The sequence below is a fragment of the Triticum urartu genome, chromosome 1A (assembly GCF_056163025.1).
Source record: "Triticum urartu cultivar PI428250 chromosome 1A, HENAU_Tu73, whole genome shotgun sequence".
Lineage (NCBI taxonomy): Eukaryota > Viridiplantae > Streptophyta > Magnoliopsida > Poales > Poaceae > Triticum > Triticum urartu.
Window position 1 is genome coordinate 14992130 of NC_141873.1, and position 55053 is coordinate 15047182.

The 55053-nt window shown below is 42.7% G+C and overlaps 5 protein-coding genes and 1 pseudogene across 5 annotated transcripts; all 6 read right to left on the reverse strand.

Moving 5' to 3' along the window:
- Nucleotides 1-11331: 11331 nt before the first annotated feature.
- Nucleotides 11332-13625, reverse strand: LOC125536021 (disease resistance protein RPM1-like). Its single transcript, XM_087534768.1, has 2 exons — nt 12812-13625; nt 11332-12473 (listed from the first exon to the last, which is right to left on the reverse strand). Exons 1-2 carry the CDS (start codon nt 13623-13625, stop codon nt 11332-11334), a joined length of 1956 nt encoding a protein of 651 aa, XP_087390894.1.
- Nucleotides 13626-15759: 2134 nt separating this feature from the next.
- On the reverse strand, nt 15760-20264 carry LOC147988405 (disease resistance protein RPM1-like; annotated as a pseudogene).
- Nucleotides 20265-27104: 6840 nt separating this feature from the next.
- On the reverse strand, nt 27105-28167 carry LOC147988406 (putative glutathione S-transferase GSTU6). The gene is made up of 2 exons (XM_087539439.1): nt 27769-28167; nt 27105-27681 (listed from the first exon to the last, which is right to left on the reverse strand). Exons 1-2 carry the CDS (start codon nt 28090-28092, stop codon nt 27295-27297), a joined length of 711 nt encoding a protein of 236 aa, XP_087395565.1. The 5' UTR covers nt 28093-28167; the 3' UTR covers nt 27105-27294.
- A 904-nt stretch (nt 28168-29071) lies between these two features.
- On the reverse strand, nt 29072-36085 carry LOC125536223 (phosphatidate cytidylyltransferase 1-like). The gene is made up of 8 exons (XM_048699436.2): nt 35985-36085; nt 32253-32409; nt 32040-32114; nt 31854-31940; nt 30040-30168; nt 29889-29945; nt 29506-29589; nt 29072-29399 (listed from the first exon to the last, which is right to left on the reverse strand). Exons 1-8 carry the CDS (start codon nt 36083-36085, stop codon nt 29295-29297), a joined length of 795 nt encoding a protein of 264 aa, XP_048555393.2. The 3' UTR covers nt 29072-29294.
- Nucleotides 36086-38808: 2723 nt separating this feature from the next.
- On the reverse strand, nt 38809-42585 carry LOC147988407 (disease resistance protein RPM1-like). The gene is made up of 2 exons (XM_087544159.1): nt 39685-42585; nt 38809-39176 (listed from the first exon to the last, which is right to left on the reverse strand). Exon 1 carries the CDS (start codon nt 42477-42479, stop codon nt 39702-39704), a length of 2778 nt encoding a protein of 925 aa, XP_087400285.1. The 5' UTR covers nt 42480-42585; the 3' UTR covers nt 38809-39176; nt 39685-39701.
- An 8304-nt stretch (nt 42586-50889) lies between these two features.
- Nucleotides 50890-53183, reverse strand: LOC147988408 (disease resistance protein RPM1-like). The gene is made up of 2 exons (XM_087534778.1): nt 52370-53183; nt 50890-52031 (listed from the first exon to the last, which is right to left on the reverse strand). The coding sequence occupies exons 1-2, from the start codon at nt 53181-53183 to the stop codon at nt 50890-50892; spliced, it is 1956 nt and encodes a 651-aa protein (XP_087390904.1).
- Nucleotides 53184-55053: the final 1870 nt, after the last annotated feature.

The window sequence follows — 55053 nt, forward strand, 5'->3', positions numbered from 1 at the left end:
AGTCCACCATATCTATCTATGGATTGAGTAAGATCCTTCAAGTAAGTTCTCATCGGAGCAAAGCAATAAAAATTTCTCTAAATATGTATGATTGATTGGTGTGGGAGAAATAAGCTTTATACGATCTTGTGATGTGGAAGTAATAAAAGCGACAGACTGCATAATAAAGGTTCATATCACAAGTGGCAATATAAAGTGACGTTCTTTCGCATTGAGATTTTATACATCAAACCATAAAAGTGCGGGGCAACCTCTGCTTCCCTCTGCGAAGGGCCTAGCCTTTATTATTATCTTCTACCTTATGCAAGAGTCATGGTGATCTTCACCTTTTCTTTTTCATTTTATCCTTTGGCAAGCTCAGCATGTTGGAAATAACATGATATATATATATATATAATTGGATGTAGGGGAGCATGAACCATTATTGTTGACAATATCCTTGAGGTAAAAGGTTGTGGGGCAAAGCTATAAGCCCCTATCTTTCTCTGTGTCCGATTAAAACTCTGTAACCACAAGTATCGCGTGAGTGTTAGCAATTACGGAGGACTAAATGATAGTTGAGTATGTGGACTTGCTTTTCAGCCCTTACATACACTCTTTCCGATGTTATGATAAATTGCAATTGCTTCAATGATTGAGATTATAGTTTGTCGGAGTCCAATAAGGTTTATGATTTATACTTTTGCATTGTGAATAGATCATCACTTGACCATAAGTAATCATATGACAAAATCTATATATGTTGCTTTTATAAGAATAATCAGGATGCCTTCATGTCCGTATTTTATTTTTATCGATGCATCTACCTCTAACCATGAGGATATATTTATTGTTATCGGCTTTTCGCTTGAGGACAAGCGAGGTCTAAGCTTGGGGGAGTTGATACGTCCATTTTGCATCATGCTTTTATATCGATATTTATCGCATTATGGACTGTTATTTCACTTTATATCACAATACTTATGGCTATTCTCTCTTATTTTACAAGGTTTAAATAAAGAGGGAGAATGCCGGCAGCTGGAATCTGTTCTGTAAAAGGAGCAAATATTAGAGACCTATTCTGCGCAACTCCAAAAGTCCTGAAACTCCACGAAACGTCTTAAAAGGAATAAAGAAAAATCCACGCCAAAGATGAAGGCCAGGGGGCCCACACCCTTCTCATGAGGGTGGGCCCCCCCTAGGGCGCGCCCCCCTACCTCGTGGGCCCCCTGGTGGCTCTCCGATGCCCATCTTCTCCTATATGAGGTCATACGATGAGAAAAAAAAGAAGTAGGAACTTTTCGGGACGAGACTCCTCCGCCACGAGGCGGAACCTTGGCGGATCCAATCTAGTGCTCCGGCAGAGCTGTTCTGCCGGGGAAACTTCCCTCCCGGAGGGGGAAATCATCACCATCGTCATCACCAACGCTCCACTCATCGGGAGAGGGCAATCTCCATCAACATCTTCACCAGCACCATCTCATCTCCAAACCCTAGTTCATCTCTTGTATCCAATTCTTGTCTCAAAGTCCGGGATTGGTGCTAGTAGGTTGCTAGTAGTGTTGATTACTCCTTGTAGTTGATGCTAGTTGGTTTAATTGGTGGAAGATCACATGTTCAGATCCTATATGCATATTATTACCCCTCTGATCATGAACATGAATATGTTTTGTGAGTAATTACGTTCGTTCCTGAGGACAAGGGAGAAGTCTTGCTATGAGTAGTCATGTGAATTTGGTATTCGTTTGATATTTTGATAAGATGTATGTTGTCTAGCCTCTAGTGGTGTTATGTGAACGTCGACTACATAACACTTCACCATTATTTGGGCCTAGAGGAAGGCATTGGGAAGTAATAAGTAGATGATGGGTTGCTAGAGTGACAGAAGCTTAAACTCTAGTTTATGCGTTGCTTCGTAAGGGGCTGATTTGGATCCATATGTTTCATGCTATGGTTAGGTTTACCTTAATACTTTTGTTGTAGTTGCGGATGCTTGTAATAGAGGTTAATCATAAGTGGGATGCTTGTTCAAGTAAGAACAGCACCCAAGCACCGGTCCACCCGCATATCAAATTATCAAAGTATCGAACGTGAATCATATGAATGTGATGAAAACTAGCTTGACGATATTCCCATGTGTCCTCGGGAGCGCTTTTCCTATTATAAGAGTTTGTTCCGGCTTGTCCTTTGCTACAAAAGGATTGGGCCACCTTGCTGCACTTTGTTTAATTTTGTTACTTGTTGCTCGTTACAATTTATCCTATCACACAACTATCTGTTACCACTTATTTCAGTACTTGCAGAGAATACCTTGCTGAAAACCACTTATCATTTCCTTCTGCTCCTCGTTGGGTTCGACACTCTTACTTATCGAAAGGACTACAATAGATCCCCTATACTTGTGGGTCATCAAGACTCTTTTCTGGCGCCGTTGCCGGAGAGTGTAGCGCCTTTGGTAAGTGGAACTTGGTAAGGAAAAATTTATATAGTGTGCTGAAATTTACTATCACTTGTTACTATGGAAACTAATTCTCTGAGGGGCTTGTTCGGGGTATCTTCACCCCGTCCAGTAGAGCAAAGAGTTGCTCCTCAACCTACTGAACCTATTGAAAATGAAAATCCTTTTGAATTTCCTGTGGCTATGATGGAAAAACTGCTAGCTAATCCTTTTACAGGAGATGGAACAAAGCATCCTGATGAGAATTTAATATATGTGGATGAAGTTTGTGGATTATTTAAGCTTGCAGGTATACCCAATGATGTTGGTAAGAAGAAAGTCTTCCCTTTATCTTTGAAGGGAGACGCATTGATATCATATAGGCAATGTGATGATATGAAATCATGGGACTATAAAAGATTGAAGCTGGAATTTCATCAAAAATATTACCCTATGCATCTTGTTCATCATGATCGCAATTATATATATAATTTCTGGCCTCGCGAAGGAGAAAGCATCGCTCAAGCTTGGGGGAGGCTTAAATCAATGTTATATTCATGCCCCAATCATGAGCTCCAGAGAGAAATAATTATGCAAAGTTTTTATGCTCGGCTTTCTGAAAACAATCGCAACATGCTTGATACTTCTTGTGCTGGCTCTTTTATGATGAAGACTATTGAATTTAGATGGAATTTATTGGATAGAATTAAAGCAACTCTGAAGATTGGGACCACGACGAAGGTAAGGAGTCAGGTATGACACCTAAGTTTGATTGTGTTAAAACTTTTATGGATGCCGATATTTTCCGTAAGTTTAGCACTAAATATGGACTTGACTCTGAGATAGTAGCTTCTTTCTATGAATCTTTTGCTACTTATGTTGATCTCCCTAAGGAGAAGTGGTTTAAATATCATCCTCCCATAGAAGTAAAAGTAGCTGCACCTATTAAAGTTGAAGAAAAGACTGTCACTTATAATGATCCTATTGTTCCTACTTCTTACATTGAGAAACCACCTTTCCCTGTTAGAATAAAGGATCATGCTAAAGCTCCAACTGTTGTTCGTAAAAGCAATATTATAACTTATACACCTCCTGAGCAAGTTAAAGTAGAACCTCATATTGCTATTGTTAAAGATCTCTTGTCTGATAATATTGATGGGCATGTTATTCACTTCGAAGGTGAAACTGATGGAATTGCTAAACCTTGTGCTAAAGATAAACATAGACCTGTGGTAGGCGTGCCTGTTATTTATGTTAAATTAGGAGATCATTGTTATCATGGCTGATGTGATATGGGTGCTAGTACTAGTGTTATACCTCATGACTTATACAAAGAAAACATGCATGATATTGCACCTGTTGAGTTAGAAGATATTGATGTCACAATTAAACTTGCTAATAGAGATACTATTGCACCAATTGGAATTGTTAGAGATGTTGAAGTCTTGTGTGGGAAAACTAAATATCCTGCTGATTTTCTTGTTCTTACTTCCCCACAAGATAGCTTTTGTCCCATCATATTTGGTAGGCCCTTCTTGAACACTGTTAATGATAAGATAGATTGTGAAAAGAATGTTGTTACTATTGGCTTGGATGATATGGTTCGTGAGTTTAATTTCTCTAAATTTAGTAAACAACATCGTGAGGAAGAATTACCTAGTAAGGATGAAATTATTGGTTTTGCTTCTATTGCAGTACCTCCTAGTGATCCTTTAGAACACTATTTGCTGGACCATGAAAATGATATGTTCATGAATGAAAGAAGGGAAATAGATGAAGTATTCTTTAAACAGGAACCTGTTATGAAACACAACTTGCCTGTTGAAATCCTAGGGGACCCTCCTCCTCCTAAGGGTGATCCCATGTTTGAGCTTAAACCTTTGCCTGATAATCTTAAATATGCTTATCTTGATGAAAAGAAGATATATCCTGTTATTATTAGGGCTAACCTTTCAGAGCATGAAGAAGAAAGATTATTGAAAACTCTGAAGAAGCATCGTGTTGCTATTGGATATACTCTTGATGATCTTAAAGGCATTAGTCCCACTCTATGTCAACATAAAATAAATTTGGAACCAGATGCCAAACCAGTTCATGATCCTCAACGACGTCTGAATCCTAAAATGAAAGAAGTGGTAAGAAAAGAAATACTCAAGCTTCTGGAGGCAGGTATAATTTATCCCGTTGCTGATAGTGAGTGGGTAAGTCATGTCCATTGTGTCCCTAAGAAGGGAGGTATTACTGTTGTTCCTAATGATAAAGATGAATTGATTCCACAAAGAATTATCACAGGTTATAGGATGGTCATTGATTTCCGCAAATTAAATAAAGCTACTAAGAAAGATCATTACCCCTTACCTTTTATTGATCAAATGCTAGAAAGATTATGCAAACACACACAGTATTGCTTTCTAGATGGTTATTCTGGTTTCTCTCAAATACCTATGTCGGCTAAAGATTAATCGAAGACTACTTTTACATGCCCTTTTGGTACTTTTGCTTATAGACGTATGCCTTTTGGTTTATGTAATGCACCTGCTACCTTTCAAAGATGCATGATGGCTATATTCTCTGACTTTTGTGAAAAGATTTGTGAGGTTTTCATGGACGAATTTTCCGTTTATGGTTCCTCTTTTGATGATTGCTTGAGCAATCTTAATCGAGTTCTGCAGAGATGTGAAGAAACTAATCTTGTCTTGAATTGGGAAAAGTGCCACTTTATGGTTAATGAAGGTATTGTCTTGGGGCATAAAGTTTCTGAAAGAGGTATTGAAGTTGATAAAGCCAAGGTTGATGCTATTGAAAAAGATGCCCTGTCCCAAGGACATCAAAGGTATAAGAAGTTTCCTTGGTCATGTCGGGTTTTACAGGAGGTTCGTTAAGGACTTCTCAAAAATTTCTCGGCCTCTGACTAATTTGTCTTTGATGATGATTGTGTAGAAGCATTTGAAATATTTAAGAAAGCATTAGTCTCCACCTATTGTTCAGCCACCTGATTGGAATTTACCCTTTGAAATTATGTGTGATGCTAGTGATTATGCTGTAGGTGATGTTCTAGGGTAAAGAGTCGATAAGAAATTAAATGTTATTCATTATGCTAGTAAGACTCTAGACAATGCTCAAAGAAATTATGCTAATACTGAAAAAGAACTTTTTGCAGTTGTATTTGCTTGTGATAAGCTCAGATCTTATATTGTTGATTCTAAAGTAACTATTCAAACTGATCATGCTGCTATTAAATATCTTGTGGAAAAGAAATATGCTAAACCTAGACTTATTAGATGCGTTCTCTTGCTACAAGAATTTGATTTGCATATTATTGATAGAAAGGGAGCTGAGAACCCCGTTGCAGACAACTTGTCTAGGTTAGAAAATATTCTTGATGACCCACTACCTATTAATGATGAATTTCCTGATGAGCAATTAAATGTTATAAGTACTTCTCGTAGTACTCCATGGTATGCTGATTATGCTAATTATATTGTTGCTAAGTTTATACCACCTAGTTTCACATACCAGCAAAAGATAAATTTCTTCTATGACTTGAGACATTACTTTTGGGATGATCCACATCTTTATAAAGAAGGAGTAGATGGTGTTATTAGACATTGTATACCTGAGCATGAACAGGAACAGATCCTACGCAAGTGTCATTCCGAGTCTTATGGAGGACACCACGCTGGAGATAGAACTGCACATCAGGTATTGCAATCTGGTTTTTATTGGCCTACTCTCTTCAAGGATGCCCGTAAGTTTGTCTTGTCTTGTGATGAATGTCAAAGAATTGGTAATATTAGTAGACGTCAAGAAATGCCTATGAATTATTCACTTGTTATTGAACCGTTTGATGTTTGGGGTTTTGATTATATGGGACCTTTTCCTGCCTCCAATGGATATACACATATTCTAGTTGCTGTTGATTACGTTACTAAGTGGGTAGAAGCTATTCCAACTAGTAGCGCTGATCATAACACTTCTATTAAAATGCTTAAGGAAGTTATTTTTCCGAGGTTTGGAGTCCCTAGATATTTAATGACTGATGGTGGTTCACACTTTATTCATGGTGCCTTCCGTAAAATGCTTGCTAAATATGATGTCAATCATAGAATTGCATCCCCTTATCACCCACAGTCTAGTGGTCAAGAAGAGTTGAGCAATAGAGAGCTCAAATTAATTTTGCAAAAGACTGTTAATAGGTCTAGAAAGAAGTGGTCTAAGAAACTTGATGATGCATTATGGGCTTATAGAACTGCATACAAAAATCCTATGGGTATGTCCCCGTATAAAATGGTCTATGGAAAAGCATGTCACTTACCTCTCGAACTAGAACATAAGGCATATTGGGCTATTAAAGAACTTAACTATTATTTTAAACTTGCTGGTGAGAAGAGGTTATTTGATATTAGCTCACTTGATGAATGGAGAACCCAAGCTTATGAAAATGCCAAGTTGTTTAAAGAAAAAGTTAAAAGATGGCATGACAAAAGGATACAAAAGCGTGAGTTTAATGTAGGTGATTATGTATTGCTATACAACTCTCGTTTAAGATTTTTTGCAGGAAAACTTCTCTCTAAATGGGAAGGCCCCTATGTCATCGAGGAGGTCTATCGTTCCGGTGCCATAAAAATCAACAACTTCGAGGGCACAAATCCGAAGGTGGTAAATGGTCAAAGAATTAAACATTATATCTCAGGTAATCCCATAAATGTTGAAACCAATATTATTGAAACCATAACCCCGGAGGAATACATAAGGGACATCGAGGAGGTCTATCGTTCCGGTGCCATAAAAATCAAAAACTTCGAGGGCACAAATCCGAAGGTGGTAAATGGTCAAAGAATTAAACATTATATCTCAGGTAATCCCATAAATTTTGAAACCAATATTATTGAAACCATAACCCCGGAGGAATACATAAGGGATACTTTTCGGAACGTTTCAGTCTCCGAAAAGGAATAGGTATGTGGTACGGTAAGTAAACCGACTCCAAAACAATTTTTAAGGCAATATTTCTCCGTTTTGGAATATTTAGAAAAATAAAAAAATGAGTAGCAGTCCGGGAAGGACACGAGGGCCCCACGAGGGTGGGGGCGCGCCCTACCCACCTGGGCGCGCCCCCTACCTCGTGAGCGCCTCGTGTGCCCTCCGGACTCCATTTTCTTGCATGATACGTATTTTGGTCGGTAAAAATTCATTATATATTCTCCCGAAGGTTTTGACTCCGGTATCACGCAAAAATCTCCTGTTCTTGTTTCGAGCTATTTTCTGTCAGGGTTTTCCAGGCTAGGCGTCATGTCGTCTCCCTCCTCCAACAATGGTGAGAATGATGCTTGGCTAATGAAGATAGATCTAAAAAGGGAAGAACCCACGAGGGTCAACCATGATGAAAGGATCAAAAAGGCCACGGAGGATCAAGCCCCAGTAGCAAAAGACACCCTTCAGATCGATCATAACCTTCTTACCCCAACTGAGATCGAAACTTTCAAGATGATTGAGCTAGCTCGTGTTCAAAACAAGTATCTCACACAAGAAAATATTTTGTTGAAGGAGCATATTGTTGCACTCAAGGGCATTATTCGCAAGCTGGGGGACCTCTTACGCTCGATGTGCGATTATCCGCCTCCACCATCTCCTCCAACAAAGAAGAATTGAGTATCTGGTTATGGGCACTCCCCTTGGCAACTGCCAAGCTTGGAGGAGGTGCCCCGGTATCGTATCACCATCACAACTCCTATCTTTACCGTTTTCTTAGTTCGATCCTATTAGTAGTATCTTGATCTAGTAGAATAAAGTTTATGGCATGATCTAGTTTTGAGTTTTGCTTTATGATCCCTCTATGTAATCGAGTCCATGAGTTATATATAATAAAGATTAGTGTTGAGTCAAGGGCTTGATTATTTTTCCATGATCTTGGGTGAATAAAAGAAAGAAGAAAAGAATAAAAGTAACAAAAAAGTTCATATTGATCTTATTGAGAGTAATGACTTCGCATAGAAAGTGTATGATGATTAAAAGTTGTTGGGAGTTGGCAGACATAGCTTTGGTCATTGTTGCAATTAATAGGAAGTAATAAGGAAAGAGAGGTTTCACATATAGATATATTATCATTGACATCTTTTATGATTGGGAGCACTCATTAAAATATGGCATGCTAAAGAGTTGATATTGGACAAGGAAGACGACGTAATGAGTTATGTCTTTCTTATATCTGAGATAAAGTATGTTGTCATGGTTCCTCTAACTTGTTGAGCTTGCCTTTCCCCCTCATGCTAGCCAAATTCTCAGCACCAAGTAGAAATACTACTTGTGCTTCCAAATATCCCTAAACCAGTTTTGCCATGAGAGTCCACCATATCTACCTATGGATTGTGTAAGATCCTTCAAGTAAGTTGTCATCGGTGCAAAGCAATAAAAATTGCTCTAAATATGTATGATTGATTGGTGTGGGAGAAATAAGCTTTATACGATCTTGTGATGTGGAAGTAATAAAAGCGACGGACTGCATAATAAAGGTTCATATCACAAGTGGCAATATAAAGTGACGTTCTTTCGCATTGAGATTTTATACATCAAACCATAAAAGCGCATGGCAACCTCTGCTTCCCTCTGCGAAGGGCCTATCCTTTATTATTATCTTCTACCTTATGCAAGAGTCATGGTGATCTTCACCTTTTCTTTTTCATTTTATCCTTTGGCAAGCTCGGCATGTTGGAAAGAACATGATATATATATATATATATATATATATATAAGTGGATGTAGGGGAGCATGAACCATTATTGTTGACAATATCCTTGAGGTAAAAGATTGTGGGGCAAAGCTATAAGCCTCTATCTTTCTCTGTGTCCGATTAAAACTCTGTAACCACAAGTATCGCGTGAGTGTTAGGAATTATGGAGGACTAAATGATAGTTGAGTATGTGGACTTGCTTTTCAGCCCTGATATAGACTATTTCTTATGTTATGATAAATTGCAATTGCTTCAATGAGTGAGATTATAGTTTGTCGGAGTCCAATAAGGTTTATGATTTATACTTTTGCATTCTGAATAGATCATCACTTGAACATAAGTAATCATATGACAAAATCTATATATGTTGCTGTTATAAGAATAATCATGATGCCTCCATGTACGTATTTTATTTTTATCGACGCTTCTACCTCTAAACATGAGGATATATTTATTGTTATCAGCTTTTTGCTTGAGGACAAGCGAGGTCTAAGCTTGGGGGAGTTGATACGTCCATTTTGCATCATGCTTTTATATCGATATTTATCGCATTATGGACTGTTATTTCACTTTATATCACAATACGTATGGCTATTCTCTCTTATTTTATAAGGTTTACATAAAGAGGGAGAATGTCGGCAGCTCGAATTCTGGTCTGGAAAAGGAGCAAATATTATAGACCTATTTTGCGCAACTCCAAAAGTCCTGAAACTCCACAAAACGTCTTAAAAGGAATAAAGAAAAATCCACGCCAAAGATGAAGGCCAGGGGGCCCACACCCTTCTCACGAGGGTGGGGGCGCCCCCCCTAGGGCGCACCCCCTACCTCGTGGGCCCCCTGGTGGCTCTCCGATGCCCATCTTCTCCTATATGAGGTCTTTCGATGAGAAAAAAATAAGTAGGAACTTTTCGGGACGAGACTCCGCCGCCACGAGGCGGAACCTTGGCGGATCCAATTTAGATCTCCGGCAGAGCTGTTCTGCCGGGGAAACTTCCCTCCCGGAGGGGGAAATCATCACCATCGTCATCACCAACGCTCCTCTCATCGGGAGAGGGCAATCTCCATCAACATCTTCACCAGCACCATCTCATCTCCAAACCCTAGTTCATCTCTTGTATCCAATTCTTGTCTCAAAGTCCGGGATTGGTGCTAGTAGGTTGCTAGTAGTGTTGATTACTCCTTGTAGTTGATGCTAGTTGGTTTAATTGGTGGAAGATCACATGTTCAGATCCTATATGCATATTATTACCCCTCTGATTATGAACATGAATATGAGTTTGTCAGTAATTACGTTCGTTCCTGAGGACAAGGGAGAAGTCTTGCTATGAGTAGTCATGTGAATTTGGTATTCGTTTGATATTTTGATAAGATGTATGTTGTCTAGCCTCTAGTGGTGTTATGTGAACGTCGACTACATAACACTTCACCATTATTTGGGCCTAGAGGAAGGCATTGGGAAGTAATAAGTAGATGATGGGTTGCTAGAGTGACAAAAGCTTAAACCCTAGTTTATGCGTTGCTTCGTAAGGGGCTGATTTGGATCCATATGTTTCATGCTATGGTTAGGTTTACCTTAATACTTTTTTTGTAGTTGCGGATGCTTGCAATAGAGGTTAATCATAAGTGGGATGCTTATTCAAGTAAGAATAGCACCCAAGCACCGGTCCATCCACATATCAAATTATCAAAGTATCGAACGCGAATCATATGAACGTGGTGAAAACTAGCTTGGCGATATTCCCATGTGTCCTCGGGAGCGCTTTTCCTATTATAAGAGTTTGTTCCGGCTTGTCCTTTGCTACAAAAGGATTGGGACACCTTGCTGCACTTTGTTTACTTTTGTTACTTATTACTCGTTACAATTTATCTATCACACAACTATCTGTTACCACTTATTTCAGTACTTGCAGAGAATACCTTGCTGAAAACCGCTTATCATTTCCTTCTGTTCCTCGTTGGGTTCGACACTCTTATTTATCGAAAGGACTACGATAGATCCCCTATACTTGTGGGTCATCAGTGATACCGGCGCACACCACTATTCCTTCTTCGAGGGTGTCGGTGGTAGCCATCCCCTACTTCCCTCCGCGTACTTGGGTAAACCCTAGTACTCGTTCGGGCAGCAGCGTCATCGGCGTCGCATCCCTTCTTGGAGGTGTTGCTTAGTACGCGGTAGATCGGAGCTTCAGGCTGTGATGGTTTGTTTTCGGAGGGCGCAGCGGTGGCGGGTCTTCCGCGCTTTGTCGAACTGCCATTGTTGGCATTTGTTTCTTCTTCTTTTTTTTGGGCTTGATGTGCTGCTCGCCCCAACAATGCGATGTGTACAATGTTGGTTGCTTAGGAATACAAAGCGGGGGAAAACCCTTTTTCGGTAACGTTGCTGCAAATTCCTTGACAACAAATCCAATGTTGACAACAAATTCGAAGAGGTTAGGATAGGCTTCAACAAATCAATATCGATATACCACCCGAATACATGGAGTCCACGGAGATGTGTTGCACCAGATCGGCTCATTTGTTTGATGTTTCCCCCCTGGATAAATATGCGACGTGCACCCTCTACAGAGGATGTCCCAGTAGCAGAGCTATCATAAACCTTACCAAAGCATTCCTCCTTGGCTTTGTTGAGGGCAAGAAGGCGTATGACATCATGCATCCGGCAGTGCTTAAGTCGTCCAGCATAATTCCTTTCCACTACCTGTAGCAGGCTTCGGTTCACAAGCTCAATCAAGTATCCCTCTGCCACTTCTTCCAGTATTTTGCTCTCCTCCTTTTCCCTTATAAATCCTGTAGCAATCCACTGCCTCATTATCGTCCTCCTCTTTAATACATAATCTTCTGGGAATAATGCACAGTGTAAGAAACAATTCTTCAAATTGTATGGAAGGTCCTCCAAGCTGATCTTTAGAATCCTATGAACATCAGGGATCACATCTTTCATCAAATGTGAATCCAAACCCCTGTACACATTCTCCCATTCAGCCAAAGTTGGGGGTTTGCTGGAGAGTAGGCGGCCAATGCATGCAATAGCAATAGGCAAGCCTCGACACTTTGCTACTAACTTCCGGGCCAATTCTTGCAACTCGAATGGGCACTCTTTGTCATCATCATTCCAAAAGGCTCCTTTGCAAAATAATAGCCAGGAGTGATGTGCTTCTAGTGGTTCCAAGTGAAGTGCAGACTCCCCAGTTGCTAACAGTGACACTTCATGCTTTCTTGATGTGATAACAAATCGGCCCGTACAATTAGATGTTGGAAAGACATTCCTTGTCTCCAACCAAACAAGCGGAGTCCAAACATCATCCAAGACCAAAATGTAATTTTTACCTTGAAGGTAGTTATGGATGGACTCTGCTAGGCCTCTCATCTCAACGTTGGCAATGTTGACTGTGATGCCTAACTCGGCGGCTATCTTCTTCAGCAGATCTTCGAGGCGGTAACTCTCCGACACAGTTACCCACGCTGCGGCGTCAAAATCCAATTTCACCATGTTGTACACATGAGCAACTAGAGTGGTTTTACCAACACCAGGCATCCCCCACACCGTGGTAACATTGATGTGATAACAAATCAGCCCGTACAATTAGATGTTGGAAAGACATTCCTTGTCTCCAACCAAACAAGCGGACTCCAAACATCATCCAAGACCAAAATGTAATTTTTACCTTGAAGGTAGTTATGGATGGACTCTGCTAGGCCTCTCATCTCAACGTTGGCAATGTTGACTGTGATGCCTAACTCGGCGGCTATCTTCTTCAGTAGATCTTTGAGGCGGTAACTCTCCGACACAGTTACCCACGCTGCGGCGTCAAAATCCAATTTCACCATGTTGTACACATGAGCAACTAGAGTGGTTTTACCAACACCAGGCATCCCCCACACCGTGGTAACATTGATGCTGCTCTGCTCCAAATCATCACCATCACCACCAGCAGCAGTCAGCCAATGTACCAACTTGTCTTTATTCTCCTCGATCCCCACAAGGTCCTCATCTTTGGTGAAGTGCAGAGCTTGACCTTGACTCGTCGATCTGGCAGCAGAAGAAGATCTGACGGTGTAATCCTTCTTCCTCCGATTGGCATCCTGCAGCTTCCCTTTGATTTTGTGGAGCTTGGTTGCCAGGCGATACCAGGTCTTGATATGCCTGAGCCGCTTCTTCAACTTGCCGGCGAACCCTCCGTGCTTGCTGTCCTCCAGCTTGTACGTGAACTCGTCGACGACGTCCTCGATCTGGAAGGCGAGGCCCCTGATCTCGTTGATGAAGATGGCGGTGGTCCTGTCGGTGTCCTTGAACCGCTCCGCCTCCTGCAGGTACGCCTGCATGCTCTCCAGCTCCGCCTTGGACCGGCGGATCTTGCCAAAGACGTCCCTGATGGCGGCGGCTTCCTTGCGTAGCAGCGACCAGCCGAAGGTCGCCGCCTCTGTCGCCAGCGCCGCGCCGAGCGTCGCCACCACCAGCCCAACAACACCCTCCGCCATGATTGTTGAGGCTTTGAGCTCAGATGTAGAGGATTCTTGCTATCGGAGGAGCAGGAATCTTGCTACTGTAACGGAGGCAGAGGACGAATGGTTTGGTAAGGTTGGCTACAATGTGTAAACTAATTTATTCTAAAACAAAATTCTGCCAAGAAGCTTAGACGCAAATGGACAAATTATTGGACGAGAACTTCAATGTTCTCAGCTAAAAATATATAAGTCTGTGTTGTATGAGAAAAAACAAAAAGAGAGGAAGTGTACAAAACAGACGGCATAATACTTAATTTTTTTGGAACACGCAAATGGACATATTGTTGGACGAGAACTCCGATGTTCTCAATTCATAGGATAGCTCACACCGGACCCCTTTTTTATCCCTGCTTCCAAATTTTATAGTTGCTGTCCACCTCAAACTTTTGGAATGTATTTTGGTAAATCCAAGAATACAAGCAAGAGGGGCACAGGCAGTGGCGGACCCACCATTGGGGCGAGCTGGGGCGGCCGCCCCGGGTTGCCGGCGGCGGAGAATCGCGGGCCCCCATCTACACATGTGCCGATCTGCGGGCTGCGGCAGCGCTGTTCTCTGTTTAAGAATTCAGAAAGCGGTGGCGCTCTTCTCTATTTCCTTTTTAGCGATCGAAGGGGTACGTCCGTACGTGAGGGAGAAAGAGACTTGGGTTAAGGACACTGTCTTGTTTCAGGATGACACTGCACTCATGTCAGTTAAGGGATTAAGAAAAAAGGCATCCAGAATTAGAACTCATTCCATACCTCATTACACGGTGAAATTCTAGAACCAGAATAAGGTTGACGGGTTAGGCATTTCTAGGCACCTAACCGCCTGCAGAACAAATTTTTACATGTAATATGAGATGGCAATCTTAGAACGTAACCGTAATTAATTTGGTCAGTGATACACTGGTATGGTGAATAGCGTTTGTGAGAGACAGCCTGCCCATCTGATATGTATTCAAATAGTATGATACTGTATACAAAACTTGATTTCAATCAATGACAGTCAAAAGGCTACAACAAGTTTTTTCTTATAACAGGAGCACAAATCAGCTACACAATTTCATCACGAAATCACTGAATACAGTTTTAGTTTACAGCAACATCATTCCAGATTGAGTTTCTAGCAGCATATGGTCATGCTCTCAATCTCTCATGAACAAAGTTCACCATGCAAAAGAAAGTAGCTAGGCAACAGAAACTACCACTAACTGGTTGGCAGACATACTCATTGCAAATCAGGATTGTGCGCTGGCAAGCACGCCGACATAGTTCCTTTTTTTTTTCTTTGGAGCTAGGAAATCATCATGCCACAAAAATCAAGATCCTGACCCACAGCTGATCTTCTTGTCTTCGATGCAAATCAGGAAACAGGTCATATAGAGAAGTAGTAACAAGAAAGAACAGCCCAGATTTTCACTGCGAAACTGATGTAACAACTGCAACACCTCTAATGTACTTGCCTCCTCCCTAGAGAGCAAAATGTGTCTCATAAAAATTGCAAAAGATTCAGTTAGTCAGCCAGTCAGGGGAGAATCTTTGCAGACGCTACTTAATAGCACAATCGACTCAGCTTATTAATTTAGGATAATTAGTATGAAAGACATACGTAGGCTAATAAGTATGGAAAAAACGAAAGCTAACCTTGTGAATAGCGATGATCACCTAGTCCTCTTCCAAAGTCCTTTATCAGTTCATCTTAATTACATCTTCATTGCATTCATCTGAATCTTTATCAGGGGAGAATTTTTGTAACTCTTATACACAAATTTTGGTAGAAATATATGTCTGAACCACTCGGCAGATTCCTCAGAAGGATTTTTCCCCTGTGATGGGACATGAGAAAAAGAGCACTTCTATTCCTTGTTGTAGAAAACAAATAGTTGTTTAGACAACTTTGTGTTCCTTTTCTCAGAAAAAACAGAGGAATTTTGCATTATGGATGAACACTCCACCAACATCGCTGGGAAGCTAACTTACATACATTCCGTCCAATTCCAATGCGACAAATAAGACCCCCCCCCCCCCCAAAAAAAAAATTCAATAACAGAGGGGTTTCATTGTAAATAATTTACAGCAACATAATTCCAGATTGGGTTTCCATAAGCATATGACCATACTCTCATGAACAGAGTTCACCATGGCTGCTGAATAGTGAGAAATAGATACTTGTAGTGCTCAATAATGATTACAAGTGCCAGCGGCAGTACACAAACTTAAAAGCTTGTGTAAGAGGGATCAGCGAAGAAGCATTACTACTCCTGAACAATCGGTCGCATACTGTGTGTATGTGTGTGTCTGTATGCAGACATGATTAAGGAAGAAGCTACTCAACTAACTGATGAGCAGAATACTCATTTCATACAGCATAATGTGGAAGAAAATGGCATACATTGTTGCGGAGCATCTCATGTTCCCCCTTCATGATTGCGCTCCACCAAGTACGCTGACTCGTAGTTCTTTTTCTTCTTTGCAGCTGAGCTTACATCCGCCTTCAAGAATTCGGCTGTGCGGCTGACCTTCTTACAACTCATCTTCGATAGAGGACAGTAAAAAAATCATAAGAGTGGTAACAAGGAGACAACAGAGCTTGCACTGCAGTGCAGAATCTGGTAATAATAGCAAATTGAGTCAGTCAGTAAAGGGAGTGAATGAATCTCTTTATCTTTACAAAAGCTACTTAACAGAGTAGTCTCGACTCAGCCTCTTAATTTAGGATAACTAGTATGAAAGATTGAAATTACACATCCCTCTAAACTAATGAACATCCACATAGTGGAAACTGCATGATCAGTAACTTGTTTCTATGATCGACCCTACCAGTTCCCTCCTATGGAGTCAGGTGACAATACTCATGAACATGCGGAAAAAGCATGTTAGATTTAGTTGACAAACTCGTAACAAATTAATATTACTTTGTAATAACATACGGCAATTTTTCGTAGAAAAAATTGTATGTGCATGCAACAAAAGAGTGAAAGAAGAAACACCAAACCCTAACCTTGGAGCAGCGACAATCACCTAATCCTTTCCCAAAGTCCTTTCTGCCTCAGTCCAACTGTAACATTCCTTATGTGGCTAATCTTCATTGCATGTTTGGTGCATTCATCAGAATCTCTCTTCTGCCGGAGTTTCTCTATCAGCTCTTCTGACGTGTCTTTCAGAATTAATTTCTCAAGGGCTGCAAGGTGTTCGATGCCATTAGGAAGAAAATTTAGCTCAGGACACTCTGTGAATGATAGCTCGATGAGGTTTTGCATCGCACCCTCCTCTATTTCAACCTGGTTGAGCTGTGCCGCAACCCATATGAATAGATACCTAAGTTTTGGAAATGACCCTGCAGTAAAATGCAACCTCTTCCCTTCAAAAGTCTTAATTAGCTCGAGAAAGCGTAGACCACATAACACGCGTAGACAGGAAAAGGTTTCCTCGTCAATATTGGAGAATGCCAGAGTCAAGCGAGTAAGGCTATTAAGGTGTGACCATGAAGAGAAAAGCTCAGGCATAAATGTTTTTTTCTAGTTGCCCTCCTAAACAAAGCCAAGAAAGGGTTGGAGGTAAATATAGCCCTTCAAACCGCAGAACCTCATTCTCAGCTGCAGCAAGAATTTCGAGATGAACAAGATGGCTCATTTTTGTGATAGCATTGCTCAAGTCAGCAGAGTGTTCGCTTCTTACTTTACACACACCGAATGTTCTTAGCTCCGTAAGAACTCTAACTTCATGCAGAAACTCTGGAGTGGCATTGACGCCCTGAAGAGCCCGTAGTCCTGCCAAGTGCTGCATGCCATTAGGCACCTTGACCCCACCTACACTTATGCCGGACGTCCACACATATAGGTGTCTTAATTTCTGAAGTTTAACAACATTGTTTGGTAAATATGTCAGCTTAGTGCCGAAAGCATCCAAGACTTCCAGATTTTGTAACCTCACCACTGCTTCAGGAAGGCTTTCGATCTCGGTATGTCTAAGACCCAAATAACGCAGATTAAACAAGTTGAATACCTCATTGGGCAGCATTCTGATACGAGTACCTTTAAGATCCAATGTCGACAGCAGATTCGAAGCAGTTAGAATAGGCTTCATAAAGTCAATATCGATATACCTCCCAAATACATGGAGTGCACGGAGATGTGTTGCACCAGATCGGCTCAGTTGTTCAAGGTTTTCTCCCTGGACCGATATGCGATGTACACCCTCTACAGAGAATGACCCAGTAGCAGAGCCATTATAAACTTTACCAAAGCATTCCTCCTTGGCTTTGTTGAGGGCAAGAAGGCGTATGACATCATGCATCCGACAGTGTTTCAGTCGTCCAGTATGATTCCTCTCCACTACCTGTAATAAGCTTCGGTTCACAAGCTCAGTCAAGTATCCCTCTGCCACTTCCTCCAATGTTCTGTTATCTTCCTTTTCCTTGATAAATCCCGCAGCAATCCACTGCCTCACTATCGTCCTCCTCTTTAATTTATGATCTTCTGGGAATAATGCGCAGTGTAAGAAACAATTCTTCAAATCATACGGAAGGTCCTCCAAGCTGACCTTTAGGATCATATGAACATCAGGGATCACGTCTTTCGCCAACTGTAAATCCAAATCCCTATGCACATTCTCCCATTCAGTAAAAGTTGGCGGTTTGCAGGAGAGTAGGCGACCAATGCATGCAATAGCAATAGGCAAGCCTTGACACTTTGTTATGAACTTCCAAGCCACACTCCGTAACTCCAATGGGCACTGTTTGTCAGCATGATTCCAAAAGGCCTCTTTGCAGAACAGCACCCAGGAGTGATGTGCTTGTAGCGGTTCCAAGTGAACTGTAGACTCCCTAGTTGCCAACAGTGACACTTCATGCTTTCTTGATGTGATAACAAATCGGCCGGTACAGTTAGAAGTTGGGAAGACATTCCTTATCTTGGACCACATGTGCACAGCCCAAACATCATCGAGGACCAAGATGTACTTTTTACCTTGAAGGTAGTTATGGATGGACTCTGCTATGCCTCTCATCTCACTGGTGGCGACATCGACTGCAATGTCAAACTCGGCAGCAATCTTCTTCAACACGTCTTCCAGATGGTAACTCTCTGACACTGTTACCCATGCCGCAGCGTCGAAATCCACTTTCACATTGTTGTACACATGAGCAACCAGAGTGGTTTTACCAACACCGGGCATCCCCCACACCGTGGTGACTTTGTTGCTGCTCTGCTCCAGACCATCGCCGCCGCCACGGCCGGTCAGCCACCGTGTCAACCTCTCCTTGTTCTCTTCGATTCCCACAAGGTCCTCATCCCTGGTGAAGTGCAGAGCCTGATTGGTAAATTTAGAGGCAGATCTGCCGATGACTGTGTAATCCTTCTTCCTCTGCTTGGCATGTTTCAGGTTGTCTTGGATTTCTTGGAGCTTGGCAGCCAGGCGGCGCCAGGTCTTGATGTGCTTGAGCCTCTTCTTCATCTTGCCTGCGAACCCACCGTGCTTGCAGTCCTCCAGCTTGTAGGTGAACTCGTCAACTACGTCCTCGATCTGGAAGGCGAGGCCCCTGATCTCGCCAATGAAGATGGTGGTGGTCCTGTCGGTGTCCTTGAACCGCTCCGCCTCTTGCAGGTAGGCCTGCATGCTCTCCAGCTCCGCCTTGGACTGGTGGATCTTACTGAAGAGGCCCCTGAGGGCGGCTGCTTCCTTACCAAGCAGCGCTCCGCCAGAGTGTGTCGCCTCTTTTGCCAGTGCAGCGCCCAGCATGACCAGCAGCTGCGCAACAACAGCCTCCGCCATGGTTGCTGAGGTTTTTCCTCAGATGACTGTTGTTGAGAGCAACTCCAACCAAGTCACCAAATCTCACTCACTGAATGAATACTCACTTGAGTACCATTATCAGAAGAAGAAACGTATAACTAACAAACACCGCCTTTATTTCTTTGATAACTCCAGCCCATTCACCAAATCTTATTGGTTACATATAACTAACTAACATATATCTTTCTCTGTCTCTGTCTCTCCCCACACACAATGTTTTCACAACTTGGCTCATTTGGCTGTGATGAAGAAAGAAGCTGCAGAATCAGTAGAAACAAACAAGAGCATCAGGGACAAACAATAGCATGAGCATCGAAGCAAGTAGAGCAGCAGCAGCAACATCAATTTCTCCTCATTATCCTTATCCTCCACTCAGCAGCGGCATGAAGCAGCAGCAGCCAAATCTGAAATCACAGGACAGGCGCACAAAGCACCGGGCTTGCAGCCCCCGCCTCCGCCAGATCCGGACTTTGCTGCTATTGCTGGCCCTCCTCTCTCACTCTCACTCTCACTGTCCTCTCCATATCCGTATCCACGCCGGGGTGGGTGGTGGCGCAGTTACGGGACGGCGCGGCGGGGAACTCCGGGCGCCCACCGGCCCGACCTGGACACAGGGCAGCGCGGCGGCGCGAGCGAGGAAGAAGGGAAGGGGAGGGGAGAAGAGAACCAACCTGTACTGTAGCTACGAGGCGACAGGGGGGTTTGGCGTGGCGCGCCGGCCGGAGGAGATGAGGGTCGGCGTGGAAGGCGGTGGCGCGCCGGCCGGAGGAGACGAGGGGGAACGAGCTTCGTCTCTCGTTAGCCTGGTCAACCAATCAATCGGTCAGGGGTAGCATCTCTACAACCGAAGTACTCCGGTGCTTTTTAGTTTACATAAATAAATTTTGTCCAAAGTCAAAGTATCTCTACTGTAAACAAATTTATAAAAAAAAAATATCGACATTCACCATGCCAAATCAACATTGTTAGATTCGAATGTACTTCCGTCAAATTTTGTAAAGTTTGAGTTAACATAAATCTAATAATATGAAGGTACTCCCTCTATCACTCGAGTGTCATTTCAATGATTTCTTCGCTGGAATTATGCGGAATTTAGTCCACAATGACCACGTAAAATTTCATCGCGTTCCCGGCGGAGGAATCTCTGGGAATCACCAATATACCGAGGACCTGACAGATCTCGGCATAAATCCGTGCAAGTTGGGGACGGGGAGTCCAGCGGCCATCTCAGACATTCTTTAGAAGATCCAACCGTTCATCTCATGTTTTGGTCCCTTGCGCACAACTTTGAAAGGCCAAAGTTTGAGATCTTTGGATTGAAGTTGTAGTCGAGTAGGATATTGGGAGGCTTAATGTCAAAGTAGAGGATGCGCTAGTTGCACCCTTGATGCAAGTACTCCATTTCTCTGGCAATGCCTAAAGCAATATCTAGCGGCTTATCCGAAACTAGAAGCTTCTAAAAATTGTTAGGGTCGTGATAGAATATGTAGTTCTCTAATGAATTGTTTGGCATGAATTCGTAAATAAGAGCCCGTCTTGTTCATTCGGAACAAAATCCCAGTAGCCGACATATAGGCAGGATGGATAAGTTTGCAGCTTTGTTGATGAATTCATGAGGCTGCTGGCAGCCAGATCGCGATTCCGCCGGCCGCAGCCAGATCGAGAGGCCGGGATGCAGGACGACGATGACCAGATCGGGAGCAATCTTGATAGGGTTGAGTTGAAGACCGAAAGGCTAGAGAAAGAAAGAAGACGAGTGGACAAGCCCCGCCGCCGCCGTCGGCGTGGTGAACGGGGAGGCAGGGAAGGTCCTTGTAAGGTCCCAGCGGTGGCGCCTCCGGAGTCGCCCTAAGTGACCCGGGAGGCAGTTCAGTCGTCGCGGGAGGCATTGTCTGACATATTCTCCCCTTGGGGATTGCGCACCCCCACGGACACGTAGACATAGATAGATAGTTTTTCTTCCTATTTGCTGCTAAGAAATCACTGCCGCCATGGAATTACATAATTGCATTTGATAACCAGATCCACAAGCCACAGCTGGTCCTCTTACATGTCGTCGTCAACCGTAGGCAGGAAAGAAAATTCCAACTTTAATTTAATGGAACGCCTTTCCATGTTGTAGTGGTTGCATAGACTTGGTGCAATTCAGTTCCGTCAAATGCCACTTGTGCGTGTGACAAGGGGCGCCGTGTGGAAATTTTAGTAACACTGACATTGCCATGTCAGTACATGGGGCAGATGCGTCTTCTGTCCCAACTCCTGATATGGTCCTGAAGCTGCTATTGTTGTTGTCCACTGCTTTGTACTACTGGACATGGCAGCCCCTGTCTCAAACTGCCTTCCTGGCCATGCAGTTGTCATTGGAGAACAAATAGAGCAATTTCAGTTAAGTTTGCAATTATTTAATTATTTATTTATTACTCTTAGATGCAAATTTTGATCAAAACAATTGTTTGAGCCAGTTCTTTGAAGAATTATCTTTTTTCTGCAATGGGAGAGTTGAGAAAAAAAACACAATTATTTCCTTTGTAGAAGGAAATATTTTTTCAGACAAAAAAGAAACTCTTTATTTGATGAACATTAAAACACGTCTAAATACATCCATTTCTCTTCCAAGTATTTCCGGACGGGGAGAATATATATCGATAACGGGAACACAACTCAGCTCGCCAATTTCATCACGATTTCACTAAATGCAGTCTTTAACTTACATACAGCAACATAATTCCAGATTGGGCATGAAGAACATGATACACATGAGCATGAAGAAAGGAAGCATGTTAATTAGCTTCACTTGACAAACACGTAATAAACTCGCATCAGCCATTACTAGCAACCAGCTGCAAGGTGAAAGACGGAAAAATGAAACCTTGGGAACAGCAACGATCACCTAATCCTTTCCCGGACTCCTTTCTGGCTCAGTACAACCGTAACATTCCTTATATGGCTAATCTTCATCACATCTTCACTGCATTCATCTGATTCTCTCTTTTGCCGGAGTTTCCCTATCAGCTCTTCTGACGTATTTACAAGAATTAATTTCTCAAGGGCTGCAAGGTGTTTGATGCCATCTGGAAGAAACCTTAGCGCACGACACTCTACGACCCACAGCTCAATGAGGTTTTGCATTGCGCCCTTCTCTATTCCAACTTGGTTGAGCTGTGATGCGCCCTGTATCCATAGATGCTTAAGTTTTGGAAACGACCCTGCATAAAATTCAACATCTTCCCTTCAAAGGCATTCGCTAGCAAAAGAGAATGTAGACCACGTAACACGCATAGACTGGAAAGGTTTCCTCATGAATATTGGAGAATGCTAGCTTCAATCGAGTGAGGCTATTAAGGTGTGACCAAGAAGAGAAAAGCTAGGCATCAATGTTTTTTCTAGCTGGCCTACTAAAGCAAGCCAATAAAAATGGTTCATTATCGGTAGCAGCACCAATTTCAAGAGGGACGAGATGGCTCTTTTTTTTTGAACGGTCAACGAGGGGGGAGAGGCTCCCCACCTGAATATATTGCTCAAAAAGCTGCCAAAGCCAAGAGTCTCCCCTTAGCTTTGGCTGATCCAGTTTATAAGGGAAACTGGGTCGAAAACCTAAACAAGCTGACCCCGTTTATGAGGGAAACCGGGCCGAAAACCGTACAAGTAACAAAGTTACAGAAGAAGAAGAAAAATTGACGCCCAGGAGATGGAACGAACTAGCTAGCATGTAGAAAGAACAACACCACGAGAGACATAAGTAGATGTGGGGTGTTGTAAGGGATCACAATACCTAGACTTTGCGAGCAACCTAACGCACCGCATTGCGTGCATACCGAGCCCCACGGCACAACTCAGGAGCATCCACAATCAACGAGTGTAAAACAGGAACCTTGACTGGGAGCCTCGCAGCGGAAGATCGGAACGATTAGCAATTTGGGGAGGCACTTTGCGCCATCAAAGAGCAAAGATGAACCAAGACATCACCGAGAGCACGACGCTCGCTGCAACACATCGGCCACTATGGGAGGGTCATGAGCAAGCATCGCGAGACACCTAACACGAGGGGGAAACAAATGGCCGCCTTGCGGTGCCGAAGGCACCGCCACCAAACCCCAAAGAACACCACCGAACAACCACCGTCGACTCCAAGTCAGTCGCTTCACCACCACCACCACTGGTCTCTCCGGCTGATCCCTATTCCAAAAATCATGCCCTCAAAAAGTGAACGACGCAATGCACCGCCATCATCCGATCCGGTAGAGCACGGATCTGAGATTTCCCTCGGAGAAGGGGACGGTAAGGGAGAGGAGTACTTCACCACAGCAGCACCTTCAAAAAGGATGCGACGCACGCGGACGCCGCTGCTGCCGGCTCCGATCATAGTCGGAGGCAGACTTTCGCCTGGCATCGTCTTCAACACACATACCAAGCCAGCTGGTCCACCGTATCCAACCCCCACCGCCTCGGGCCAGATCCAGACGGATCCAACCCATCCCACACCGGGCCTGCCAGATCCGAGCTGAGCCGAGGCCAGAAAACACACGGCATGCTCAAGTCAGCAGAGTTTTTACTTCTTAGGTTGCATACACCAAATGTTCTTAGCTCTATTAGAGCTCCAACTTCACGCAGAAACTCTGGACTAACTTTAACGAAACGAAGAGCCCACAGTCCTGCCAAGTGCCGTATGCCACTAGGCACCTTGACTCCAATTTGCAATACATCTGATGCACCATCGTTATATGCGTACAGGTATCTCAATTTCTGAAGTTTCACAACACTGTTTGGCAAATACGACACCTTAGATTTGGATGAGTAAATTGATAATATGACACACTTTTCCTTGGACTTTGATCTAAAGACACACCTTTCTTTTGGTTTGATTAGATGACACATCTTTGATTGATAGCCGGATTAAATGACACAAATTAAGTTTTTCTCTCCTTTTCTAGGTATGGGCCCCACGTCATATGTTGTTGGACGATTTTGCCCCTGGTCGTTTTACCTGCCTTGCTCGATCAAAATGTTTCGATCGTTCGCTCCTGGAAGACGAACGGAACGAAGCACGGAAGAGAGCCGCCGCGCCGCCGCTCCTGCCTTCCTCCCACCCGCGCCGCCAGTGACCAGCACCGCCCCACCGTGCCTCTTCCCCGAGTGCCGCCCGTTCCGTGCCGCCTCATGTCTGTTTCTTCTCATCCAGCAACGCTCTAGCCGTTCGGCCCTGTCGCCGCCTCGTCCATCGACTCACAGGTCACATCACATCTCTCTTTCTCTCTCTCTCTCTCCCTCTCTCTCTCTAACTGTCTCACTTGTGCAGCCAGGAAGTTGAGGCGTACAGGAACCCTAGATCATGGAGATTATTATGTAGGAGAGATAGTGGGCAAGCTTCACGTCGAGTTACTCGAGTAGAACACACTGATTGTGGTGATGGAGCCAGATGACACAGCTCCGAAAGGGTTAGTATCTTCTGAATTGGAGCATTGTGTGATTTTTTTATCGGAAGTTTATGAAAAATTAGGCCTAATCATTTATTCTATTTGAAAATTCGTGTAATCTTGTAGGGAAGAAGGTGCAGGATTGCGTGTTGTCATTTATAAACTAATTGTTAGAGTTCTTCGATCTGTAGCAAAGCTTGCTGATGGCAGCGAGCATCGAGTTGCTGAACATGATGTGGAGTTTGAGGTTAACATGAAGCATTTTATGGTTGAAAAATTGATAGAGCTCATTTGGTCAAAAATTATATGGGGGGTTGGTCAAGAGGTCCATATTTTGTGTCAAGATAAGCACTTTGAATCAGTTAAGAGAATTGATAAATATTGGAAGTTGTTGACAGCATTTCTTGAGAGATGGGAAGAAAAAGAATTGCTTGTGCTTGCTCAAGTTGTGGACATTGCAAAGGGGGTTACGACATCATCTTGCTTTGGAAATATCCCATGTAGTGATATAGTGGACAACATCATTTGCTCAAGTTCTGTTTACCAGTCAAATGCTAGCAGTGCATCATGTATCAGTGATTCCGCAACTTGTAAGTAATCAGAGATATGTGCAATCTGATGGTGAAGTTGTCATTGATTGGTCCACTTTGGAGATTACTCCTGTTGGTGATGATATAATAGCTCATATGTCTGAGGAAAACATGTGTGCGGTTCTTTGAATTGAGGATAAGGTCGATGATACTGAAGAACGAAATGAGCCAGCTCCCATTGTTGTGTGCCATGTTAGTGAGGAATTAATGGCTGAGGGAGGCATACCAGTAGATGACCAAGTTTCTGAAGACATAGAAATTTTATATAACAAAGATCATCCAAAAGTTAAAAAAAGGTTCAATCTTTCCAACAATGTTAGATTGTAGGAGGGTTGTGAGACAATGGGCAATTAATGAAGAATTCAACCTTGGACTTATAAAGCTAACAAGAGTAGGTGGATGGCACATTGTATGACCGAGGATTGTCCATGAAAAATAACATGTGTTTGATGGCTGATAAGATAAAGACCAGGGTACTAACATACCTTAATATTTATTTATTTATATCATGTTCTATTATGGTATCATCCTATTATTGTAGCTACACTGACAAATTTATCATGTACTCCCTCTATTCTCTTATACAAGTCCACTATGAAAATTACATTTTGCATCTATACAAGGCCACTAACGGTAATCGAGGCAAAAAATAATGATGTTTTTTCGTACTAGCAATTTGTTTAATACTAGCATGCATGTAGTCATAATGACAATGTGCTACTTCCTTCATATTTCTTTCTTGCATGCATGTAGGCATATTAATGATCTCGGTTAACGAAAAGAAAAGTTGGCTTCCAAAGCAGTCAATAAATTTTACCTTAATACCTGTAATATGAGTTTGTGGCCTTGTATAAGGGAATGGAGGGAGTATGCAGGTTAACCAAATAGGATCGTCGCACACATGTGTTTCAAGTAGCAAGCTAACTTCGGCAATGGCCTCACAAGACTGGTTCAGGAAAGGTCTAAGAAAATATTGAGGAAAACTCGGCTTTCCGTTGGTTCACCCCACGGGTTGGGGATACCACAATCCCTCTGACCATCCAACCACAGGTTGGTTCACCCCACGGGTATTTGTTGACCGGTTGAACCCCAGCTATGAGTACTCCTCTGAACCCACAGGTCAGAATAGTTGACCCCACTGCCATTCCCACACGTGCTCTCTCTCTCTCTCTCTCTAAACCATCAATTGAATCTACAATCTCTCTTGTCATGCTAGCCTTTTATTCCCCAATTTTTTTAATCCCCGTCAAGCTAGGAGATTTTGGGGTCGGGGGAGGATTCTTCGAGGAGCCGAGTAGGCGGCCGATGGTGACGCAATCAATAGCCACCTTCTCGGCTCCTTGAAGGAGATGGACAGGTAACACACTCAGAATAGTCATCTGGTTCACTAGAGCGAGAATGTCATGTACGGTGGAGATGACAATACACTTGGAATAGTCATCCTTCGGCTCCTTATGTCGAGATATTGTAAAACCCTTCAGAGGAGTTATATATCAAGGTGCATTTTTGTTGAATCTCAAGTTCTGAACTACCAGATCGTGAAAGTTGGTGTTGAAGGTGTTTTCTTTCACAGCTCCCTTTGTGACGCGGAGTTGGGGCACTCATAGTCATCGCCAACAAAGATAGACATGCCCTCCTTCCAAATTCCATCTCCGCTGAAGAAAAAAAAGAAATCTTGTAAAAAAAGATATATATTATAACCAATGAACATTCCAAGTTCCTTATTCCGTACAATATTGCATACATGACATTTGTGACAATGACACCAACGAGAGATAATGCATAACTCTACAACATATCTTGTTCAACAGACATAATGAGTATAATAATACAACATATATTATTCAACGGAAACCGCTTGGCTCAGTTCTTGACAGATACATTTATAGTAGCAGCAATCTGGGCCCGCCTTGTCCTTGCAAACACAACCAATTTATTGACGTCCGGCAGAGCCACCTTGGCAGCGTCCAGTGCGGTGAAGTGCTCTACCCAAGCAAGCAGAAGTGGGGTGTTCGCGGTGCCAAAGAGCTTGGTACCACATAGTTCTTCAGTTCCTTGCAGAAACGCCAACAGTCCGCCTAGTGCTATATCCACGTATCCAACGTTATCACCTCCGAAGAAGGGCTTCCCGTTGGAGCATTCCTTGAGAGCCCCCTCTAGCACATTCACCCCCACTAATATTTGCTTTATCGCTTCAGTCTTATCCTCCTCAGTGTTGGCTATGAACGCCACTTTCCACGGGATGACTAGCTGCATGCACACGCACAAATAGCATCATTGATCAACTCACCACGCATCATATGTAAAATCGATAACACAAATCAGACACTTAAGCACCTTGTGGTCAATGTAGTCTACCCAAAACCGAGCAATGGCACGCTCGTAGGGGTCAGTGGGTAGGAGGGAGGGGCCGGTGCTGCCATAGGCCTCGTCGATGTACTCAATTATGACGACCGACTCACAGATTGGCTTGCCGTTGTGGATGAGCACGGGCACCTTCTTGTGCACTGGGTTGAACGTGAGGAGGAGGTCACTCTTGCTGTTGAGGTCTTGCTCGATGTTCTCGTAGCTCAAGCCCTTGAGGTGGAGCGCGAGTTTCACCCTAGAAGCCCAGGGGCTCGCCCACGTACTCAACAGCTTCAGCTCACCTTCGCCAGCCATTTCTCCTCCGCAACGCGCTATGGGTGTGTGCTGCAGATTTGAACTTTGATTGTACTGACGATGTTTACTGTGTTTTGCTTGGTTCCTTGCTATAGTGAGAGGAGTGACTTATGTAGAGCCTGGGTGATGGAGTATGGAAGGCAAGAATGCGTCATCCATGAGGCCAGTGCTAACGTCGAGGCTAATGATCCTCCACAATCACTTAGTTTACGATATCCAGACATTGAGTGGACTTTTTGTACAATGTTTACCAAAAATAGTGGGTCGTTGCTTGCGGATCACCAGTTAACTTTCATGTCAAGCTTCTCAAGACATTAGTCATGCCTTGGAGAGGAAGGCTAGGAAGTAAACAGATTATCAGAGTCGTCCCTGACATCCCCAGCCGGTCATCCTGAACTAACTTAAGAATAGTCCTGCACAAGGACATAAACCATCCCATATAATACAACGTAGTACTTAGTCGCACAAACTTCAAGCATGCATACACACTCTGCAATCATACAGAACTAGTCTGAACATGTCAGATGCCCAAATAGTCATTCTCCAAACAGTGCATCCATCCCTTTCAAAATACCTCTGCAGTATGAATTTGCAATTTGGGTGTTGATGCAAATGGCTGTATTACAAACAAATAGGACATGCAAAAAAGATGTAACATCGAACAATTTGCCACGCCACATACTAGTCAAACTTAAAAGGATGTTTGACTTAGGACAAACCTGGAACTTCATATATTTTGAATGAATCAGAGAGAGTAGTAGTACATACTATTAGTGTAGATGAGAGTGGCAACGGAAACATGCAGGCTTTAAATATTTTGTGTGCAGCTCTCCAACTATTCGATATGGTCCAACAAACAAAGTGAGGGTTTACAGGAATATAAGCTTTCCATCTCCGATTATGAAAAACGAGCACAACGGGCAAATTAACAAATCAATAGCAGGGGGAGAATAAAAGCAACACAAGTTCACAGCGAATCAAGCACCTAATTAAATTAGTTAGCCCTATCAACCACAGTCCTTACATCCATTCTGTACAATGTTTTCGACAAGGACACCATCACTCCCATCACAAGGGTACAGAGGAGCTACAACGACGATGCTGTACACGGTGAATCTAGAGCTACATTCATGGCGGCGAACCGAGCGAGCGCTCAAATAGATACATACACAGCCAGCCTACTTTCTTGTGTTGTGTGCTTTTCATAAGCAAGCAGCGAGTTTATGAGCTTTGCATAAGTTGCCCAACATCTCCCCGAGTTGCTCATACAAGTTTCTCTGCTCCTCGTATGTCAGGTTTCTTAAGATCTGGATGACGGCAAAAAAGAAGGTAGAATGTGGCTCGATGAGAACCACGATGAAAAGGGTAATAATAAGATCAACCGAAAACCAACAAGGTGCTATAGATACGGACCTGATCCAAGATTGCGTCAACAGAGAAATTGTGGGGCGAGATGAACGATTGGTGGTATATGTATGCAAAAACTGCCATAACCATCTGGGGAAAATGTACAAGAATAAATGTTATTTTCAGCTAAACTGCACAGGCTAGGAATATATGATATATATCGAATCATAAACATGCTCATTCAACTTTGCATAATCAAGTCTTCTCAGTAATTTCCTCTTTACTCTAAACAATTACCTTAGACATTTACGTCAATAAGTTGGTTCACAATTGAGTTACTAACCACATGCTTCCTCATAAAAATTAAGGCGCAAGTAGAACCAAAATATTGAGGTATATGCATATATATGTTCATAGCCAGCATGTAAATGTTTTTTGTAGTGACTTACTTGACAGTCCATTCGGTCAGTGATTCCACCATGCCCAGGTATACTGTCGCCAAAATCCTATAAAATTTGAAGATGTTAATGGAAGTAAAAACTGTCTAAACTCCATACTTTAGTATTCCCAGAGACAGCAACATAATGAAGTTGTATGCACCTTTATTTTAAAAGCCCTCTTGAAGCCACTTGCGAAAAATCCACCAAATGGTGCGATTATCGATGCAAACAAACCAAAGGCTAAAGCATGCCACTGCTCGGGCATTAGGAACACTTCTTTCCACGGAAACTGTCAAGAGACACAAGTAATCAGATAAAGTTCATGGCTAAAAGATCCATAAACTTCGGAAAGATGGTACAAAACCAATAAGGAAACAACTAGGTAAAGTAAATAGATCAATTATCATGATGAAGTAGCATTAATTCATCAAACAGGGGGGATTTGGTGGATACGGAAAAAGAATAGTCTGTTGGTTCAGCTGAGCACTTGGTCACATGTAAATGACGTGATTATGCTTGTCTTGACCCTTCAAGGACCAATATGGGATAAACATCTTCATTGGTCATTCAAGCACTAGATTTGACCTTACCCAAACGCCCCGTGGTTTTAATTAACATGGCACCTACATGTTAAACTTCCCTAATGTAAAATGCTGCTTGTCAGACACATCAGCAGCCACAACAAGTGCGCTGTTATTAACCTTGGTTCACATTTCCACATCGGGATAATTACTGTTGGGAGGAAGACAGATACGGCTGAGGCCTATATGGACTGAGAAATAGCAAATACATCGCATACTTTTTCTTGATTGTCAAACACAGTGTTGACCCTTTCCAATTATCAAGAGGAATCTATACCATAGAATACCAGTAATATCACTTCTAATCTTCAACTGACACAAGACTGAGACTAACATGTCATGGACACCAACTATTACCACAGATAACTCCATAACTCCTGAGAGGCTAAACACCATCTGGATGCAGGACCTTCTCCAGATTCTTTCTTGTCGCCGCTTCTGCCGTGCTCTGCATAACATGGCACCTCCCACCATCGATTTTGGTTATTGGCTGATTCTGCTGATTGGTTAAAATGCCAGACTGGCCACGAAGAACGAAGCTGGAGTAAATCGACTCAAGGGGGATGATGTGCCTTGTCTTGGTGAAGAGTGAGAGCTATCAACCAAACAGTTTTGGAGTCGAGATCTGTTTTTTGGACTCAGGCAACGGTCGTGACGGGAGGTGCGCCATTACTAAGTTTGACATAGTAATGGCGCACCTATGCAAAGTGCGTCATTACTAAGTTTAACCAAGATTTGACCCAGTCATACACATAGTTATGGCGCACATTGTAAAGGTGCGCCATTACTATGTCAACTTAGTAATGGCGCACCTATACAAAGTGCGTCATTACTACTCCCTCTTTCGGTTTATAGGGCTCAAATCTGAAATCTCATCTACCAAGACAGATAATGAGTGGAGGATTATATCTCATACTTTACGAAACTACCCAAATTAAACTAATGCATTAATGTGGATTAATTACAGTGCATGCATGCTTGGCCACTAGATGAGTAGGAACATTGCATGCATTGGTGATTTCATTTTTAATTATTGCATGCAAAGATTTAATGCCCCTCGGAATCTCAATAGGAGATGGAGATGAGCCCTTTAAATTGGGAAAATGAAAAATTTGAGATAAGCCTTATAAACCGAAAAGGAGGGAGTATGTGTATGACTGGGTCAAACCTTGGTCAAACTTAGTAATGATGCACTTTTCACCTGGTGCGCCATTACTGTTTTGATTACTAATGGCGCACCTACACATGGTGCGCCATTACTATTTAGTAATGGCGCACCACATGTATAGTGCGCCATTAGTGTCCATATTGGCTATAGCTGTTTTTCTAGTAGTGTATAGTAGAGAAAATAGTATTAAAACTAACAAATTGAAAAGGATATCTTTCTTCTTACCCAATTTGGTGCCCAATCTCCCAGATAATAATGCTCTGGCTTAAACATAGGGCCAGGATCACACTGAAGCCACCCTGTTGACAGGTCCTGAAAATATTACCAAAATACAAACTAAGTATAAAATCAACAGCACACCAATTTGCTAATACAACTAATAGTCACATTCTGAAAGAAACAATAAGTTGCCTTTCTTGGGCATGTAATCCACTGGAAGCGACCCATTACATTTGCTAAGTGCAAAATAAGTGAAAGTGAATAATGCTATTATAAATAATTACAAATGAAGCATCCGAAATCATTTTGTGCATCAAATGTGTAACATAAATTATTATTTACAGATTCAAGCCCTTGAAGGTACTAGTAATCTCTCAAGTGCATAAACCTGGGCTTCCATCTCACCAGGAAAGCAGAGATGATGGTTGTCACCAATGCACCAATAAAGCCTTCCCATCTTTTCTTTGGAGATAGCTTGATCAATGGTGTTCTCCCAAGAAAGAACCCAAATAAATAGGCAGCAATGTCATTGATCACAATGAGTGAAGCAGGTAGAAGAAACCTGTACAAGCATAGCATTGAAGATGTATGGAGTTTGTCAAATGCACAGGCTAAAATATCAATAGTTACTCGCTTAATTAACATGCATAGAACCAAATTAGGCAATTTTTCAACAGTATATATTACTTATCAATGTGCTATTGTCACAATGTAGCTTAACTTAAGTCCGATAAAATAAAAAACAGATATAGCAAGGCACAAATATCAAACAGCAACATGCATAGAGTCAGGGTGTTATGGTGTTACGTATCCATCATCGTGTGGCCAGACTCAGGGTGATTTGATCACGGGGATGCCGGAACACGGTAACGAGAAAAGAGAACAATACCGGTAACGAGGTAACTGGCATAGTGGACAAGTTGTTGATCCACGGGGAGGCCAACATGTCTCACCTCGGGTATTTGTAACATATCGCGAAGCAACAGGAATAGAACACGACAGAGGTTCACTTGAATATTCGTGTGGGTATAGGGGTCAATATGGGTGTCCACGGCTTCGATGTTGATCATTGATCGGAAGGGGTTCCTGGTCATGTCTATACTTCACCGAACCTATAGGGTCACACGCTTAAGGGTCATCTATGTGCTGAATACTAGACAGGGAGTCTGAGAGAAAGTCTCTGGAAAAAGTTTTCGGAGACAGCGGAAAAGTTCCGAAGAGAGAGGTCACCGGAAGAGTTCCGGTAAAACTGAAAAGTTTATTCAGGGGATATCATTAAGTCAAATTGGTTTCGTCACATGCCTGATAATTCTTGGAGGGTACCAGAATCATTCTGGAATTTTCCGAGATGAAAACCGGAAATGTTCCGGAGCTGCCGGAACCGCTTCAGATGCTTTTCGCACATGAAAATCACTAATTCAGAATTGTTCTGGAACGCGTTGAAAATTATATTAGTGGGTATTTTAAATGTTCTAAGCCCACATAAATATTTTTAGTTCGAACAGACGCTGAAAAATGTTGTTGTGAATAGTGAAAGTGCTTTTTGGATATTTTTGGAAAACCACCTTTTGGGATATTTTCCAAAAGGCTTCTAGAAGGGCTTGGGGACCAAGGAAGCCCCACATGGGGGCCCCTAAGGAGTGGCCGGCCAAGGGTGGAGCTCCTCCATGGAGCTCCACATGGCACCCTCTTTCCCTTTTATATACCCTTTGTGTATGACATAAAGTGGGGGCACTTTTGGTATTTTGAATACCCATCCTACCCCTTGGTTTTCCTATAAATAGGAGGTGAGGGGGCTGCCCAAACTTCATCCCTTCTCACATACACATGCCATTTGACTTGTCTGGCTTCTCTCTCACTCCCCGCGAAATAGTTTCATAGAGCCGAAAGGTTGTCTGGGTTTCGGTGGGAACTAGTTCTGGACGGCGAAGCCCTGCCGAGTAGATGACACTGTATGTGTGCAACTCTGTAGAGAGATCGTAGTTTCGGTCTTAGTTTGAGAGTGCCTCTCGAAGGGCTGTCCGTGCGACCGTCCGAGTTTCGAATGTCCTCCAGAAGGGCTGTCCGAGTGACCGTCCGAGTTTCGGAGGTCCTCCCGAAGGGCTGTCACCGACACCATCCGGGGGACTGTCCGACTGCCTCCCGGAGGGCTGTCCGAGGGGCGGATGATGGTATACATCCTCACGGTTGGGAGGTTGTAAATCCTAGCTGCGGGGATCTGGACCGCCGATCGTCATCGACTCTACTTTCGCTGCGCTACAAGTCGGTAACAAAAAATATCAAACCTTGTATGCAATCTCCATAGTGGTACTGGGCTGGTGGTGTGTAGGTCGGAAATTTTTTGTTTTCTGTCGTGTTCCCCTACATGAAATACGTTGGCGAAGTCACTCTCAAGAACACTCTAGTTCTTCTTCTGGTATCCACGTCAACTTGATGGGAATCCTTGGAGTTGTAGTTGAACTTGATGAAGTAAAGCTTGATGTACTCTTGGGAACCCACTTGACCATGGCCTTAGGAGCTTCTTCAAACCAATCAATCTCTTCTTGAAGTTTGTCCTTGTCTTTTAGCTTGTGGTCTTGTGGTGGAAGATCATCTTGAGCTTGTGTTCCCTTAAAAGAAGTGGGGCCATACTTCTCATGTTGAGGAACAAACTTCATCTTCGGGTATTGATCTTCTTCCCATTCAACTCCATTGGCATTGAACGTTCGTTCAAAACCAACACTTTGATTCTTCCAGTGCCTTCCTTGCTTGCGTACAATTTTCTCAAATTGCTTAATTCCGGCAAGGCTCTTGTAAACACCTTTCTCTATAATTCCCTTCAATAAGCTATTTTCTTGCTCGGGTGTAACTTGGCTAAGAGAATCCTTAGTGGAATCAAGAGAACTACTAGAAGCAACAACATTGGATTTGACATGATTATTGTTACTACTAGAAGAAGAATCTTTCTTGTTCTTATTGCTAGATTTTACTTGAGGCATATAAGTAGCCAAGAGTAAACATTTGGCAAGATATGAAGAACTGTTCTTTCGAATATCGTCATTGATAGCTTTAAGAAACTCATGCTCTTGCTCTAAATTTAGCCTCTCGAAGCGTAGCTTCTCATGAGTTCTTAGAAGTTCTCTATGATCTTCTTGAGTTGTTTCATGAGCTAACTTAAGAGCATTCAATTCTTTAGTCAAGCGCTCAATCTCCTTCATAGCATTGTCATTCATTTCCTTTTGATCATTATGATTACTAGCATTTTAATTATAGCTCACATTACTAGCATTATCAACAAGTAGATCATCATCACCAAGCAAATCATCCTCATCACTATTAAAGTCAAGGTATTCGGGGTGTGATACCTTAGGACCTTTTGCCATGAAGCATCCTCCAATTCCCTCATTTGGTGAGTCAAATATGTCATAGGAGTTGGATGACACTAGAGCAACTCCGGCAACACCTTCATCTTGAGTGTCTTCGGAGTTGGAGTGATAGCTTCTCTCGGAGTAGTTGTCGGAGTCAGAGCCGGAGACCCATTCACCAACATGAGCTTGATGTCTTCTTTTTGTATAGCTCTTGGATGACTTGTCCTTCCGTTCTGAATCTTTGCTTCTTCAAGAGGATCTTCGTTCATAATGATCTTCTCTACTCCTTCTCTCCTTATGAGGTGATTCATCTCTTTGATATCTTCCTCTTGATGATTCTTCTCTTTTCTTGTGAGGTGTCGTACACTCATTGGAATAGTGTCCGGGTCTTCCACAATTATAGCAATTTCGTTCTCGACTTGATGATCTCTTCTCATAGTGTCTTGAGCTAGAGCTTCTTTCTTTAGCTTTGCTCTTGTAGAACTTGTTGAATCTTTTCACCATTAGACTTATCTCCTCATTTGAGACTAGCTTGTCACTTGAACTTGTGGGAGCATCGGTTGAGGCTTTGTAAGCACCACTTGATTTGTTGTGTAGCTCCTCTTTATCCTTGAGAGACATCTCATGAGCGACAATTCTTCCAATAACTTCCGTGGGCCTGAGATCTTTGTAATTTGGCATCATTTGGATTAATGTGCACACAGTATCATATTTTCCATCCAAAGATCTAAGGATCTTCTTGATGATGAATTTGTCGGTCATATTTTTTATGAGAGCTAGCCTAGAGTACAGTTCGGCGACTCCTTCACCATCCTTCCTCTTGAACTTGTCAAGTTGACTTTGAAGCACATCCAACTTATATTCCTTGACGGACTTGGTACCCTCATGCATATCAACCAAAGTTGACTTTGAAGGAACCTTGTCTATCCCACCATGGCCATCGCCCACAAAGGACTTGCCTCACTTGGGTAGATCTTCACGAAGTAGGCGATCTCCTTGCCCTTACAAACTTCTTGGTTTAACTTCACATCATGTCGGAGGCTCCCAAGCGACACCTAACCAATCTAGGAGACACCACTCTCCAAAAGGTAATAAATGGTGTGTTGATGACGAACTCCTTGCTCTTGTGCTTCAAATGATAGTCTCCCCAACACTCAAACAGCTCCTCACGGATTTGGCTATGGTGGAAGAAGAATTTGAGTGGAAAGCAACTTGGGAAAGGCTAGAGAACAAGATTTATGTGGTAGGAATGGGTCACCTTGATCTCAACACATGGGTAGGTGATTCTCTCTCAGATCTTGGTAGGTATGAGTGTAGGCACGATCTGATGGCTCTCTCTCTCTCTCTTGTGAAAGAGTGGGTGGAGGGGTATATATAGCCTCCACACAAAATCCAACCATTACACACTATTGACACAACTCGGTGAGACCGATCAGAAAGACTCGGTCAGACCGACTAGTTCAAAATGTGAATGTTAGGAGTCTCGGTGGGACCAACTGGAACAAACTCGGTGGGACTGATGTGCAGTGGCTAGGGAAAACCACATCTCGGTGGCGCCAATTGGTTTATCTCGGTGAGACCGAAATAAAACAATAGAGCAACAGAGAGTTGGTCAAGCAAACTTGATGGGACCGATTGCTATCTCAGTGAGACCGAAATAAATGCAACATGTAACAAAGAGTTTGCAAGGCCATCTCGGTGAGACCGAAAGTCATATAGGTGAGACCGATTTGTTAGGGTTTCTGGCTATGGCTATGTCATATGAACTCGGTGGCTCCGGATGAAAGTGAATCAGTGGGGCCGAGTTGGAGTTTAGGGTTTTGACATATTTGGATGGAGAAGTTGATTGAGGGTTTTGGAGCAATATCATTAAGCATTTTGAGCAAGCAAGCCGTTAAGCAACACCTCATCCCCTTTTAATAGTATTGGCTTTCCTATGGACTCAATGTGATTTTGGGTCACTAAAATAAAAATGAAGAGTCTTGAGCTTTTGCCAACATTTGTCCTTAGCATTTTGAGGGGTTCACATGTCCAATACATGCCATGCCATTCATTGAACTTCCTGAAATATTTATCTTGAAAGGCTATTAGTTTAATGAGCTATATGTTGTTATGAATTACCAAAACCACCCGGGGATTAGTTGCACTTTCAGTTTCTTATTTGCAAATGGACATGTTTTCAAATGTGTTGTAATCATTCTTCTATTATTTCCATACTAGATCTGGATAACTAGAGTACTGGAATTTTGAATTCTCTTTACTTCTATCACATAAATAGGATGTTCTTGATTGGTCACTACGTATAGCACATGGTATGTCAATCTTGTCACATAAAATTATTATTTTAAATGAATGTGGTTTTTGTTGGTTATATTGTCGAGCTAAAAAAAGATCTGTCCAAGCTTCTACTTGGTATATAATTTTGATTTAAATAAATAAATTCCCATATTTTCAATCTCCACAGAACACTGTACTACTAATGTCTGAAAGTGAATGAGCATCCTTGATGTAATGATTTTTTGATGTTCAATTGCATGCAAAAAACACACATGTAAAAAATCTAGCCATGCAAATGCGCAGGTAACACTGCTAGTTGCATTTGATAACAAGAGCCACAGGCCACAGCTGATCTTCTTACATGGCATCTTCGATCGTAGGCAGGAAAAAGAAAAGTCCAACTCTGATTCAATGGAACCCCCTGCCGTGTTCTAGTTGTTGCATATACTAGCGCAACCCAGTCCCGTTGAATGCTACTTGTACGCGCGACAAGGGGCAACGAGTGGAAATTGCAGTAACACTGACATTGCCATGTCTGAAGAATGTCAACTGGACACTGTCAGTTACCCAATAGATGGGGGCAAAAGAGTCTCCATTCCAACTCCACCAATGCTGATACGCTGTCAGTTACCCAGTAGATGGGGACATGAGACTGAAGCTGCTATTGTTGTCACAAACTGCCTTCCTGGTCGTGCACTTTGTTATTAGAGCAACAAATAGAGTAATTTCAGCTAAGTTTAAAATAGGATCCCTTAGAAAAATCCGGGATGGATGGATATACAGGATCTATTCGGGCCGGCAAAATAGCGGTTATTTTGCCGGATGGCCCGGTTTACGGGATAGAGATGCTTTAAGTCGACTGAAAAAAAACGTTTTGGTCAGTCGATCTATTTCGAGCCATTGGATGCAAGATGAATGGCGAGATCAACTTCTTCAACCTCCTAACACCCTCCTGTTCATCTCTTTCCTGCAAACCAGCCCACGTACCACAGGCCCAACCGCCTGCCTCCGTCCGCACCGCCCTCCCCTCAACCGCAGCCCCCCGCCATCTCTCCCCCCCCCCCCCCCCCCCCCCCCCCGCACACCCACCCACCCACCTAAGATAGATCGCCGGCAGCTGCTTATTCAAAAATTCCACTGACCCAAATTGTAAATTCAGGCGACTTACATATAGCTATTGCGTTAAAATATACAATAGTTTGTTTGTCTATTACTCTTAGATGCAAATTCGGGTCGAAAGATCACTGAACGACCGTGACAAGAAGAACAACTATATTTCTTGTTGGAGAAACAAATATACTTTTGGACAACTTTATGCTATTTTTCTTCAAAAGAAAAGAGGAACATTGCATTATGAATGAATATTCCATCAACATCACTGAAAGCTAACATGAATACAGCTCAGCTCCCCAACTTCATTCACTGAATTCAGTCTTAAATTTACAGCAATATAATTCCAGATTGAGTTCGCAACAGCATATGCCTCAGTAATGATTACAGCTTAAGATAGATTAGAAACTGAAAATCTATAAAGATGGATCCACAGCTGTTGAGCAGAAATACACATCACAGCTGATATTTGCCTTCCCGAACCCGACCCACAGCTGACCGTCTTACATGTCTTCAATCCAAGGAATAGCCCAGATTTTCATTGAGATTATGATCCAAGTGATCAGAATGTGCTTGACATGCTACAGCCCAGGATCTGACAACAATAGCAAAAGACTCGGTCAGTCGGCCAGGGGAGTGAACGGATCTCTGTATATTTGTCAACGGTAGAAATAGGACGGGCAAGTGCGAGTCAGCCTATTAATTTAGGATACGTATGAAAGGCACACATTGATCAGTTTTTCTATGACAGACTTTAAACGAAAGAGCATGCGTGCAGGAGGAACTAGAAGTTCTATCAACAGCGAACACATATGACTCAAACTTGAGTCAACGGGGACTTGAACACAAGCGGTGTCAAGCACACATATCCTAAATACAACATAACATATATTTGCTTGCTTCTTTCTATGACAAATCCTACTAGTTACCGGCTATGTAGTTGCATATCTCTATTTCTAGTATAGGTGAGGAAGATACACACGAACATGGAGAAAGGAATCACGTTAACTAGCTTTAGTAGACAAACTCGTAACTAGCTACCAATTGCGAATTTAACTTCAATATTTAATATACGCACGAAGGATGAAACACTGAACACTAACCTTGTGAATAGCGATGATCACCTAATCCTTTTCCAAATTCCTTTTTGGCTCAATTCCACTGTAACATTCCTTATGTGGCTAATCTTCATTACATCTTCATTGCATTCATCTGAATCTCTCTTCTGATGGAGTTTCTCTACTAGCTCTTCTGATGTGTCTTTCAGAAGTAATTTCTCAAGGGCTGCAAGGTGTTGGATGCCATCTGGAAGAAACTTTAGCTCAGGACACTCTGTGAACCATAGCTCGACAAGGTTTTGCATTGCGCCCTCCTCTATTCCCACTTGGTTGAGTTGTGCAGCACCCCATATGTGTAAGAACCGAAGTTTTGGAAACGACCCTGCATAAAAATCCAACCTCTTCCCTTCAAAAGCCTGCACTAGCTCAAGGGTGCTTAGAGCACGTAACACACACAGACATGAAAAGGTTCCCTCATCAATATTGGAGAATGCCAGGTACAACCGGGTGACGCTATTAAGAAGTGACCAGGAAGAGAAAAGTTGAGGCATCGATGTTTTGTTTAGCTGCCCTGTTAAACCAAGCAGAGAAAGGGTTGGAGGTAAATATAGCCCTTCCAGCCGCAGCACCTCATCCTCAGCTGCAGCCCCAACATCGAGATGAATAAGATGGCTCATTCTGGTGATAGCATTGCCCAAGTAAGAAGAGTGTTCGCTTGTCACGTTGCAGACACCGAATGTTCTTAGCTCTGTCAGAGCTCCAACTTCACGCAGAAACTCTGGACTGGCTTTGATGGACTGAAGAGCCCGCAGTCCTGCCAAGTGATGTATACCACTAGGCACCTTGACCCCACGTGTTCTTCCAATTTTTGATCTGCTGGTAGTAAATGCACGCAAGCATCTCAATTTTTTAAGTTTTACAACACTGTTTGGCAAACACGTCAGCTTAGAATGCACAGCATCCAAGACTTCCAAATTTCGTAACCTCCCCACTGCTTCAGGCAGGCTTTCGAGATTGGTATCTCTAAGACCCAAATACCGCAGACTAAACAAGCTAAATACTTCATTGGGCAGCATTTTGATACAAGTACCTTGCAGATCCAACATCGACAGCAAATTCGAAGATGTTAAGATAGGCTTCAGCAAATCAATATTGATATACCTTCCAAAAACATGGAGTGCACGGAGTTGTTTTGCACCAGATCGGCTCAGTTGTTCAAGGTTTTCCCCCTGGACTGATATGCGACGTGCACCCTCTATAGAGAATGCCCCACTACCATAGCCATCATAAAATTTACCAAAGCACTCCTCCTTGGCTTTATTCAGGGCAAGAAGTCCTATGACATCATGCATCTGGCAGTGTTTCAGTCGTCCGGCATGATTCCTCTTCACAACCTGTAATAGGCTTCGGTTCACAAGCTCAGCCAAGTATCCCTCTGCCACATCCTCCAATGTTTTGTTCTCCTTTTCCCTAATAAACCCTGCCGCAATCCACTGCCTTATTATCCTTCTCCTCTTTAATACATAATCTTCTTGAAATAGTGCACAGTGTAAGAAACAATTTTTCAAATCATACGGGAGGTCCTCCAAACTGACTTTTAGGATCATATGAGCATCAGGGATCACATCTTTCGTCAACTGCGAATCCAAACCCCTGTACACATTCTCCCACTCAGCGGAAGTTGGGGGTTTGCAGGATAGTAGGCGGCCAATGCATGCAATAGCAATAGGCAAGCCTTGACACTTTGCTATGAACTTCCAAGTCAGTTCCTGCAACTCCAATGGGCACTCTTTACCATCATCATTCCAAAATGCTCCTTTGCAGAATAACTCCCAGGAATGATGAGCTTGTAGCGGTTCCAAGTGAATTGCAGACTCCCTAGTTGCCAACAGTGACACTTCATGCTTTCTTGATGTGATAACAAATCGGCCGGTACAGTTAGACGTTGGGAAGACATTCCTTATCTCGGACCACACGCGCGCAGCCCAAACATCATCCAGGACCATGATGAACTTTTTACCTTGAAGGTAGTTGTGGATGGACTCTGCTAGGTCTCTCATCTCAATGTCGGCAATGTCGACTGCGATGCCGAACTGGGCGGCGATTTTCTTCAGCAGACCCTCAATACGGTAACTCTCTGACACAGTTACCCACGCTGCCGCGTCGAAATCCACTTTCACAGTGTTGTACACATGAGCAACCAGAGTGGTTTTACCAACACCAGGCATCCCCCACACCGAGGTAACCTTGCTGCTGCTCTGCTCTAGACCATGACCACTACCACCGCTGACGGTCAGCCACCGTATCAACCTGTCCCTGTTCTCCTCTATCCCCACAAGGTCCTCATCCCTGGTGAAATGCAAAGATTGACCTTGACTCGTCGATCTGGCAGCAGAAGCAGATATGCCGATGACGGTGTAATCATTCTTCCTCCGCTTGGCATCCTGTAGCTGGGCTTTGATTTCTTGGAGCTTGGCCGCCAGGCGACGCCAGGTCTTGATATGCTTGAGCCGCTTCTTCATCTTGCCGATGAACCCTCCGTGCTTGCAGTCCTCCATCTTGTAAGTGAACTCGTCAACGACGTCCTCGATCTGGAAGGCGAGACCCCTGATCTCGCTGATGAAGATGCAGGTGGTCTTGTCGGTGTCCTTGAGCCGCTCTGCCTCCTGCAAGTAGGCCTGCATGCTCTCCAGCTCTGCCTTGGATTCGCGGATCTTGCCGAAGAGGCCTCTGAGGGCGGAGGCTTCCTTGCCAAGCAGCGCCCCACCAAAGATCACCGCCTCTTTTGCCAGCGTAGTGCCCAGCATGACCACCAGCTGCCCAACAACAGCCTCCGCCATGGTTCTTGAGGCTTTTGGTGTGTAAACTGGTTGTTTGAGCGTGCAATTTGGTGGTAGCTTTGCAGAGTAAACTGGTTGTTTGAGCGCTGCCTCTAATGTGGTGGTAGCTTACTCGACTCTGAGCTCACAAATTTGAGTCCACAATTTAGTCTTTGAATAATCAGCATGCATTCGAGACCACAATTTGGTCTTTGAATAACAAACGTGCACGCAAGAACATACTTACACATCAAAGTAGTTGGTCGTTGGGAGCTTAGACTTCAGAGAAAAAGAAAAGGGGATGTGTCCTTGGTGGATATGGGCCAGTGGTCTGCTGTCATCGCATGGCCCTACTAGCCTACCAAGTCAATATATGTACTCCCTCGGTCCAAAGAAGAGTACATATTTGGAGTGCGGCCTATTTTTAGAGGACGGGAAAAATTTATTTCGAGATTTTTGGAGTCCTTTTAATATTTCTTTTCTTTCTTTTTCTGCACGTCGGAATTATTATTTAAAAAAAAGAGAAACCGACTCCGGGCCGTACCCGAGCGGGACTCCGCCCGGGGGGCCTTATAACCCGCCGCCCGCCGCAACAAACCCTAACCCTAGCCCGCCGCCGCCACCGCCGCCGCACCTCGCCGCTGCCCAGCCGTCGACCCGCCGCCGCACCGTCGCCGCGTCGTCGCCGGAGGTAGCCGCGGCCGCCGCCTCGGTTTACGCAAGAAAACCGAACGGTTTTCTTTTCTCTAAACCCTAGATCCGTTATTTTAGATCCGGTTCGGTTTATTTTGGCTGATGTGATATGGGTGCTAGTACTAGTGTTATACCTCATGACTTATACAAAGAAAACATGCATGATATTGCACCTGTTGAGTTAGAAGATATTGATGTCACAATTAAACTTGCTAATAGAGATACTATTGCACCAATTGGAATTGTTAGAGATGTTGAAGTCTTGTGTGGGAAAACTAAATATCCTGCTGATTTTCTTGTTCTTACTTCCCCACAAGATAGCTTTTGTCCCATCATATTTGGTAGGCCCTTCTTGAACACTGTTAATGATAAGATAGATTGTGAAAAGAATGTTGTTACTATTGGCTTGGATGATATGGTTCGTGAGTTTAATTTCTCTAAATTTAGTAAACAACATCGTGAGGAAGAATTACCTAGTAAGGATGAAATTATTGGTTTTGCTTCTATTGCAGTACCTCCTAGTGATCCTTTAGAACACTATTTGCTGGACCATGAAAATGATATGTTCATGAATGAAAGAAGGGAAATAGATGAAGTATTCTTTAAACAGGAACCTGTTATGAAACACAACTTGCCTGTTGAAATCCTAGGGGACCCTCCTCCTCCTAAGGGTGATCCCATGTTTGAGCTTAAACCTTTGCCTGATAATCTTAAATATGCTTATCTTGATGAAAAGAAGATATATCCTGTTATTATTAGGGCTAACCTTTCAGAGCATGAAGAAGAAAGATTATTGAAAACTCTGAAGAAGCATCGTGTTGCTATTGGATATACTCTTGATGATCTTAAAGGCATTAGTCCCACTCTATGTCAACATAAAATAAATTTGGAACCAGATGCCAAACCAGTTCATGATCCTCAACGACGTCTGAATCCTAAAATGAAAGAAGTGGTAAGAAAAGAAATACTCAAGCTTCTGGAGGCAGGTATAATTTATCCCGTTGCTGATAGTGAGTGGGTAAGTCATGTCCATTGTGTCCCTAAGAAGGGAGGTATTACTGTTGTTCCTAATGATAAAGATGAATTGATTCCACAAAGAATTATCACAGGTTATAGGATGGTCATTGATTTCCGCAAATTAAATAAAGCTACTAAGAAAGATCATTACCCCTTACCTTTTATTGATCAAATGCTAGAAAGATTATGCAAACACACACAGTATTGCTTTCTAGATGGTTATTCTGGTTTCTCTCAAATACCTATGTCGGCTAAAGATTAATCGAAGACTACTTTTACATGCCCTTTTGGTACTTTTGCTTATAGACGTATGCCTTTTGGTTTATGTAATGCACCTGCTACCTTTCAAAGATGCATGATGGCTATATTCTCTGACTTTTGTGAAAAGATTTGTGAGGTTTTCATGGACGAATTTTCCGTTTATGGTTCCTCTTTTGATGATTGCTTGAGCAATCTTAATCGAGTTCTGCAGAGATGTGAAGAAACTAATCTTGTCTTGAATTGGGAAAAGTGCCACTTTATGGTTAATGAAGGTATTGTCTTGGGGCATAAAGTTTCTGAAAGAGGTATTGAAGTTGATAAAGCCAAGGTTGATGCTATTGAAAAAGATGCCCTGTCCCAAGGACATCAAAGGTATAAGAAGTTTCCTTGGTCATGTCGGGTTTTACAGGAGGTTCGTTAAGGACTTCTCAAAAATTTCTCGGCCTCTGACTAATTTGTCTTTGATGATGATTGTGTAGAAGCATTTGAAATATTTAAGAAAGCATTAGTCTCCACCTATTGTTCAGCCACCTGATTGGAATTTACCCTTTGAAATTATGTGTGATGCTAGTGATTATGCTGTAGGTGATGTTCTAGGGTAAAGAGTCGATAAGAAATTAAATGTTATTCATTATGCTAGTAAGACTCTAGACAATGCTCAAAGAAATTATGCTAATACTGAAAAAGAACTTTTTGCAGTTGTATTTGCTTGTGATAAGCTCAGATCTTATATTGTTGATTCTAAAGTAACTATTCAAACTGATCATGCTGCTATTAAATATCTTGTGGAAAAGAAATATGCTAAACCTAGACTTATTAGATGCGTTCTCTTGCTACAAGAATTTGATTTGCATATTATTGATAGAAAGGGAGCTGAGAACCCCGTTGCAGACAACTTGTCTAGGTTAGAAAATATTCTTGATGACCCACTACCTATTAATGATGAATTTCCTGATGAGCAATTAAATGTTATAAGTACTTCTCGTAGTACTCCATGGTATGCTGATTATGCTAATTATATTGTTGCTAAGTTTATACCACCTAGTTTCACATACCAGCAAAAGATAAATTTCTTCTATGACTTGAGACATTACTTTTGGGATGATCCACATCTTTATAAAGAAGGAGTAGATGGTGTTATTAGACATTGTATACCTGAGCATGAACAGGAACAGATCCTACGCAAGTGTCATTCCGAGTCTTATGGAGGACACCACGCTGGAGATAGAACTGCACATCAGGTATTGCAATCTGGTTTTTATTGGCCTACTCTCTTCAAGGATGCCCGTAAGTTTGTCTTGTCTTGTGATGAATGTCAAAGAATTGGTAATATTAGTAGACGTCAAGAAATGCCTATGAATTATTCACTTGTTATTGAACCGTTTGATGTTTGGGGTTTTGATTATATGGGACCTTTTCCTGCCTCCAATGGATATACACATATTCTAGTTGCTGTTGATTACGTTACTAAGTGGGTAGAAGCTATTCCAACTAGTAGCGCTGATCATAACACTTCTATTAAAATGCTTAAGGAAGTTATTTTTCCGAGGTTTGGAGTCCCTAGATATTTAATGACTGATGGTGGTTCACACTTTATTCATGGTGCCTTCCGTAAAATGCTTGCTAAATATGATGTCAATCATAGAATTGCATCCCCTTATCACCCACAGTCTAGTGGTCAAGAAGAGTTGAGCAATAGAGAGCTCAAATTAATTTTGCAAAAGACTGTTAATAGGTCTAGAAAGAAGTGGTCTAAGAAACTTGATGATGCATTATGGGCTTATAGAACTGCATACAAAAATCCTATGGGTATGTCCCCGTATAAAATGGTCTATGGAAAAGCATGTCACTTACCTCTCGAACTAGAACATAAGGCATATTGGGCTATTAAAGAACTTAACTATTATTTTAAACTTGCTGGTGAGAAGAGGTTATTTGATATTAGCTCACTTGATGAATGGAGAACCCAAGCTTATGAAAATGCCAAGTTGTTTAAAGAAAAAGTTAAAAGATGGCATGACAAAAGGATACAAAAGCGTGAGTTTAATGTAGGTGATTATGTATTGCTATACAACTCTCGTTTAAGATTTTTTGCAGGAAAACTTCTCTCTAAATGGGAAGGCCCCTATGTCATCGAGGAGGTCTATCGTTCCGGTGCCATAAAAATCAACAACTTCGAGGGCACAAATCCGAAGGTGGTAAATGGTCAAAGAATTAAACATTATATCTCAGGTAATCCCATAAATGTTGAAACCAATATTATTGAAACCATAACCCCGGAGGAATACATAAGGGACATCGAGGAGGTCTATCGTTCCGGTGCCATAAAAATCAAAAACTTCGAGGGCACAAATCCGAAGGTGGTAAATGGTCAAAGAATTAAACATTATATCTCAGGTAATCCCATAAATTTTGAAACCAATATTATTGAAACCATAACCCCGGAGGAATACATAAGGGATACTTTTCGGAACGTTTCAGTCTCCGAAAAGGAATAGGTATGTGGTACGGTAAGTAAACCGACTCCAAAACAATTTTTAAGGCAATATTTCTCCGTTTTGGAATATTTAGAAAAATAAAAAAATGAGTAGCAGTCCGGGAAGGACACGAGGGCCCCACGAGGGTGGGGGCGCGCCCTACCCACCTGGGCGCGCCCCCTACCTCGTGAGCGCCTCGTGTGCCCTCCGGACTCCATTTTCTTGCATGATACGTATTTTGGTCGGTAAAAATTCATTATATATTCTCCCGAAGGTTTTGACTCCGGTATCACGCAAAAATCTCCTGTTCTTGTTTCGAGCTATTTTCTGTCAGGGTTTTCCAGGCTAGGCGTCATGTCGTCTCCCTCCTCCAACAATGGTGAGAATGATGCTTGGCTAATGAAGATAGATCTAAAAAGGGAAGAACCCACGAGGGTCAACCATGATGAAAGGATCAAAAAGGCCACGGAGGATCAAGCCCCAGTAGCAAAAGACACCCTTCAGATCGATCATAACCTTCTTACCCCAACTGAGATCGAAACTTTCAAGATGATTGAGCTAGCTCGTGTTCAAAACAAGTATCTCACACAAGAAAATATTTTGTTGAAGGAGCATATTGTTGCACTCAAGGGCATTATTCGCAAGCTGGGGGACCTCTTACGCTCGATGTGCGATTATCCGCCTCCACCATCTCCTCCAACAAAGAAGAATTGAGTATCTGGTTATGGGCACTCCCCTTGGCAACTGCCAAGCTTGGAGGAGGTGCCCCGGTATCGTATCACCATCACAACTCCTATCTTTACCGTTTTCTTAGTTCGATCCTATTAGTAGTATCTTGATCTAGTAGAATAAAGTTTATGGCATGATCTAGTTTTGAGTTTTGCTTTATGATCCCTCTATGTAATCGAGTCCATGAGTTATATATAATAAAGATTAGTGTTGAGTCAAGGGCTTGATTATTTTTCCATGATCTTGGGTGAATAAAAGAAAGAAGAAAAGAATAAAAGTAACAAAAAAGTTCATATTGATCTTATTGAGAGTAATGACTTCGCATAGAAAGTGTATGATGATTAAAAGTTGTTGGGAGTTGGCAGACATAGCTTTGGTCATTGTTGCAATTAATAGGAAGTAATAAGGAAAGAGAGGTTTCACATATAGATATATTATCATTGACATCTTTTATGATTGGGAGCACTCATTAAAATATGGCATGCTAAAGAGTTGATATTGGACAAGGAAGACGACGTAATGAGTTATGTCTTTCTTATATCTGAGATAAAGTATGTTGTCATGGTTCCTCTAACTTGTTGAGCTTGCCTTTCCCCCTCATGCTAGCCAAATTCTCAGCACCAAGTAGAAATACTACTTGTGCTTCCAAATATCCCTAAACCAGTTTTGCCATGAGAGTCCACCATATCTACCTATGGATTGTGTAAGATCCTTCAAGTAAGTTGTCATCGGTGCAAAGCAATAAAAATTGCTCTAAATATGTATGATTGATTGGTGTGGGAGAAATAAGCTTTATACGATCTTGTGATGTGGAAGTAATAAAAGCGACGGACTGCATAATAAAGGTTCATATCACAAGTGGCAATATAAAGTGACGTTCTTTCGCATTGAGATTTTATACATCAAACCATAAAAGCGCATGGCAACCTCTGCTTCCCTCTGCGAAGGGCCTATCCTTTATTATTATCTTCTACCTTATGCAAGAGTCATGGTGATCTTCACCTTTTCTTTTTCATTTTATCCTTTGGCAAGCTCGGCATGTTGGAAAGAACATGATATATATATATATATATATATATATATATATATAAGTGGATGTAGGGGAGCATGAACCATTATTGTTGACAATATCCTTGAGGTAAAAGATTGTGGGGCAAAGCTATAAGCCTCTATCTTTCTCTGTGTCCGATTAAAACTCTGTAACCACAAGTATCGCGTGAGTGTTAGGAATTATGGAGGACTAAATGATAGTTGAGTATGTGGACTTGCTTTTCAGCCCTGATATAGACTATTTCTTATGTTATGATAAATTGCAATTGCTTCAATGAGTGAGATTATAGTTTGTCGGAGTCCAATAAGGTTTATGATTTATACTTTTGCATTCTGAATAGATCATCACTTGAACATAAGTAATCATATGACAAAATCTATATATGTTGCTGTTATAAGAATAATCATGATGCCTCCATGTACGTATTTTATTTTTATCGACGCTTCTACCTCTAAACATGAGGATATATTTATTGTTATCAGCTTTTTGCTTGAGGACAAGCGAGGTCTAAGCTTGGGGGAGTTGATACGTCCATTTTGCATCATGCTTTTATATCGATATTTATCGCATTATGGACTGTTATTTCACTTTATATCACAATACGTATGGCTATTCTCTCTTATTTTATAAGGTTTACATAAAGAGGGAGAATGTCGGCAGCTCGAATTCTGGTCTGGAAAAGGAGCAAATATTATAGACCTATTTTGCGCAACTCCAAAAGTCCTGAAACTCCACAAAACGTCTTAAAAGGAATAAAGAAAAATCCACGCCAAAGATGAAGGCCAGGGGGCCCACACCCTTCTCACGAGGGTGGGGGCGCCCCCCCTAGGGCGCACCCCCTACCTCGTGGGCCCCCTGGTGGCTCTCCGATGCCCATCTTCTCCTATATGAGGTCTTTCGATGAGAAAAAAATAAGTAGGAACTTTTCGGGACGAGACTCCGCCGCCACGAGGCAGAACCTTGGCGGATCCAATTTAGATCTCCGGCAGAGCTGTTCTGCCGGGGAAACTTCCCTCCCGGAGGGGGAAATCATCACCATCGTCATCACCAACGCTCCTCTCATCGGGAGAGGGCAATCTCCATCAACATCTTCACCAGCACCATCTCATCTCCAAACCCTAGTTCATCTCTTGTATCCAATTCTTGTCTCAAAGTCCGGGATTGGTGCTAGTAGGTTGCTAGTAGTGTTGATTACTCCTTGTAGTTGATGCTAGTTGGTTTAATTGGTGGAAGATCACATGTTCAGATCCTATATGCATATTATTACCCCTCTGATTATGAACATGAATATGAGTTTGTCAGTAATTACGTTCGTTCCTGAGGACAAGGGAGAAGTCTTGCTATGAGTAGTCATGTGAATTTGGTATTCGTTTGATATTTTGATAAGATGTATGTTGTCTAGCCTCTAGTGGTGTTATGTGAACGTCGACTACATAACACTTCACCATTATTTGGGCCTAGAGGAAGGCATTGGGAAGTAATAAGTAGATGATGGGTTGCTAGAGTGACAAAAGCTTAAACCCTAGTTTATGCGTTGCTTCGTAAGGGGCTGATTTGGATCCATATGTTTCATGCTATGGTTAGGTTTACCTTAATACTTTTTTTGTAGTTGCGGATGCTTGCAATAGAGGTTAATCATAAGTGGGATGCTTATTCAAGTAAGAATAGCACCCAAGCACCGGTCCATCCACATATCAAATTATCAAAGTATCGAACGCGAATCATATGAACGTGGTGAAAACTAGCTTGGCGATATTCCCATGTGTCCTCGGGAGCGCTTTTCCTATTATAAGAGTTTGTTCCGGCTTGTCCTTTGCTACAAAAGGATTGGGACACCTTGCTGCACTTTGTTTACTTTTGTTACTTATTACTCGTTACAATTTATCTATCACACAACTATCTGTTACCACTTATTTCAGTACTTGCAGAGAATACCTTGCTGAAAACCGCTTATCATTTCCTTCTGTTCCTCGTTGGGTTCGACACTCTTATTTATCGAAAGGACTACGATAGATCCCCTATACTTGTGGGTCATCAGTGATACCGGCGCACACCACTATTCCTTCTTCGAGGGTGTCGGTGGTAGCCATCCCCTACTTCCCTCCGCGTACTTGGGTAAACCCTAGTACTCGTTCGGGCAGCAGCGTCATCGGCGTCGCATCCCTTCTTGGAGGTGTTGCTTAGTACGCGGTAGATCGGAGCTTCAGGCTGTGATGGTTTGTTTTCGGAGGGCGCAGCGGTGGCGGGTCTTCCGCGCTTTGTCGAACTGCCATTGTTGGCATTTGTTTCTTCTTCTTTTTTTTGGGCTTGATGTGCTGCTCGCCCCAACAATGCGATGTGTACAATGTTGGTTGCTTTGGAATACAAAGCGGGGGAAAACCCTTTTTCGGTAACGTTGCTGCAAATTCCTTGACAACAAATCCAATGTTGACAACAAATTCGAAGAGGTTAGGATAGGCTTCAACAAATCAATATCGATATACCACCCGAATACATGGAGTCCACGGAGATGTGTTGCACCAGATCGGCTCATTTGTTTGATGTTTCCCCCCTGGATAAATATGCGACGTGCACCCTCTACAGAGGATGTCCCAGTAGCAGAGCTATCATAAACCTTACCAAAGCATTCCTCCTTGGCTTTGTTGAGGGCAAGAAGGCGTATGACATCATGCATCCGGCAGTGCTTAAGTCGTCCAGCATAATTCCTTTCCACTACCTGTAGCAGGCTTCGGTTCACAAGCTCAATCAAGTATCCCTCTGCCACTTCTTCCAGTATTTTGCTCTCCTCCTTTTCCCTTATAAATCCTGTAGCAATCCACTGCCTCATTATCGTCCTCCTCTTTAATACATAATCTTCTGGGAATAATGCACAGTGTAAGAAACAATTCTTCAAATTGTATGGAAGGTCCTCCAAGCTGATCTTTAGAATCCTATGAACATCAGGGATCACATCTTTCATCAAATGTGAATCCAAACCCCTGTACACATTCTCCCATTCAGCCAAAGTTGGGGGTTTGCTGGAGAGTAGGCGGCCAATGCATGCAATAGCAATAGGCAAGCCTCGACACTTTGCTACTAACTTCCGGGCCAATTCTTGCAACTCGAATGGGCACTCTTTGTCATCATCATTCCAAAAGGCTCCTTTGCAAAATAATAGCCAGGAGTGATGTGCTTCTAGTGGTTCCAAGTGAAGTGCAGACTCCCCAGTTGCTAACAGTGACACTTCATGCTTTCTTGATGTGATAACAAATCGGCCCGTACAATTAGATGTTGGAAAGACATTCCTTGTCTCCAACCAAACAAGCGGAGTCCAAACATCATCCAAGACCAAAATGTAATTTTTACCTTGAAGGTAGTTATGGATGGACTCTGCTAGGCCTCTCATCTCAACGTTGGCAATGTTGACTGTGATGCCTAACTCGGCGGCTATCTTCTTCAGCAGATCTTCGAGGCGGTAACTCTCCGACACAGTTACCCACGCTGCGGCGTCAAAATCCAATTTCACCATGTTGTACACATGAGCAACTAGAGTGGTTTTACCAACACCAGGCATCCCCCACACCGTGGTAACATTGATGTGATAACAAATCAGCCCGTACAATTAGATGTTGGAAAGACATTCCTTGTCTCCAACCAAACAAGCGGACTCCAAACATCATCCAAGACCAAAATGTAATTTTTACCTTGAAGGTAGTTATGGATGGACTCTGCTAGGCCTCTCATCTCAACGTTGGCAATGTTGACTGTGATGCCTAACTCGGCGGCTATCTTCTTCAGTAGATCTTTGAGGCGGTAACTCTCCGACACAGTTACCCACGCTGCGGCGTCAAAATCCAATTTCACCATGTTGTACACATGAGCAACTAGAGTGGTTTTACCAACACCAGGCATCCCCCACACCGTGGTAACATTGATGCTGCTCTGCTCCAAATCATCACCATCACCACCAGCAGCAGTCAGCCAATGTACCAACTTGTCTTTATTCTCCTCGATCCCCACAAGGTCCTCATCTTTGGTGAAGTGCAGAGCTTGACCTTGACTCGTCGATCTGGCAGCAGAAGAAGATCTGACGGTGTAATCCTTCTTCCTCCGATTGGCATCCTGCAGCTTCCCTTTGATTTTGTGGAGCTTGGTTGCCAGGCGATACCAGGTCTTGATATGCCTGAGCCGCTTCTTCAACTTGCCGGCGAACCCTCCGTGCTTGCTGTCCTCCAGCTTGTACGTGAACTCGTCGACGACGTCCTCGATCTGGAAGGCGAGGCCCCTGATCTCGTTGATGAAGATGGCGGTGGTCCTGTCGGTGTCCTTGAACCGCTCCGCCTCCTGCAGGTACGCCTGCATGCTCTCCAGCTCCGCCTTGGACCGGCGGATCTTGCCAAAGACGTCCCTGATGGCGGCGGCTTCCTTGCGTAGCAGCGACCAGCCGAAGGTCGCCGCCTCTGTCGCCAGCGCCGCGCCGAGCGTCGCCACCACCAGCCCAACAACACCCTCCGCCATGATTGTTGAGGCTTTGAGCTCAGATGTAGAGGATTCTTGCTATCGGAGGAGCAGGAATCTTGCTACTGTAACGGAGGCAGAGGACGAATGGTTTGGTAAGGTTGGCTACAATGTGTAAACTAATTTATTCTAAAACAAAATTCTGCCAAGAAGCTTAGACGCAAATGGACAAATTATTGGACGAGAACTTCAATGTTCTCAGCTAAAAATATATAAGTCTGTGTTGTATGAGAAAAAACAAAAAGAGAGGAAGTGTACAAAACAGACGGCATAATACTTAATTTTTTTGGAACACGCAAATGGACATATTGTTGGACGAGAACTCCGATGTTCTCAATTCATAGGATAGCTCACACCGGACCCCTTTTTTATCCCTGCTTCCAAATTTTATAGTTGCTGTCCACCTCAAACTTTTGGAATGTATTTTGGTAAATCCAAGAATACAAGCAAGAGGGGCACAGGCAGTGGCGGACCCACCATTGGGGCGAGCTGGGGCGGCCGCCCCGGGTTGCCGGCGGCGGAGAATCGCGGGCCCCCATCTACACATGTGCCGATCTGCGGGCTGCGGCAGCGCTGTTCTCTGTTTAAGAATTCAGAAAGCGGTGGCGCTCTTCTCTATTTCCTTTTTAGCGATCGAAGGGGTACGTCCGTACGTGAGGGAGAAAGAGACTTGGGTTAAGGACACTGTCTTGTTTCAGGATGACACTGCACTCATGTCAGTTAAGGGATTAAGAAAAAAGGCATCCAGAATTAGAACTCATTCCATACCTCATTACACGGTGAAATTCTAGAACCAGAATAAGGTTGACGGGTTAGGCATTTCTAGGCACCTAACCGCCTGCAGAACAAATTTTTACATGTAATATGAGATGGCAATCTTAGAACGTAACCGTAATTAATTTGGTCAGTGATACACTGGTATGGTGAATAGCGTTTGTGAGAGACAGCCTGCCCATCTGATATGTATTCAAATAGTATGATACTGTATACAAAACTTGATTTCAATCAATGACAGTCAAAAGGCTACAACAAGTTTTTTCTTATAACAGGAGCACAAATCAGCTACACAATTTCATCACGAAATCACTGAATACAGTTTTAGTTTACAGCAACATCATTCCAGATTGAGTTTCTAGCAGCATATGGTCATGCTCTCAATCTCTCATGAACAAAGTTCACCATGCAAAAGAAAGTAGCTAGGCAACAGAAACTACCACTAACTGGTTGGCAGACATACTCATTGCAAATCAGGATTGTGCGCTGGCAAGCACGCCGACATAGTTCCTTTTTTTTTTCTTTGGAGCTAGGAAATCATCATGCCACAAAAATCAAGATCCTGACCCACAGCTGATCTTCTTGTCTTCGATGCAAATCAGGAAACAGGTCATATAGAGAAGTAGTAACAAGAAAGAACAGCCCAGATTTTCACTGCGAAACTGATGTAACAACTGCAACACCTCTAATGTACTTGCCTCCTCCCTAGAGAGCAAAATGTGTCTCATAAAAATTGCAAAAGATTCAGTTAGTCAGCCAGTCAGGGGAGAATCTTTGCAGACGCTACTTAATAGCACAATCGACTCAGCTTATTAATTTAGGATAATTAGTATGAAAGACATACGTAGGCTAATAAGTATGGAAAAAACGAAAGCTAACCTTGTGAATAGCGATGATCACCTAGTCCTCTTCCAAAGTCCTTTATCAGTTCATCTTAATTACATCTTCATTGCATTCATCTGAATCTTTATCAGGGGAGAATTTTTGTAACTCTTATACACAAATTTTGGTAGAAATATATGTCTGAACCACTCGGCAGATTCCTCAGAAGGATTTTTCCCCTGTGATGGGACATGAGAAAAAGAGCACTTCTATT

Coding starts and splice junctions, on each gene's coding strand:
- LOC147988408 (XM_087534778.1), bottom strand. CDS start 53,183: ATGGCGGAGGGTGTTGTTGGGCTGGTGGTGGCGACGCTCGGCGCGGCG. Junction 52,032..52,369: donor CATCCATAACTACCTTCAAG/GTAAAAATTACA, acceptor ACTACCTTCAAG/GTAAAAATTACATTTTGGTC.
- LOC147988406 (XM_087539439.1), bottom strand. CDS start 28,092: ATGGCTGGCGAAGGTGAGCTGAAGCTGTTGAGTACGTGGGCGAGCCCC. Junction 27,682..27,768: donor TAGACTACATTGACCACAAG/GTGCTTAAGTGT, acceptor GTGTGCATGCAG/CTAGTCATCCCGTGGAAAGT.
- LOC125536223 (XM_048699436.2), bottom strand. CDS start 36,085: ATGCATGAGGGTACCAAGTCCGTCAAGGAATATAAGTTGGATGTGCTT. Junction 30,169..31,853: donor GAGATTGGGCACCAAATTGG/GTAAGAAGAAAG, acceptor GTCTCTTGACAG/TTTCCGTGGAAAGAAGTGTT. Junction 29,946..30,039: donor AGAGGGCTTTTAAAATAAAG/GTGCATACAACT, acceptor CAAATTTTATAG/GATTTTGGCGACAGTATACC.
- LOC125536021 (XM_087534768.1), bottom strand. CDS start 13,625: ATGGCGGAGGGTGTTGTTGGGCTGGTGGTGGCGACGCTCGGCGCGGCG. Junction 12,474..12,811: donor CATCCATAACTACCTTCAAG/GTAAAAATTACA, acceptor ACTACCTTCAAG/GTAAAAATTACATTTTGGTC.
- LOC147988407 (XM_087544159.1), bottom strand. CDS start 42,479: ATGGCGGAGGCTGTTGTTGGGCAGCTGGTGGTCATGCTGGGCACTACG.